General features: G+C 44.1%; 1 long non-coding RNA gene across 1 annotated transcript; it reads left to right on the top strand.

The window, feature by feature from the left end:
• Window positions 1-34414: 34414 nt before the first annotated feature.
• Window positions 34415-45729, top strand: LOC121293092. The gene is made up of 3 exons (XR_005946439.1): window positions 34415-34447; window positions 36362-36484; window positions 45703-45729. It is a non-coding gene; the product is annotated as an uncharacterized LOC121293092 (long non-coding RNA).
• Window positions 45730-72089: the final 26360 nt, after the last annotated feature.

The following is a 72089-nucleotide window of genomic DNA, read 5'->3' as shown; positions in this document are numbered from 1 at the left end:
TTGTCAACCTTATTTTTGTTCATTTGTTCTCTGGATGTGGGCTAAGCTGCCAAAGGCACATTTTTATTGCCCATCCCTAGTTGCCCCAACAGGCAGTGGCTATTTGCTGTGAGCTGCTACAGTCACTGCTGTGATTGTTCTTTCATTAGCGTGTTAGGTAGGCAATTCTGGGCAATGATACTTTACCAGTGAAGGCATGATGATATATGTCCAAGTCAGGATTACATGTGACTTGAATATCATGATGTTCCTATGATCTTGCTGCTCTTGCCACAGGGCTGGAAGGTGCTGTCAAAGCCACCTCAAAGAATTGCTGAAGTGAATCCTGTATATGATATATACTGCAGCCAGAGGGCACCAGTGATGGAGGGATTGAATATTGAGTCTTGTGGCAGGAACGCCAATCAAGTGAACTGCCCTGTGCTGAGTGGGGTTGAGTTTTTTGAGTACTATTGCAACTCTATCCATCTCGCCATCAAGTAGCGATTATTCCATTAGTTTCCTGACTGAAACTTTGTAGATGATGACAAGACTTTGCAAGGTCAGGAAGTGAGCCATTTGACATAGAGTTCCTTGTTCTGCCCCACCTCTATACTCACAATGACGATATAACTGATTTGCGTCAGTGCTGGTCAATGGTGATCCCCAGAATATTGATGATTTGGGCATCAATGGTTGTTGTGTCATTGAAAGTCACTGGGAGGGTGGTCAGGCTTTTCCTTGCTGAAGATGGCATTGACTGTCACCTATGCTGTACAAATGTTGCTTGTTGCTGTTGGGCCAAGCCTGGATGTTATCTAGACCCTGTTATAGGTAGCCAAGGAATTCTTCACTACTGGAGGAGCTGTGAAGATAGCTAAACACCATAGAATCATCAATGAAGAGTCCAACTGCTGACCATATGGTGGAGAGAAGATCAATGATGAATCAGCAGAAGATGACTGGGCATAGGACATTTCCCTGAGAGAATCCTCCAGTGAAATCTTAGGACTTCAACGATTTGCCACAATCATCGAACATACGAGCAAGGAGCAGGAGTAGTCCATTCAGCCTCTCGAGCCTGCTCTGCCATTTAATAAGATCATGGCTGATCTGATAGTAACCTCAAATCTGCATCCCACCTACTGCCAATAATCAATCACTCCTTTGCTTACCAAGAATCTATCCACCTCTGCCTTAAAAATATTCAAAAACTCTGCTTTCACAATCTTTTCAGGAAGAGAGACCCAAGACTCACAGTCCCCTTGAGTGAAAAAATTTCACCTCATCTCTGTTTTAAATAGGCGACCCCTTATTTTTAAACAGTGACCCTTAGTTCTAGATTCTTCTACAAGAGGAAACATCCTCTCCCCATCCACACTGTCAAGACCCCTCAGGATCTTATATGCTTCAATCAAGTCATCTCTTACTCTTCTAAACTCCAGCAGATATAAATCTAGCCTGTCCAACCTTTCCTCATAAGACAGCCCACCTATTCCAGGTATTAGTCAGGTAAACCTTCTCTGAACTGCTTCCAACGCATTTACATCCTTCCTTAAATAAAGTGACCAATACTGTACACAGTACTCCAAATGTTGCCTCATTAGAGACTAGTACAACTGAAGCATAATCTCCCTACTTTTGTATTCAATTTCCCACGTAATAAATGATAACATTCTATTCAATTTCACCCCATGTGTTATCTATGATTCCAGCCTTTGGAGGGTTTTCCTCTTGATTCCCATTGATTTTTTTTTAGTGTTCCTTAGTGCTACATTTGGACAAAAGTTGCTTTGATGCTAAGAGCAACCACTCTCACTTCAGCTCTTACTCTTAAAAATTAACATACTTCTATGGTGGTGTTAGTTGGGGAAGGAATGTTGCCTAGAACATCCTCAAAACTGCCTGCCCTTTTTTGCAGATGTCATGGGATCTTTAGCATCCACCCAAGCCAGTAGGAAATGAAAAACATCTCCCTACATATGGTAATAGGACAGTCAAAAACTTAGGCACAGGTTTACAGGCTGTCTTTTGTTGAGGACATGTGAAAATGCTTCAGAGAATGAAGAAAGGCAGGAACTTATAGAAAAAATTATTCTTTCTTTTCCAGATATCAATGAGTGCTTAGCCAGTCCTTGTGATGTGCACAGTTTATGCAGGAACTTCCCTGGAGGTTATGGATGTGACTGTAAAGCTGGCTTTGAGCTCAGCGGTGGCATGTGTGTTGGTAAGTCTGTCACACATCTAGAGATAAATACTCAACACGGGCATGTCAGAAACTGCGGCAGCCAAGCAAATTATATTTTTCACCTCAGTATCAGGGAGAGAGGGGCTGAAAAAACATAATTTTTCCTACATCTGCCTTTCAATTTTGCAACTTCACCTAAAACACTGAAGCTTGATTGTCCATTATGGGTACAGCATGGGTAATGGAAATTGGTCATGAATTGAGTTACTGTTCAATGCCAATAAACGTCCCAAGTGGAATCCTTGACAGAATGTGAGGCGGCAGCACATCAATCGATGGAAGTTCAAAAGTAGGAGTCAGCGATATTAAGTTCCTAGCCTTAAATGAAAAAAAAATCAAGATGGCGGATCAGTCAAGAGATAAGGCATGTTGATGTTTTGTGTATATCATGACCATAAAAAGTGAAGAAAATCGCCCCTTTGTGGAGTTGGAAAGAAAACTGTGGGAAGGATTCTGTCATGCTTTCTTCAGAGTAGATTTCATACTTCCCATCAGAAATTTTGCTGAAATGTGTGTCTGATTAGGAAAAAACTGAATCAAAATGCTCCAACTCCCAGCACCTAGTTCAAAGGTAATCGTTAAGGCAATATCTATAGGGTTAATAATTGGGACACAATTATGCAATCAATATAAGTTCACTGTTAAAGTTTACTTCACTGTTCGGCAAAATAGACTGAATATTTATTTTGAAAAGTGTAATTTTCTTCTTTTGCAGATACGGATGAATGTAGAGACAATCCGTGTGACCCCACTGAATATTGTCTGAACTCTTTGGGAAGCTATCTGTGTGTGTGCCCCTCCGGTAACTGCTCAGGTAAGTCACAGGTTCACTCGAGACAGATTAGAGGTTGAATTTGGAGCATGTAATAGTGTTTTGAGGGATTGGGTGGCACGGTTCACCTTCAGTGCCCAAATTGGAAAACTATCTCTCTGCTGGCTACACCGGGGCTTAGAGGAATGTTTCGGGGAGCCTTAATGTTGACTCAGATTTGGAATAAAATTAAAAAGAAATGGTTCACTTGGAGAGGAATTTGAGCAGACAAGTTCCAAACTATGTCACTCCTCCTTCCTCGCTGCCCTTGCTGATTTTAATTCCAGGGCATCATCTGTATGTTGCCTGCAATGGGCAGGAAGTGGCTGCTCCCTGGCAGGCAAGAGTGGAAGTTTGGGCAGTGGGAGCCTGCCAACTGGCACCAATACAAGGCTCGCTGGCAAGAAGTTGCATCATGAGGAGATGGTTTTTTGAGGGCCACGCAGGAGGAAAGGAGAGTTAACCCAAGGCAAGGAAGGCCTGAATTTCCTTGAGACATAAAGGAAACATCTTGCTCCATTTGGGCCCACATGAATAAAAATATCTGTTTGGGCCTCTTCTGCTTGTGGATGATCTTCTCGCTGTTGTTACCTGGTGGGAAGCCACAACTGTTCCCTGTCCAGACCGGAGATAAAATTGCAGTCAGAGCCTAAAGATGTCGTTGGAACCTTATTTACATATTGAAGGCAGGATCCCACTGGCGCTGTTTGTCTATTTGGAAAGCAGGTCATAATTGAAGATGGCAGAATTCAAGGGGGCGTTGTCAGATAAACCACCTGGCCAATTTTAACTGTCCAGCTGTCTGGTTTCTGTCGAACAGGAAGGGTTAAAGTAACTCACTGTGTCAGCTTTATTCTTATTTATCTTTTCATGGGACGTGGACGTTGCTGGCTGGGCCAGCATTTATTGCCCATCCCTATTGCCCTTGAAAAGGTAATGGTGAGCTGCCTTCTTGAACCACTGCAGTCCCTGTGGTGTAGATACACTCACAGTGCTGTTAGGGAGCGTGTTGCAAGATTTTGATCCCGTGACAGTGAAGGAACAACAATATAGTTCCAAGTTAGGATGGCGAGTAGCTTGGAGGGGAAATTGGAGGTGGTGGTGTTCCCATGCATCTGCTGCCCTTGTCCTTCTAGGTGGTAGAGGTTGTGGGTTTGAAAGTTGATATTGAAGGAGGCTTGATGAGTTACTGCAGTGCTTCTTGTAGATGGTACACACTGCTTCCACTGTGCGTCGGTGGTGGATGGAGTGAATGTAGAAGGTGATCTGTGGGGTGCCAATCAAGCGGGCTGCTTTGTCCTGGGGTAGAGCTTCTTGAGAACGTTGGAACTGCATCATCCAGGCAAGTGAAGGATATTTGATCGCATTCCTGACTTGTGCCTTGTAGCTGGTGGACAGGCTTTGAGAGTCAGGAGGTAAGTTATTTGCCATGGAATTCCCAGCCTCTGACCTGCTGTTGTAGCCACAACATTTATATGTCTGATCAAGTTCAATTTCTGGTTAATAGTAACCCCCAGGATGTTGATAGTGAGAGATTCAGTGATGATAATGCCTTTGAATGTCAAGGAAAAATGGTTAGATAATCTTCTATTGGAGATGGTCATTGCCTGGAATTTGTGTGGCATGAATGTTACTTGCCTCTTTCAGCCCAAGCCTGAATGTTGTCCAGGTCTTGCTGCATGTGAACACAGACTGCTTCATTGTCTGCGGAATTGCAAATATCTCCATTCGTGACCTTATGATGGATGGTAGTGCATTGATGAAGCAGTTGAAGAAGTTTGGTTCTTGGACACAATTCTGCAATGACGTCCTTGGACTGAGACAATTGACCTCCAAAAAGCATAAGGCTTTGAGGTATATGACTCCAAGCAATAGAGCATTTTTCCCGTGATTTCCATTGACTCCAGTTTTGCTAGAGCTCCTTGATGCCACACTTGGTTGAATGCTACCTGGATGTCAAGAGGCAGCCACTTTCGCCTCACCTCTCGAGTTCAGCTCTTTTGTCTTTGTTTGGTCCAAGGCTGTAATGAGGTCAGGAAGCAAGTGACCCTGACAGAAACCTGAGTGTCAGTAAGCAGGTTATCGCTGTGTAAGTGCTGGTTGAAAGCACTGTCAATGGCACCTTCCATTATGCTGCTGATGATCTAGTATAGACTGATGGGGCGGTAATTGGCTGGGCTGGATTTCTCCTGGTTTTTGTGGACAGGACGTACATGGGCAATTTTCCACGTTGCCGGATAGATGCAAGTGCTGTAGTTGCACTGGTGCAACTAGTTCTGGAGCACGAGTCTTCACTACGACTGACGTAATGTTGTCAGGTCCCATAGTCCTTCCTAAATGCAGTGCCTTCAGCCATTTTGTGATATCACGTGAAGTGAATCAAATTGTTTGAAGACAGGCATCTGTGATGCTGCAGACATGAGAAGCAGGCCACTTGACACTTCTGGCTGCAAACAGTTGCAAATGCTTCAGCCTTGTCTTTTGCACTTATGTGCTGGGCTCCCCTGTCATTGAGGATGGGGATATTTGTGGAGCTTCCTCCTCCAGTTAATTATTTTATTGTCCACCACCATTCATGACTGGGTGTGACAGGACCGCAGAGCTTAGATCACAATGGTTGTGAAATCGCTTTGCTCTATCATATGCCGTTTCTGCTGTTTGACATGCAGGTAGCCCTGTGTTATAACTTCACCAGGTTGACACCTCATTTTCAGCGATGCGCGGTACTGTTCCTGACATGCCCTCCCGCACTCTTCATTGAGTTTGCCTCAGTTTGCAGCACCCGTACTTCTGAGTCAAAAGGTTATGGTTTCAAATCCAACTCCAGTGACTTGAGCATCAAACCTAAGCTGAGACTTCAGTGCAATACCAAGAGAGCCTGCACTCTCTCAGGTGGACATTAAGAATCTCTGGGCATTGTTCAAAGAGGAGAAAGGAATTTAGCTTTGAGATGTCCTGAGCGTGTGGAGAATGCAATACAAATGCAAGTTCTTTCTTTATTTTTCACCTTTTCTTCCACACACCTAGTCAATTTTCATTCCTTGACCAGCAACACACTGACAGGCCATTCATTATTATAGCATCTTTTAGTGCAAATATTCACAGTGCCTTTCAAAGTAATCCTTTGATTATGAAGAGCTTTGTGATATCCTGATACCTTCATGAGTTAAATTTCTTTCTTTCCATTTACTTAGATGCCAAGTCTTTGCTGCTGGTTTTGTGTTTCATGATTTAGTTCCCACTGTATATTTTTCCAATTGTTTCCCATTCATCACTAAATGAGCAAAGTAGGTGTTTGTATCTGGATTGACAATTGTTGAATTCTCACAGGAAAGGAAGTATGAATCTTACTAAAACCCATTGAATTATATTGCATACAGGAAGGAATCACTGTCCAGAGTCCTGCTTGTAAATGGCCATGTGAGGCCATTAGGTGAGAATTGAATCTGGCTCAGAAGAGACACCCGTATGCATGCACACACAGTATTGAGACACGTGTAAATAATAGCTCTGTGGGTAAAGTTATTAAGGGTGACTTCCCCTCTCACAGTATAATTACATTCCAAGTGCCTTCGGCAGACCAGGCTAGAGGTTTATAAAGAAATATTATTGGTAAAAAGGAATAGCCTTTAGACAGTTGGACTTGGGAAATAAAATTGTGTGTGAATTAATCAGATAATGTAGAAGCTGGCTGTTCAGTCCATCACATCTGTGCTGATGTTAACTCTTCCATTAGTTTACCTAATCCCAATTATCTGTTCTTTCTTTTTATATTGTTCATTTTGAAGTACTTATTCAATTCCATTCTATTAATTTCCTGCCCCTCAATCCACCATCATATAATCATAGAATGATTATGGAAAGAGGCCAGTCAGCTCATTTTGCCTGTGCCATCTGGCCTTGGTAATCTTCTTGAAGTGTGTTAACCAGAATAGGACACAATACTCCAGGTGGAGCCTAACAAGTGTTTTTAAAAAGTTTAGAGTAACCTCCTTGATATTATACATTATCCCTCTATTAGTGGTAGAGCTTCCATCTCACTCTCTCAAATTCCCTCCCTAAACCCCTCTGCCTCCCCACATCTCTCTCCATCCAGATGGAGAGGTTGTTCCCATAACTAAAACCTTATATTTCTGGCATCGTTATGCTGAATCTAAACTATACAATTTATAAAACTCAAATAACCTTTCTATTGTGCAATCAGAAATAATATAGGTGACTGAATCTCATGCTCTTTGTGAGTCTCAGTGCCAGTAACACATTTGTAAAATATTCTCCTTATGAAAACCATCTCAAAGATCATCCATTTTAATAAACTCTCAGCTACCCCTCTTCACTCACCCAGAAAGGCACTGCAACCATTCTTGTCATAATTATGAGCCTATTTCACAAAGAACACTCTTGACGCACCATATTCTCCACTGGCAGTTCATACCCAAAAGCTCAGGAGAGCACTTCTCAATATTTCCATTCACTTCTAGTATGCAATCCCATGGACGATAATCCTAATTCAGGAAATTATCTTTATATTCTTAAAACATCAATTGTGGTAAAACATCCCATGCCAGAGAAATATTTGGAAAGAAAGTAAGGGCTTGTACTTATATAGCACTTTTCATGATCACCGGATGTCTCTAAAGCACTCTACAACCAATGACATACAGTGAAGTGTTATCATTGTTGTAATGTAGAATAGACAGCAGCCAGTATGTGCACAGCAAGCTCACACCAGCAGCAACATGTAATGATCAAAAAACCTGTTTTTCTGATATTGATTGACAGATAAATATTGGCCAGAACATTGGGATAACTCCTCTTCTTCGAAATAGTGCCACTGGGATCTTTGATGTTCATCTAAGATGACAGATGTGGCTTCAGTTTAACATCTCATTCAAATGACAGCACCTCTCACTGTCCAGCACCCCCTCAGTTCTGTAGTGGAATATCTGCCTTAATCTTTATGTTTGAGTGCTATAATGGGATTTGATCTCACAACCTACTGCCTGAGCGGTGAGAATATCACCCACTGCACCACACTGTTTAGGCTGGGGATGTTCAGGATACTATTTCCTCATGTTACTGATTGACCAGTCAATGGAAACAATTGTTCATTGCTCACACTCAGCCAGTCGTAAGCTTCTTTGTTTCGGTGATAAAAGAAATACAGATTGAAAGGTCAGTTGAGGTCATAACATGGCTCATTTACACTTGCTAGAAGCAACATACATTCATACATTGGGACCCATTCTCTGCAAACAAAAGGAATATGTTCAAGCCTTGTGCCTTTTTTGAATTACCCAGAAACATGGAGAGTCGAGTTCACCAATGCTTTCTCCGAGTTGACTTGTTTGAGTAGAAATTGTTGTGATTGTTTGAAGTTTAGAATTCTTGATGGGCTCAGGACAAAAAGCTTCAGCAACATGACTCTCTTTACAGCAATATACAGATTGAGAGGTTGTCTCCATAACCAAAACCTTATATTTCTGGCATCATTATGCTGAACCTAAACTATACAATTTCTAAAATTCAAATAACCATTCTATTATGCAATCAGTAATAGTATAGGTGACTCAATCCCATGCTGTTCATGGGTCTCATGGTCTGCTATGCCAGTAACACATTTATGAAATATTATCCACCTGCACTGTGATTACTTCTAAACTACCCTCATTCGTTTTATATCTGCAGTTATTGACGTGTGTCTCACCAATCCGTGTGGACCCAATGCCTCCTGTACCCATCAGGATGGAAGCTTCAGATGCTCCTGTGCGACTGGCTACACCTGGAATGGATCTGTCTGTACAGGTGTGTGATGGGAATCATTGAACCCATTGGGGAATGAACTGAAGTTACTGCTTCTATATGGGACTGGAGGTTTTGTCAAGTTCCAAACCAGACTGGGACAGTGGTGGGATCCACTTTTTTTTTGCTGGTGGAAAAATTTGGAACACCTTAAAATAAATTTTAGATCCCTTCACAACTGAAGTTCTGTGAAACAGTTACGATCAAGGTTCACACACAAACTATAGTCATTTGTGAGGGGCGTGGGGGTTATTTTGTATTCTTCATACTCAATTTAATTATGCAGAAGTGGAAAAAGGAAAAAATGGGTTAGAGTTTGAAAAGGAGTGAAATGGGATTGAGCAAAATTTGAAAAAAACTAGTAAATTCATTGAAACATTTAAGATTCTAAGAGGGTTTGATGGAGTTAATGCTGAGATTCACTAAAATTAGAAGGTATAGACTCAGGACAAGGGAACAGTCGTTTAGTGCTGAGATGAGGAGAAATTTCTTCACTCAGAGGGTTGTGACTCTTTGTAACTCTCTATCCAAGACAGCTGTAGATGCTTCATCGTGGAGTATACTCAAAGCTGGGATCAATGGCAAGATCAGCCATGATCGTATTGAATGGCAGAGCAGGTCCGATGGGTCATGTGGTCTACTCCTGCTCCTATTTCTTCTGTTATTCTTGTGTTTATTTGGAAGCATTAGCCATACTTATTTCATTATTAGTGCACTTGCTTTGAGTTAGATAAGTTGAATCTCTTACCTATCCAGGTTCCTACTGAGATTTAAATTGCTTTATGTAATATGTTTAAATTTGCTTAAGGGATATGAGTGTCGCTGGCAATGCCAACATTTATTGCCCATCCCTTATTATTTATGAGAAGGTGGTCGTGAGTCACTTTCTTGAACTACTGAGGCTGTGTGGTTTAGGTGCACCCACACTGCTTTTAGGGAGGGAGTTCAGAGACAATGAAGGAATGGTGATATAGTTCCAAGTGTGATTTACAGGGGAACTTCCAGGTTCTGGTGTCTCCAAGCACCTCCTTTCCTTGTTCTTCTAGGTGGCAGAGGTTGTAGGCTTGCGAGGTGTTGTTGAAGAAGCCTTGGTGAGTTGCTCCAAATGGTACACACTGCAGCAATTGTGCACCAGTGGTGGAGGGAGTGAATATTTAAGGTAATGAATGGGGTACCGATCCAGCGAGCTGCCATGTCCTGGATGGTATCAAGCTGTTTGAGTATTGTTGGAGTAGTACTCATGTAGGCAAGTGGAGAATTTCCTGACTTGTGCCTTGTAGGTGGTTGAAAGGCTTTGCAGAGTCAGGAGCTGAAATACTCACCACAGAATTCCCAGCCCCTGACCTACTATTGTAGGTGGTCCAGTTAATGCTCTGGCCAATGGTGACCCCCAAGATGTTGATCTTTGTGACTATTTAGTATTGTAATGGTGTTAAAAAGTAATAGGAGGTGGTTAGATTCTCACTTGTTGGAGATGGTCATTGCCTGGTAACTGGGTGGCAAGAGATTTACTTGCCATTTATCACACAAGCCCGAATGTTGTCTGGTTCTTGCTGAATGCGAGCATAGAATGCTTTATTAACTGAGAAACTGTGAATTGAATTTAACACAGTGCAATCATCAGCGAACATTGCTGCTCATGACTTTCTGATAAAGGAAAGGTCATTGATGAAGCAGCTAAGAAGCTGGGACCTAGAGCACACTTTGAGGAACTCCTGCAGTGACTGAGGTTATTGGTCCTCTAACAATCGTAACCATCTTCTTTTGTGCTAGATATTACTTCAGGCAGTGGGGAATTTCCCCAGATCCCCATTAATTTTGATTTTAGCCAAGCTCCCATTGTGTCACCCTTAGCCAAATGTTACCTTTGTTTCAAGGGCAGTCATTCTCACCTCGCCTTTGGAATATGGCTCTTTGGTCCACATTTGGACCAAGGCTGCAGTGGGATCTGGAGCCAAGTGGTCCTGACAGAACACAAACTGAACATGGTCAGAGAACGGAAAGAAAAGCAATTGGGACTGAGTGAGGTAGCTATTGGTGTACAGTCCTGAAACGCAAACTCCTCAGTTACGGACTCACTTATATTGTGTTTCCAGCATTTCCTGTTGTTTCAGATTTCCACTATCTGCTGTATTTTGTATTTTTCATTAGCCTGTAGGTTTCATTCAGCACCCTCCGTTGCTTTTACCAAATGTCTCGGCATCACTCCAAGAATTGTAAACCCATCTCTGATATATTATGGGATGTTTAAGATCTCACAATTGGTCATCTCAAAAATTCATCATTGAAGCTCACTGTGTTCCCATGCCATTTGAGAGCAGGAACAGTCATAGTTACTAAATTGGATGGTTAACTTTGGATAAACAGTCATTTTTCATGTTCTTTTTTGTTTCTCTCCCTATGATTTTCACCTGGGTTGCTCACTGCATTATTCTGGAGATTAATCTTTAATTTCTGGAACATCCAGGAAAATCTGGTTGTGTTGTCTCCCACTCCTGAATAAATTGACTCATTGCTGATGTTGCAGGTGTGGCATCCACCACACAAAGGCCTATCCTTCATGTCACAGACTGGACTATTCATCATTTATATGAGATGTGGCTCAAGCCTAAATCTGGGTGTACGTAGAAAGTTTAAGATTCACAAAGCTGGGGAGCCTCCAATGAACTCTTCCTTTATTCTAAACTTGAGATGTGAATGAATGTCAAAGTGGAAGCCACGACTGTCACAGCTCAGCCTCCTGTTTCAACAGCCCCGGCTCTTTCCAATGTGTGTGTAAGGCTGGATATACTGGAGATGGAAGGAATTGTACAGGTAACCGACACCGAATCTTCCCAAGGAAAAGTGTTCCCAATTCCAAATGTTGCATTAATTGTGAGGAAATTGCAATCTCGGAGAGTATGTTTCAGCCAAATCCTGTCACATTTCTGGTCTGGATGACTCAGATACTCATGAGTTAGCTGGGCCTTTGGAAGGGGAAAATGATAACATTCTGCATTATAACATGCTGGGAGGTGTGTAGACATTGACGAGGTGTTACTACCTTAAAATATGTTGCTGACATAAAAACTGGAATCTTTACTGAAGCAATGAATCTGAGGAGTGAACTACCACAGACAGAACTGGGAGTGTTCCACAAATCTCATTCTGAAGGGGTGAGAAGTGCCCAATAAAAGGCACGAGTGAGTTTTCTTCCTGTAATCACCTGCATCTCCTCATCGAAGCTGTTCAATGTTTATGGGATATAATTTTTACACGCACTACAACTTCAATGGGATTATATTGAACAGCAAGGCACTTTCAGCAGCAGCTTCCAAAGCCGTAAGGATGAAAGGAAGAGTTCATTGGAGGCTCCCCAGCTTTGTGAATCTTAAACTTTCTACATACACCCTGATTTAGGCTTGAGCCTAATGTCTCTTATAAACGATGAATTGTCCAGTCTGTGACATGAAGAATAGACCTTTGTGTGGTGGATGGCTGTATAACTGCAACATCAGCGGTGAGTAACTTTTTTCAGCAATAGGAGACAACACAACCATATTTTCCTGGATGTTCCAGCAATTAAAGATTAATCCCCAGAATAATGCAGTGAGCAGCCAGGGTGAAAATCATAGAGAGAGAAACCTAAGGACATCAGACACTTGGGAGCAGAACCACATGCAACTTACCCTCTAAGTAATTCTGAATTTGAAGCATATTGTTATTCCTTCACTGCAACTGACTCAAAGTACTGGAAATCCCTCACCAACTGCTGCCTGGATGTAACAATCCCATTGGGACAGCTACCGTCAAGAAAAAGGTTTGCCATCACCTTCTCAGTGCTCATTAGGGATGGGCATTAATGCTGGCCTTGCCAGGAAGCCATATCACAAGAAGGAAGAGAAAAAAATGGCAGCATGTTTTCTGTTAAACCATCTCATTTGTTTTATTTCTGCAGTTATGGACATGTGTCTCAACAATCCATGTGGATCCAATGCCTCCTGTACCCAGCAGGACGGAAGCTTCAGATGCTCCTGTGTAACTGGCTACACCTGGAATGGATCTGTCTGTACAGGTGTGTGATGGGAATCATTGAACCCATTGGGAATGAACTGAAGTTAGTGCTTTCAGATAGGACTAGAGATTTTGTCAAGTTCCAAACCAGACCGGGACTGGGGTGAGATCAGGGTGTGTGTTTTGATGTTATGTTTTCCCTGTGATGAAAACCAATGAAACCCACAACAACCAACTGTGACTCTCCTCACAATCCATCTGACTATACTTACCATCAAGATTAACGCACTAACAGTGTTAACATGGGTCAGGTATTGGAGGATGTTTAGCAAATATAAACCTGTATTCCAATGCAGGTAGGGGAGGAAAAGCAAGAAACTTGGGGCTGGGGACAGATTACAAAGTGACAAAATTGGAAGTCAATAAAAATATAAAAGAGTTTTGGTGAATGATGGTGTTGGTCACATTTTATCCATGATCACTAAAGCTTCACTGAGCATTGTCATGGGTAATTTTTATTCGACTCAGTTTTCAATTCTTCCTTATATCTTTACTTGGTCAATGAAATGGAAATGAAACAATCGGGACTGAGTGAGCAGATAATTGGTGTCAGGTCCTGACCAGAAACAGAAACTCCTCAGTTATTGACTCACCTGTTCTGTGTTTCCAACATTCCTCTTGTTTTAGACTTCCAGCATCTGATATATTTTTTGTTTTCCCTTAGATTGTAGGTTCTACTCAATTCCTTCCTTTGTTCGGTTAATTGTCTCTGCGCCACTCTAAAGATTGTCAAACTCTGCTTGGAAATATTATGGGATATTTCATTACATGACTTCCATCATCCAATGACCCAGATTTGCACTCCCACTATTGGACATACAATCTGTCCATCATTGTTGTTCACTACTTTTCCACCCCTTTCAAAATTAAACAAGGTGCTAGTTACCTGCTTGGATGGCTATTGGTCTAGGGTCAAGCAGCCTTTGATATCACATTTGTTTCTCTCCCTATGATTTTCATCTAGTTTGCTCACTGCAGTGTTTTGGAGATTAGTCTTTAATTCCTTGGACATCCAGGAAAATTTGTTCATGTTGTCTCCCTATTCACTCTTGAATAAATTGACTCCTTGCTGATGTTGCTGTTGTACTGTAACCCACCACACAAAGGTCTATTCTTCATATCACAGCCAGGACAATTCATCTTTTGTGAAAGTCATGTAGTTCTAGCCTGAATCTGGTTTTATGTAGAAAGTTTAAGATTCACAAAGCTGGGGATCCTCTAATGAACTCTTCCTTTCTTCTAAACTTCAGATGTGAATGAATGTCAGAGTGGAAGCCACGACTGTCACAGCTCAGCCTCCTGTTTCAACAGCCCCGGCTCTTTCCAATGTGTGTGTAAGGCTGGACATACTGGAGATGGAAGGTATTGTACAGGTAATGGACACTACATCATCCCAGGGCCCCAGTTCCAATTTTTGCATTCATTGTGAGGAAATTGCAATCTCTGAGAGTACGTTTCAGCCAAATCCTGTCACCTTCCTGGTCTGGATGATTCAACTACTCATGAGTCAGCTGGGCCTTTGGAAGGGGAAAATGATAACATTCTGCATTATAACATGCTGGGAGGTGTGTAGACATTGACAAGGTGTCATTGCCTCAAAATATGTTGCTGAGATAAAAACTGGAATCTTTACTGAAGCAATGAACCTGAGGAACAAATTACCAAAGAGAGAACTGTGAGCGTTCCACAAATCTCACCCAGAAGGGGTGAGCAGTGCCCAATAAAAGGCACATTTGAAATTTCTTCTTGTAATCGCCTGCATCTCCTCATCGAAGCTGTTCAATGTTTTTGGGATAGATGGGAACACCACCACCTAGCAGTTCCTCTCCAAGCCACTCACCATCCTGACTTGGAAATATATCGCTGTTCCTTCGCCGTCGCTGGGTCAAAATCCTGAAAGTCCCTCCCTAACAGCACTGTGGGTGTACCTACACACATGAACTGCAGCTGTTCAAGAAGGCAGTTCACCACCACCTTCTCAAGGGCAATAGGGATGGGCAATAAATGCTGGCCTAGCCAGCGATGCCCACACCTCGTGAATGAGTTTAAAAAATAACAATTTTTGCATCCACTACAACTCCGATGGGATTCTATTGAACAAGAAGGCACAGTTGACAGCAGCTTCCAAAGCCAGAAGCTGTACAACTTAGGACAAGGGCAGCAGGCACTTGGGAGCAGAATGAAGTGCAACTTTCCCTCTAAGTTATTCTGGGTGAAATTTTACGGTAGTGGGATTTTACATTCCCGCCAAAGCCAATGAAGTTTAGAATGGCTCGCTGCATTTTACAGCCCCGTGCCTGTTGAAATGGGGCTGTAAAATTCTGCCCTCTGACTTTGAAGTATATTATTATTCCTTCACTGCAACTGATTCACATTACTGGAATTCCCTCAACAGCTCTCTAGATGTACCAACCCCACAGGGACAGCTACAGTCAAGAAAAAGGTTTTCCATCACCTTCTCAATGCTCATTAGGGATGGGCATTAATGCTGGCCTTGCCAGGAAGCCCATATCACAAGAATGAAAAGAAATAATGGTGGCATGTTTTCTGTTAAACCACCTCATTTGTTTTATTTCTGCAGTTATTGATGTGTGTTTCAACAATCCGTGTGGATCCAATGCCTCCTGTACCCAGCAAGACGGAAGCTTCAGATGCTCCTGTGTGACTGGCTACACCTGGAATGGATCTGTCTGTACAGGTGTGTGACAGGAGTCATTGACCCCATTGGGGAATGAACTGAAGTTACTGCTTCCAGGTGGGACTGGAGATTTTGTCAAGTTCCAAACCAGACTGGGACTGGGGTGAGATCAGGGTGTGTGTTCTGGCGATTGTTTTGCAGGTGATGAAACACCAATGTCAACTTCAACTATGCACCTCCTCATGACCCATCTGACTATAATTACCAAGAATTCTCACACATCAACAATCTTATTTTGGGCTAAGTGTTAGACAATGTTTTCCAATGACTAAAGTTGGCATCAGTGAGAATAGGGGAGGAATTGCAAGAAGCTCTGGGTGAGCATTGGGGCTCAAAACAAAGTGAAGTGGTATTCATTAAATATCCAGTGTTTCAGTGAGTGATAGTGTTGGTTACATTTATTTCATTACCTCTACAGCTTCACTAAGAATTTTCATTGGTAATTTTTAACAATCTATTTTTGCACTGAGTTTTGAATTGTTCCATGTATTTGGTACTTGGCCGGTGAACTGTAGAAAAACCAACGGAGCTGAGTGAGCAGACAGTTGGGCCAGGATTTTTCAGTCGTCGGGCAGGCTTAGCAGGTGGGCCCGGGAGCGATTGGCAAGCCCACCACCACCCGCGATCAGGCCCTGACCGCGATTTCATGCTGGCTGACCAATTAACGGCTGGTGATTCACGCGCTGTAGGGCTGCTGGGGTGGCCTTTGCTATATTTTGTGTTTTTCTCAAGAATGTGGATTCCAGTCAGTTCCCTTCTTTAGTTTTACCAATTGTCACCATTGCACTGCAAGAGTTGCTGACTCTGCCTTGACATTTTTTTTATTCGTTCATGGGATGTGGGCTTGGCTGGCTGGGCAGTCATCAAAAGATAAGCACATTAATTCCTGGGAATATCCAGGAACATCCACTCCTGAATAAATTGACTCATTGCTGATGTTGCAGGTTGTACAGGTATCCACAGGTCTATTCTCCATATCACAGCCCGGAGTATTCATCTTTTGTAAGAGATCTGTGATGAAAACCAATGAAGCTATCAACAACCAACTGTGACTCTCCTCATGGTCCATCTGACTATATTTACCATCAAGACTCACACATTAACAATGTTAACGTTGTTATGACACAGCAGTTGGTAATGGCTGAGTTGTTTAAATCCCAGGGGGAAACTTGAACAATTGTCATAACCTATATCTTCAATTAGGATAAAAACAAAAAAACTGCGGATGCTGGAAATCCAAAACAAAAACAGAATTACCTGGAAAAACTCAGCAGGTCTGGCAGCATCGGCAGAAACGTCAACTCTTTTCTTCTCCGCCGATGCTGCCAGACCTGCTGAGTTTTTCCAGGTAATTCTGTTTTTGTCTTCAATTAGGATGTTTGAGATGCAGCTCTGAATTCAGGAATAAGACCACCGAGCCTCGAAAGGTGTTTTATATAAATCTAAATTAAACATTTATTATTTTAACAACAAATTAAACACATGCACATGTCTACAAACTACTACCATAATAACTTTTAAATAAACCCCCAAATTAATCACACCCAAGTAAATTTTCACCAAGACAACAGTAACCCATAGGGCAGAATTTCACCTTTGGTGTGTGGGCGCCTGCCCGACACACCCGAGCATGATGTAAAGTGCATTGACCTCGGCCGAGCCTGCTGACGTCAATGCGCACTCGCGCAATATTTCACTAGGCAGGCGCGCAATGAGGACAGAGGCGTGCCCACCATTAATTAAGTGGCCCTTGAGAGATCAATTGTCTCTGATTTTACATAGCCCGTGCAATTTTCAGGCCAACGCACAGGCAAAACGGGCAGGCAGGTTGGCCACAATTTGCAAAACCTCACCAAAGCCGAGATAAGAGGGGTCAGTGGGCTTGACAAAGCGATTGGTGAGTAGTTTTGGATATCACTTGCTGCTGCTTGCTTCTGTGAACAGGACAGTTTCATTTCACTTCAGAGCTACATTCAGAGCATTTAGAGGCCTCAGTTCAGAACTAAGTGTTGTTTTCCAGGCCCTCAAAGGATTCACACTGCTTAGGGCCTTCCAGGTATCAGACAGCTTTCCCTTACCCTGGTAATGGGAACTGTGGTCTCCATTGGAGGCACCTCCTCTGAGGAGAGCCAGAAGGGCGAGGAGGCCAGGTGTCCCTATTCAGCTTCCAGGGGAGGGACCTGTGGGAGGAGAGGCCCAGGCACAAGGGTCGTTGGGCTGACAGGAAGGCCAAGGTGGAAGGGGCCACAGAAGATGCTGCTGCCAGGATTTACAAGCGGTGATTCAGCTGCCTTAATATGTCTGAGGTGCAATGCCAAAGGATGTTCCATCTCTCAAGGGAGACAGTGACCTCCATTTGTCAGAGGATCGGCCCTGAGATCAGCTCCGACTGTGTAGGTGGAAACCCAATTCCAGTGGCACTGAAAATCATGGTGGCCCTAAATTTCTATGCCTCCAGCTCTTTCCAGGGGCCGGTGTGGAGTCTCCCAATCAGCTGTTCACAGTTGCGTCAGACTGGTGACAGACGCTCTGTTCAGGCATGCATTGACTTTCATTCATTACCGTACAGATGAGGCCAGCCAGGCAGAGCGAGCCAGAGACTTCGCAGTGATTGCTGCGTTCCCCTGCGTCCAGGGTGCAATCGACTGCACACATGTGGCCATCAAAGTGTCAGTGGGTGAGCCAGGAGTCTTTGTCAACAGGAAGGGCTTCCACTCCTTGAACGTGCAGATAGTGTGTGATCACAGGATGCTGATTCTGCAAATTTGTGCAAGGTTGCCTGGCAGCTCCCATGATGCTTACATCCTCAGACACTCCCAGGTCCCGAGGCTCTTCAGTGCTCCAGCCCAGCTGGATGGATGGCTGCTGGGTGACAAGGGCAATCTGCTCAAAAGGTGGCTCATGACACTTCACCACCACCCAAGAACTGAGGCCGAGCAGCGGTAAAACAGGAGCCACGCCTCCACAAGAGCGGTGGTAGAGAGAACTATCGGCCTTCTCAAGATGCGCTTCCAATGCCTGGACCATTCGGGGGCGCACTGCAACTACCCCCTAGATCACTGATAGTGGTTCTATGCTGCACTCTACACAATCTGGCGCTGGAAAGGGGTAACGCATTGGAGGAAGAAGATCTTGACACAGCTGCACAGGCAACAGATGATGAGTCCAGGAGTGAGTCCGAGGACGAGCACGCTCAGGAGAACGCTGATGGCATAGAGTCACAGAATTCACAAGTGTAAACTTTCAAGAGCGCGGTCACTGTTCGAAGAGGACATTCTGTAATTTTACTGATCACTAGCCCAGTACCTCTATGGAAAACTCTAATCTTTCCAGTGATAAGCAAATTCCAAGGAGATCGGAAGAAAATTGGTAAATGGTAAAATTTGGTTGTAAGAATAGAAAAGCAGAATATTTTTTAAAATGTGTGAAACTTGTAAATGTTGATGTTCAAAGTGAGTTGGGTGTGCTTGTACAAGGAATGCAGAAAGTCAGCGTGCAGGTGCAGCAAGCAATTAGGAAGGCAAATGCCATGTTCATTTAAGGAAAGATATTGGAGGTGGTACAGCGAAGGATTACTAAATTGGTCTGTGGGATGAGTGGGTATGTCCAATGTTGAGAGACTGAGTGAACTGGGCTTATATTCTCTGGAGTTTAGAAGAATGAGAGACAATCTCATTTAAAGCTACAAAATTCTGAGGGGGTTTGATATGATGGTTGTTTAGAGATTTATCTGCTAGTTGGGAAATGTAAAACACAGGGGCACAGTTTCAGGATAACGGTCCGATCATTTAGGGCTGAGCTGAGGAGTAATTACTTCACTCAAAGGGTTGTGACTGTTTGGAATTCTCTACCACAGAGGGTTATGAATGCTCGATCCTGTTAACTACATTTAAGTCAGGGACAGACAAATTTTGGTCTCTCAGGGAATTAAGGGATAGGGGGAGAGGCTGGGAAAATTAAATTGAAGTCCAAGATCAGCCATGATTGTGTTGAATAGCAGGACAGGTTCGATGGGTGTATGGTCTACTCCTGCTTCTATTTCTTGTGTATTTGTGTTCAGACTGAGCAGAGGTGGAATCATGTTTTGTATTGTGGAGTATGATTTTCTGTTAAAAAATGAATAAGTTCAGACTCTGATTCCTTCACAATGAGACATCCCACAGACACTTGCTGTAGAGTCTAAGACATGGACAGTGAGTCTCTGGGTGTGAGGGGTTGGAGGGTGTCTACAAATTGTTGAACTGTATCCAGCATGGTCTGGGGAGGGAGAATTTCCTTACCTCGGAATCCTGGATTCCCGTACATGGACGTGATCAACACTGAGTACAAATGAGCTGGAAACTGGGATGGATGTCATGACTGCAGCAGCACCTGCTGATTCAAACAGTTAAGGCCTTGGAGGGAGCATTCGCTTCACGACCTGTCAGGGTGATAATCAGCCTGCAAATCATTCCACTACCACACACAATTCTCTCCAAGGTAAGAGTGAAGGTACGAAAATAATAACCTACTGATTTGACTGTGTCAAGCCAGAAATTGGCAGGGCCTGTGGATGTCAGAAGAGGGCACTATGTAATGTTACCCCTCCCTAATTCAGGATCTCTGTAGAAGATTGTTCTCTAAGAGACATGTGGCTCAAACCTAAATTTGGGTGTATGTAGAAAGTTTAAGATTCACAAATCTGGGGAAACTCTAATGAACTCTTCCTTTCTTCTAAACTTCAGATGTCAATGAATGTCAAAGTGGAGACCATGACTGTCACAGCTCAGCCTCCTGTTTCAACAGCCCCGGCTCTTTCCAATGTGTGTGTAAGGCTGGACATACTGGAGATGGAAGGAATTGTACAGGTAACTGACTCTGGATTCCTTCATGGCAAAAAACTCCCCATCAAAATCACCTTAATTCCTTTGATATTCTTTTTAATTTTGTTCCCACAATTTTAGAGTTTCTTTCAGCCTGGAATAGGAATCATGTCCATATATGCCTTGGTCTACATGACAGAGCTGCTCAGTCCCTGGTCCAACTGAGTCACTGACAGGATCCTTTCAGTGATAATTATAAAATGTTGGGCAGTGAGGAGGTTTTCAAATTCCTGAAATGTGTGCAACTGCCTCAAAATTGATTCCCAATACAAGATAGAATCTTTTGCTGAATCAGGAAGTGAGGAAACTGAGCAATGAATTTATACACAACTGAAACTTTTATACAAGGTCAAAATTGGACAATACATTTTCCAACATTCCTGAATCACTGTAAAAAATACCGATGGTTACAATTCCTTCCTATAACCTATCTTTGTCTATTTGCTTCACACTGTCGTCACCTTCACTCAGTTACATCTTCCACCCCAGCACCTCATCGAATTATCCATCCTTCATGGGACAGCATCAACAGCAGAGAGAGAGAGCAGGCTGGGGTTTTGGGCGGCCATTACGACAGAGTCTAATTCTGCTTTCTCAGAATTTACAAGTGTAAACCTTCAAGTGCGCAGTCACTGTTAGAAGAGGACATTCTGTGATTTTAATGCTTCCTAGTCCAGGGTCTCTGTAGTGAATTCTAGGCAAATTTCAAGGAGGAGGGAAGAAAATTGTTAAAATATCCAGGGGAAGGAAAACACATAAGTTACATAATTGTTACAATATTATTCACCTGCACTGTGAATTTGTCAAAAATACCCATACTCATTTTATACCTGCAGTTATTGACGTGTGTCTCAACAATCCGTGTGGACCCAATGCCTCCTGTACCCAGCAGGATGGAAGCTTCAGATGCTCCTGTGTGACTGGCTACACCTGGAATGGATCTGTCTGTACAGGTGTGTGATGGGAATCATTGAACCTGTTGGGGAATGAATTGAAGTTATTGCTTCCAAATAGGACAAGAGATTTTGTAAGGTCAAATGACTTAGAAAAGGATAGTATAATTAGGACAAGTTAAAATGGTTTTGCCAAGGGGAAATCCTGTTTGACAACTTTTATAGAGTTTTTTAGAGATGTAATTAGTAGAGGAGATAAGAGGGAACAGTCTATGTAGTAAACCTGAATTTTGAAAAGGCATTCAATAAGGTGTCACATAAGATTATTGGCAAGATGAAGGCTCATGCCATTTTCATGATTAGAGTATTGTTTAGCGGACAGAAAGCAGCGAATGGGCAAAAATGAGGCTTTTACAAGTTGGCAGGTAGTAAATAGTGGAGTGCTGAAATGATCAGTGTTGGGGTCTCACCTATTTACAATCTGTATTAGTGACTTAGACAAAGAGACAAAGCGTTAATGGCCAGAATTATCCTGTTGGCATGCGGAGCTGGCGTGTAAAGTGACACGTGGTGACACCGGGCGAGCATCCTGACATCACTCCGCGCCATCGCGATATTTGGGAAAGCAGGTGCTATAAGTTCATTTGCGCGCCTGCCGTCAATTAACAGGCGAGTTAAGGCCCTTGAGGCATCAATTGACCTCGATTTTTCGCAGCCTGTGCGATCTTCAGGACATCGCAAAGGTGCTACAGGCAGGCGGGTCAGAGACATTTGTAGAAACCTCATCCACGGGCGGGATAAGAGGGGTGAGTGCGGTCGTGAATGTGAGGTTTGAGGGATTTAAGTGTAAAAGTAGCTTTTACTTGCCCGAGTGAGCAGGAAGACTTCAAAATTTATACCAGCTTCTAGGACAGGAGTAAAAGCCTTAGTCAGGCCTCTACAGTAGAGATCATTTCTGGGGTCTGCAGCTTTCAGGAAGCCATCCCTTAGCCTGGGAATTGAAATGCTCTCCACTGGAGTCACCTCTTCTGAGGAGGAAGGGAGGGCCAAAAGGGGGAGGAGGCCATTCCGCCTCTAGGGGAACCACCTTTGGGAGGAGAGGCGCAGGCACAAGGGGCGCAGGGCCAACAGGAATGCAAGGTGGAAGGGGCTGCAGAAGACGCCAGTATCCTGCTGCCAGGGTTTACAGGCGGTGAAGCAGCTACCTCAATATGACTGAGGTGCTGTGCTGAAGGAGGCTCTGTCTTTCAAGGGAGATAGTTTCCTCCGTTTGTCGGATGATAGGCTCTAAGATCTCTGGAAACTGTGTGAGCGGGCACCCCATGCCAGTGGCTCTGAAGCTCACAGCTGCCCTCAACTTCTATGCCTCTGGCTCCTTCCAGGGGTGGTTGGGTAATCTCTGCAGAGTCTCCCAATCAGCTGTCCACACTTGTGTCAAGCAGGTTACCGACGCTCTGTTCAGGCGTGCATTGACTTTCATCCACTACCACTGGGACGAGGCCAGCCAGCCAGAGCAAGTCAGAGGCTTTGCGGCCATTGCTGGCTTCCCCTGCATCCAGGTCTTTTTACCAGCCTCCTAACTCCTGCAGGTCTGGCAGCATCTGTAACTCTTTCGAGTACAAACACGTTTCCATCTGTTTCAGATGAAGTTACATTGTTTCATAGTTTGTCATTGTGAGATTTGAACTCTCGATCTCAGGGTTACAAACCCAGTACCATAACCACTTGGCTATTTCGGCCAAGCCTCCCCTGCATCCAGGGTGCAATAGACTGTACACATGAGGCCATCAAGGCGCCAGCAGGTGAGCCCGGTGCCTTCGGCAACAGGAATGGTTTCCACTCCATGAATGTGCAGGATGCTGATTCTACAAGTCTGTACAAGATACCAAGGCAGCTCTCACGAAGCTTACATACTCAAACTCCTGGGTGCTGAGGCTCTTCAGCCCGGCTGGATGGATGGCTGCTGGGTGACAAGGGCCACCCCCTCAGAAGGTGGCTCATGACACCTCTCTGCCATCCAAGAATAGAGGCTGAGCAGCGGTACAATAGGATCCACGCCTCCACAAGGGCTGTGGCGGAGAGAACCATCGGTCTTCTCAAGATGCGCTTCCAATGCCTGGACCGCTCAGGAGGCGCACTCCAATACCCCCCAGATCATGTGCTACTGAGAATGGTTGCATGCTGCACTCACCACAATCTGGCACTGGAAAGGGATGACGCTGTGGATGAGGAAGATGTGGACGCAGTTGCTTGGGCTGTACACGATGAGGCTAGCAGTAAGTCCGAGGATGAGCACAGGACAATGCTGAGGGGGTAGACGCTGACCCGGGCATACTCCAGGGAGGCAGGGACACCCGAGAGGCTTTAATCCAAAGAACCTTCAGCTAGCCCACCACAGATGGACGTTCAACACACACCCGGGCTGCAGGCTGCACCTTCGATTCCCGAGTGCTAAATCTGCCTCAATACTAGCATTAACTAAGGCCCTTGTCAATAAAGCTCAAAGTCAAACAACTCACAAAACATCATGGCTTCCCATACACATGCAGAAGTAAAGAATCATCCTGAAGCATGGCAACATATCAAAATTTATTGAGCAAACAAAAGTAAATTCATGAAGCAAAACAAAAATGGTGTTGGACATCACACCAAGTCTTCGACTAAGTACTATGGGCCAACATAAAAGCACCAGTGAGAAACCTGTGGTGTACCTAAGGTGCCTTAAATTTACGTTTACAGGTGCTACGTCTAGGTGCTGTCCCCTCACTGGCACTAGCACCAGAGACAGCTTGCTCACTGTGCTGTCCTCTTGGCCTTGATGACCTTGGTGGACATCCTCAGGCCCGTGGGGCATTTGATGGCCCTGCCTGGGAGTGAGTGGCCCACTCCACAACTGGCTTCTCTCCAATTGCCGCAGCCTCATCGGATGCCATAGTCACTGGCAGAGGGGTGGAGGAGCTGCTGCCCTCATCCGGAAGGCCCTGAGGGGAGCCCACAGAGATGATGGGCAGCTGCTGCATCAATGTGAGGTCGCTTCAGACCTCCCTGCTCACCGTAGCTGGATGGGCACTGAGCTGGGATACTTCATGCCCAGACCACCTCTAACACTGGCATTGACCAGCTATGGCTAGTGCCACTGTGAGGGCTTGCTGATCTGAACGCAACACCAGGAGGACCTGATTGTTCTCCTGGAGGTGCCTCTCCATGAGAGTCGCCACTGTCTCCATGGAGGAAGCATGCCTCTCAGCCATGAGGCTCATTGCATCGGTGACTCCTCTAGCACGGGCACCATGCCACACACAGCCTCATGTATCTCCACCAGATCCTCCCGCACACCCTGCTGCACTTCCAGTGTCCGCTGCCTCACGGACAACTCCAGAGGCACATCATCGGCCACCGACCAAGCAAGTACCTGGTCCCCAGCAGTCCTCCGACTGCCGGCGCCCTGGGCATTCTCTGTTTCTGCCCGCACCTCAAGCGAGTGTGAAGTGCTCTCATCGCCATGCCCTGGGACACTAGCTGAAGATCTAATTCCCACCGAGGTGCTAGTACCTGTGCTGGTACCTGCCTGGCTGAGATGGTGTGATGCTGGGGAGTGCATTTGCTCGGGGATTCAGGGGTGAGAGGTGACCCTTCTGTCTCCTCCTCCTGACCCTGCTCTGGTGATGCTGAAAGGAAGGAAAAGGACATTTGATTAGTTACAGTGCAGACAATGTCAACTTGCATGCTGCTCCCCCAGATCATTATGTGCTTATCCTTCAATAACCAAGGGTAAACTGTGTTGCTAAATTCAATCATGGAGCATTCAGCAGGGCCATGGCATCTGGGACACACATGGTGACCTGAGTTCTTGCCAAACGTACCTCCCCACGGCACCCCTGCATCACCACCACCGGTGGACCTGGGGCAAGGCACCTCTCCAGATCCATGGCCTGCTGCTCAAAAGGCGTAAGAATGGCCAACTGGACCTGCCCTCCGCCAGTCTGCATTCATTCTGACGCATTGTGTGTAGTCTTTTCCTGAGAAGGAGAGAGGAGCATTGATTAGTCCAGCCTGCACATGAATTCCCATCGTATCTCTGCCAACCCAGCCAGACTTGGAAGTTGTAGGACTCCAGTTCTTTGTCACCCCGCAGCTGCTGCACACTCACCCAAACAAGCCAGGGCTGACCCCCACCACATTGGCCAAATGCTGCCTGCTTCACATGTGGCACCACAAGGTGCCTCTTTGCTAAGCAAGGAGGCACAAGCACATGGAGTACAAACACCAGAAGATGGATTGATGCCCTGCCAACTGGAAGCTCCTCTCCCAGCATTTTAGCACCTTGACTCTGACATGCTTTGCAGTTCCAGCACTCTGCCTAGGTGCAGATCCTTGACTTTCAGCCCCATTCTATACTCTGGGCGTCAGTGTCACACATGCTGCGGATGCAGACTAGCTCAACCCTCTCAGGGTGAACTGGGCATGGGCAATCTCTGCTGTCACACCCAGCGAGGTATCCACGCCATGAGGGATTCAATGATGTTACTGCACTCAGAGTTGGTGGGGGTGTTCGGGGGGGATGCGGTTGGTGGGAAAGGCTGACGGCTGCATTAGGTGACTTGAGGCAACATGGTACTCATCCTTGCCGAGCGCAGGAGATCATTGAACCTTTGGCGGCACTGGACCCATGTGCGCTGCACAACATCATGGGTGCTGACACTCTCAGCCACCTCCTCCCACACACGTTTGATCAGGTGGGGGGCACTCTGCCTCCCGCCCCTCGGGAGGAGGACCTCCCGCCGCGCTGCCGCCTCCTCCAGGAGAGCAGCTAGGCACTCATCTGAAAAACGAGGGGCACACTGTCCCGCTGCCCTACCCTCCAGCCTGGCCTGCACCGCTGGCCTACCCTTCATTGCCCCTCTGCAGAGCCCTTCGCCCAGCCATTGGGAGCAGCCATGTAAAATGGCAGTGCGGACCCGATTGCGGGCAGCGATCAGGTCCGTGCCCGTCCACGCCTGCTCCTGTTCGGCCCGCCCGACATGGGGAAATTTCTCCCCAATGCATCTAAGTTTGGTGATGATACCAAGCTAGGTGGAAAGCTAAGTTGCAGGGAGGACACAGAGAGGCTGCAAAGAGATATAGATAGGTTAGGTGAGTGGGCAACAAGATGGCAGATGGAATATGACGTAGGGAATTGTGAAGCTTTTCATTTTGATCATAAGAATAGAAAAGCAGAATATTTTTTCAAAATGTGTTAAACTTGTAAATGTTGATGTTCAAAGTGAGTTGGGTGTGCTTGTACAAGGAACGCAGTAAGTTAGCGTGCAGCTGCAGCAAGCAATTAGGAAGGCAAATGGCATGTTGGCCTTTATTGCAAGGGGATTGGAGTAGAAGAATAAAGATGAGTTGCTATAGTTGTACAAGGTTTTAGTGAGACCACATCTGGTGTATTGTGTACAGTGTTTGTCTCCACATTTAAGGAAGGATAGTGGTACGGTGAAGCATTATTAAATTGGTCCCTGGGATGAGTGGATGTGTCCAGTGTTGAGAAACTGAGTAAACTGGGCTTATATTCTCTGGATGTTAGGAGAATGAGAGACAATCTCATTGAAAGCTACAAAATTCTGAGGAGGTTTGTTATGATAGTTGTTTAGAGATTTATCTGCTAGTTGGGAAATGTAGAAACAGTGACACAGTCTCAGGATAAGGGTTGATCATTTAGGGCTGAGTTGAGGAGAAATTACTTCACTCAATGGATTGTGATTCTTTGGAATTCTCTACCACAGAGTGTTGGTAATGCTCCATCCTGTTAACTACATTTCAAGCAGGGACAGACAGATTTTGATGTCTCAGGCGATTAAGGGATATGGGGAGTGGGTGGGAAAATTAAGTTCAAGTCCAAGGTCAGCCATGATTGGGTTGAATAGTGGAATAGGTTTGATGGGCGCATGGTCTACTTCTGCTCCTATTCACTGTGTTGTTGTGTTCAGACTGGGTTGGGAAGGAATCATGTTTTATATTGCGGAGTTTGCTTTTTCTGTTAAAAAATGAATGATAAGTTCAGACTCTAATTTCTTCACAATGACACATCTCACAGACACTTGCTTTCGGGCCTAAGACATGGACAGTGAGTCACAGGGTGAGGGCTTGGAGGGTGTCTACAAATTGTTGAACTCTATCCAGCATTGCCTGGGGAGGGAGAATTTCCTTACCTCCTTTTCCCAGTGCCGAGGAATCCTGGATTCCCATACATGGGCGTGATCGACACTGAGCACAAATGAGGTGGAAACCGGGATGGATGTCATGACTGCAGCAGTAGCTGCTGATTTAAATGCTTAAGTTCTTGGAGGGAGCATTAGATCATGACCTTTTAGACTGTTAATCAGCCTGGAAATCATTCCACATCCATATACAATTCTCTCCAAGGGAAGAGTGAAGATACAACAACAATAATCTACTGATTTGGCTGTGCCAGCCCAGGAAAGGGCAGGTCCTGTGGATGTCAGAAATAGGCGCTCTGTGATTTTACTCCTCCCTAATTCAGGATCTCTGTAGAAGATTGTTCTCCAAGAGTCATGTGGCTCAAACCTAAATCTGGGTGTATGTAGAAAGTTTAAGATTCACAAAGCTGGGGAGCCTCCAATGAATTCTTCCTTTCTTCTAAATTTCAGATGTGAATGAATGTCGAAGTGGAGGCCATGACTGTCACAGCTCAGCCTCCTGTTTCAACAGCCCTGGCTCTTTCCAATGTGTGTGTAAGGCTGGACATACTGGAGATGGAAGGAATTGTACAGGTAACTGGATCTAGATTCCCTCGTGGCAAAATCACACAGTTTCCACCTCAATTCCTTTGATATTCTGTTTAATTTTGTTCCCACTATCTCAGAGTTTTTTTCAGTCTGGAATAGGAATCATGTCCATATATGTCTTGGTGTACATGACATAGCTGCTCACTCTCTGAACCAACTGAGTCACTGACAGGATCCTTTCAGTGATGATTATAAAATGTTGGGCAGTGAGGTGGCTTTGGAATTCCTGAAATGTGTGTAACCGCCTCAAAAGTGATTCCTGGTACAAAATAGAACCTTTTTCTGAATCAGGAAGTGAGAAAATTGAGCAATAAATTCATGCACAACTGAAACTCTTGTACAGGTTCAAAGTTGGATAATACATTTTCCAACATTCCTGAATCATTGTTTAAAAAAAAAATACCCATGGTAACAATTCCAATCTGTGACCTATCTTTGTCCAGCTGCTTCACACTGTCATCTCCTGCAGCTGCTCACCTTCACTCAATTACAACTCCCACCCCAGTACCTCATCGAATTATCCATTCTTCATGGGACAGTATCAGCAGTGAGAGACAGCAGGCTGGTGTTTTAGGTGGCCATTACGCCAGAGTCTAATTCTGCTCTCATAGAATTGACGAGTGTAAACGTTCACATGCGCGGTCACTGTTAGAATAGGACATTCTGTGATTTTACCGCTCCCCAGCCCAGGGTCTCTATAGAAAATTCTGATGTTTCCAGCGATCAGCAAGTTCCAAGGAAGGGGGCCAAAAATTGGTCCAATATCCAGGGGAAGGAAAGCACACAAGTTGCATAATTGTGGGATATTATTCGCCTACAGTGTGAATTTGTCTAAAACATCCATATACACTATATATCTGCAGTTATTGACGTGTGTCTCAACAATCCGTGTGGACCCAATGCCTCCTGTACCCAGCAGGATGGAAGCTTCAGATGCTCCTGTGTGACTGGCTACACCTGGAATGGATCTGTCTGTACAGGTGTGTGATGGGAATCATTGAATACATTGGGGAATGAACTGAAGTTACTGCTCACGGATCGGACTGGAGATTTTGTCAAGTTTCTACCAGACTGTGACAGGGGGGAGATTAAGGTGTGAATTCAGCAGTTTGCTTTGCTGGTGCAGAAATTAATTGATAAGTTTAGCAACAAAGCATGATTTCCCTCACAATGAGTCATCCCAGTGACACTTGCTGTCGAGTCTAAGACATGGACAGTGACTCACTGGATGAGGGGTTGGAGGGTTTCTACAAATTTTTGAACTGTACCCAGCATCGTCTGGGGAGGGAGAATTCCCTTACCTCCATTTCCCATTGCTTAGGAAGTTCCTGGATTCCCCAAAAATGGGCGTGATCGACACTGCGCACAAATGAGGTGGAAACTGGGATGGATGTTATCACTGAAGCAGGAGCTGCTGATTTAAATGGTTAAGTTAATTGGAGGGAGCATTCACATCACAACCTCTCAGGCTGTAAATCAGGCTGGAAATCATTCCACATCCACACACAATTCTCTCCAAGGGAAGGAAGGCAAGTGGCATGTTGGCCTTTACTGCAAGGGGATTGAAGCACGAGAATACAGAAGAGTTGCTACAGTTGTACAGAGTTTCAGTGAGACTGCATCTGGTGCACTGTGTACAGTTTTTGTCTTCACATTTAAGGAAGGATATTGGAGGTGTTTATATTCTCTGGATTTTAGGAGAATGAGAGACAATCTCTTTGAAAGCTACAAAATTCTGAGTGGGTTTGATATGATAGCTGTTTAGAGATTTATCTGCAATTTGGGAAATGTAAAACACAGTGACAGTGTCAGGATAAGGGGTTGATCATTTAGGGCTGAGTTGAGGAGTAATTACTTCACTCAAAGAGTTGTGATTCTTGTAATTCTCTACCACAGAGTGTTATGAATGCTCCATCCTGTTAACTATATTTAAGGCAGCGACAGACAGATTTTGGTCTCTCAGGGGATTAAGGGATATGGGGAGAGGCTGGGAAAATTAAGTTGAAGTCCAAGATCAGCCATGATTGTGTTGAGTAGTGGAGCAGGCTCGATGGGCCTGTGGTCTACTCCTGCTCCAATTCTTGTGTTCAGACTGGGGCAGGGATGGAATCATGTTTTGTGTTGGAGAGTTTTGTTCTCTGCTAAAAGTGAAGGATAAGTTCACTAAGAGACTCTGATTGCCTCACAATGAGACATCCCATGGACACTTGCAGTTGAGTCTAAGACATGGACTGTGAATCACTGGGTGAGGGGTTGGAGGGTGTCTACAAATTGTTGAACTGTATCCAGCATGGCCTGGGGAGGGGGTAGTTTCTTTACCTTCTTTTCCCGGTGCCTAGGAATCCTGGATTCCCAGACATGGGCCTGATCGACACTGAACACAAATGAGGTGCAAACTGGGATGGATGTCATGACTGCAGCAGTAGTTGCTGATTCAAATGGTTGGAGGTAGCATTCACACCACGATCTGTCACATTGTTAATCAGCCTGGAAATCATTCCACTACCACACACGATTCTCTCCAAGGAAAGAGTGAAGATATGACAATAATATCCTACTGATTTGAGTGTGTCATCTCACATAATGGCAGGGCCTGTGGATGTCAGAAGAGGGCACTCTGTGATTTTACTCCTTCCTAGTCTAAAATCTTTGTAGACGAATATTCTCCTCTTCAACACTAAACCTTGGTTTATGTAGACAGTTTAGGATTCACAAAGCTGAGGAATATCTAATGAACTCTTCCTTTCTTCTAAACTTCAGATATGAATGAATGTCAAAGTGGAAGCCACGACTGTCACAGCTCAGCCTCCTGTTTCAACAGCCCCGGCTCTTTCCAATGTGTGTGTAAGTCTGGACATACTGGAGATGGAAGGAATTGTACAGGTAACTGGCTCTGAATTCTCTCTTTGCAAAATCTCGCAGTTTCCATCTTAATTCCTTTGAAATTCTTCTTAATTTTGGATCCCCAGTAATAGAGTTTCTTCCAGTCTGGAACAGGAATCATGTTATAGAAACATAGACATAGAAAATAGGATCAGGAGTAGGCCATTCAGTCCTTCGAGCCTGCTCCGCCATTCATCGTGATCATGGCTGATAATCCAACTCCCGCTTCCCCAAGAACTACATCTAGCCCCTTCTTGAAAACATATAATGTTTTGGCCTCAGCTACTTTCTGTGGTCGCAAATTCCACAGGCTCACCTCTCCCTGGGTGAAGAAATTTCTCCTCTTCTCAGTCCTAAATCGTCTATTCCGTATCCTCAGACTGCGAGCCCTGGTTCTGGACTCCCCCACCATCGGGAACATCCTTCCTGCATCCACGCTGTATAGTCCTGTTAGAATTTTATGGGAAGAATTTTCCCTCCGTGATGGAGGAAGTGCATGAGCAGATGCGTGCAGGCGTGCCGCCATTTTACACGGACGGGCCAATTAAGGACGTTTGCAAGGAAGCGCTATGTGCTCCCTGTGCGAGCCCGAGGAGATTCCCTCAGCCGAGAGTGCACTTTCCCATGAGCGTGAAAGAGCATACTCATCTCCCTGTGGCTAAGTGCTGCTTAGGGAGATCTGTACAAATTTTAAAATGGTTAATGTACAAAAATAAAATTTTCCTGACATGTCTCCTCATGTGACACTGTCACATGAGTTGGGACATGTCCATCATTTTTAATCAAACTTTTATTAAATTTTTAAAAACCCTCATGAAACCTCATCCTGCCCATGGATGAGGTTTCATGCTTTTTCTGAAGCCCACCAGGGCTCCTGGCCTGCCCGCCAACCTTAAGGTTGGACGATCAGGTCCATTAACTACATGAATTAGTTTCTAAATGGCCTCAGCAGGCCATTGACAAGTCGATGGGTGCACAGCTGATTCAACTGCGCCCCCGCTGATCTGAAAATTGAAATGACATGGGGTGACGTCGGGAGTTCGGTCCGACATCATCCCCCATCATTTTAAGTGTCAGGGAGTGTGCCCCACCCCCCCGCCCACCGACCTCAATATCCTGGCCTATAGGATTCTATGAGGACCCCCTCATTCTTCTGAACTCCAGTGAATATAATCCTAACCGACTCAATCTCTCCTCATGTGTCAGTCCTGCCATCCCAGGAATCAGTCTGGTAAACCTTCGCTGCACTCCCTCTATAGCAAGAACATCCTTCCTCAGATAAGGAGACCAAAACTGCACACAATATTCCAGGTGTGGTCTCACCAAGGCCCTTATAATTGCAGCAAGACATCCCTGCTCCTGTACTCGAATCCTCTGGCTATGAAGGCCAACACACCGTTTGCCATCTTTACCACCTGCTGCATCTGCATGCTTACTTTCAGCGATCGGTGTACGAAGACACTCAGGTCTCGTTGCACATTCCCCTCACTCAATTTATAGCCATTCAGATAATAATTTGCCTTCCTGTTTTTGCTACCAAAGTGGATAACCTCACATTTATCCACATTATACTGCATCTGCCATGCATTTGCCCACTCACTCAGCTTGTCCAAATCGCACTGAAGCATCTCTGCATCCTCTTCATAGCTCACCCTCCTACCCAGCTTTGTGTCATCTGCAAATTTGGAGATATTACATTTAATTCCCTCATCTAAAACATTAATTAATGCAATATATTGTGAATAGCTGAGGTCCCAGCACCGATCCCAGCAGTACCCACTAGCCTGCCATTCAGAAATAGACCCGTTTATTCCTCCTCTTTGTTTCCTGTCTGCCAACCAGTTTTCTATCCATCTTAATACACTACCTCCAATCCCACATGCTTTAATTTTACACGCTAATCTCTTATGTGGGACTTTGTCGAAAGCCATCTGAAAGTCCAGGTAAACCACATCCACTGGCTCCCCCTCATCAACTGTACTAGTTACATCCTCGAAAAATTCCAGTAGATTTGTCAAGCATAATTTCCCTTTTGTAAATCCATGCTGACTCTGTCCGATTCTGTCACTGTTTTCCAAGTGCTCAGCTATTAAATCTTTTATAATGGACTCTAGAATTTTCCCCACTACCAATGTCAGGTTGACTGGTCTATAATATTCTGTTTTCTCTCTATCTCCCTTCTTAAATAGTGGGGTTACATTAGCTACCCTCCAATCTGTAGGAACTGTTCCAGAGTCTATGGAATCTCGGAAGATGACCACCAATGCATCCACTATTTCTAGGGCCACTTCCTTAAATACTGTGAGATGTAGATTATCAGGCCCTGGGGATTTATCAACCTTTAATCCCATCAATTTGCCCAACACCATTTCTCTACTAATACTGATTTCTTTCAGTTCCTCCCTCTCACTAAACCCTGTGAGAACCAAAGTATGTATTCAGTTGGTCAGCCATTTCTTTGTTCCCCATCATAAATTCCCCTGTTTCTGACTGTAAGGGACCTGCATTTGTCTTCACCAATCTTTTTCTCTTCACAAACCTATAGAAATTTTTACCCCTTATCCATATACCCCTTGGTCTATGTGACATAGCCACTCACTTCCTGAACAACTGAGTGACTAACAGGATCCTTTCAGTGATAATTATAAAAAGTTGGGCAATGAGGAAGTTTTGGAATGCCTGAAATGAGGGTAGTTGCCTCAAACGTGATTCTCGATACAAAATAGAATCCTTTACTGAATCAGAAAGTGGGGAAGCTGAACAATGAATTAATCCCCAACTGAAAATATTATACAAGTTGAAACTTGGATAATGCATTTTTCAACATTCCTGTATCCTCTGTAAAAATAAATACCCATGGTTACAATTCCGCCCTGTGACCTATCTTTGTCCAGTTGCTTCACACTGTCATCTCCTGAAGCTGCTCATCTTCACTCAGTTACACTCCCACCCCAGAACCTCATCGAATTATCCATTCTTCATGGGACAGCATCAATGATGAGAGACAACAGGCTGGTGTTTTAGGCGGCCATTACACCAGAGTCTAATTCTGTTCTCACAGATTTCACAAGAGGATACTTTCGAGTGCGCGGTCACTGTGAGGAGAGGACCTTCTGTGATTTTACTGCTCCCCAGCCCAGGGTCTCTATAGAAAATTCTAGGCTTTCCAGTGATCAGCAGATTCCAAGGAGGAGGGAAGAAAATTAGTAAATTATCCAGGAGAAGGAAAGCACACATGTTACATAATTATGGGATATTATTCACCTGCGCTGTTTTGAGTAAAACGCCCATATTCACTTTATACCTACAGTTACTGACGTGTGTCTCAACAATCCGTGCGGACCCAATGCCTCCTGTACCCAGCAGGACGGAAGCTTCAGATGCTTCTGTGTGACTGGCTACACCTGGAATGGATCTGTCTGTACAGGTGTGTGATGGGAATCATTGAACCCACTGGGGAATGAACTGAATTTACAGCTTCCATATAGGACTGGAGATTTTGTCAAGTTTCATACCAGACCGGGACAGGGCTGGGATCAGGGTGTGAGTTCAGGAGGTTGCTTTGCTGGTGCAGAAATGAATTGATAAGTTTAGCCACAAAACATGATTCCCCTCACAGTAGTCATCGCACTGACACTTGCTGTTGAGTCTAAGACATGGACAGTGACTCACTGGGTGAGGGGTTGAAGGTTGACTACAAATTTTTGAACAGTACCCAGCATGGCCCGGGGAGGGAGAAGGTCCTTACCTTCTTTTCCCAGTGCCTAGGAATCGGATTCCCATACATGGGCGTGATCGACACTGAGCACAAATGAGGTGGAAACTGGGAGGGATGATACCAGTGCAGCAGTAGCTGCTGATTTAAATGGTTAAGTTCTTGGAGGGAGCATTCACTTCATGACCTATCAGACTGTTAATCAGTCTGGAAATCTATCCACTACCACACACAATTCTCTCCAAAGGAAGAGTGAAGATATGACAATAATAACCTACTGATTTGAATGTGTGAACCCACAAAATGGCAGGGTCTGTGTATGTCAGAAGAGGGCACTCTGTGATTTCACTCCTCCCTAATTCAGGATCTCTGTAGAAGATTGCTCTCTAGGAGTCATTTGGCTTAAACCTAAATTTGGGTGTACGTAGAAAGTTTAAGATTCACAAAGCTGGGGATCCTCCAATGAACTCTTCCTTTCTTCCAAACTTCAGATGTGAATGAATGTCAAAGTGGAAGCCACAACTGTCACAGCTCAGCCTCCTGTTTCAACAGCCCTGGCTCTTTCCAATGTGTGTGTAAGGCTGGACATACTGGAGATGGGAGGAATTGTACAGGTAACTGACACTGAATGTTCCCGGAGAAAAGTATCCCTTTTTCCATTTCTTGCATTCATTATGATGAAACTGCACTTTGGGCCTTTGGAAGTGGACAATTATAACATCCTGAATCATGACGTGTTAGGATACGTACGGATCTTGAAAGGTGTCACTACCTCAAAATGTGTTGCTGGATCGTAAATGGAACCTTGACTGGAACAATGACCAAGAGCCACAAATTCGCACTGAGATAACTATGAGTGTTCCACAGATGTCATTCTGAAGGGATGAGAACTGCCCAATATATCTGAAAGGCACGGGTTGAGTTGTTTAGCAATAATGATATACATCTACCATGATAAGAGGTCAATCATTTAGGGCTGAGTTGAGGAGAAATTACTTCACTGAAAGGGTTGTGATTCTTTGGAATTCTCTAGCGTTATGAATGCCCCATCTTGTTAGGATATGGGGAGTGGTTGGGAAAATGGAGTTGAAGTCCAAGGTCAACCATGATTTTCTTGAATAGCGGAGCAGGCTTGATTGGCCTTTTGGTGTATTGCTGCTTTTAGTTCTTGTGTTCTTGTGTTCAGACTGGGCAGGGGTGGAATCATGCTGTGTATTGTGGAGTTTGTTTTTTCTGTGAAAAACGAATGATAAGTTCAGTAACAGACTCTGATTCCTTCACAATGAGACATCTCATGGACACTTACTGTTCAGTTGAAGACATGGACAGTGACTTAATGGGTGAGGGGTTGCAGGATGTCTACAAATTGATGAACTGTGCCCAGTATGGTCTGGGGGTGGGGGGTTCCCAGTGCTTCAAAATCCTGGATTCCCATAAATGTGTGATCGATCAGAAGTGGATGTCAGAAGAGGGCACTCTGTGATTTTACTCCTCCTGAATTCAGGATCACTGTAGAAGTTGGTTCTACAAGAGACATGTGTCTCAAACCCAAATCTGAGTTTATGTAGACAGTTTAAGATTCACAAAGGTGGGAACATCCAATGAACTCTTTCTTCCAAACTTCAGATGTGAATGAATGTCAAAGTGGAAGCCATGACTGTCACAGCTCAGCCTCCTGTTTCAACAGCCCCGGCTCTTTCCAATGTGTGTGTAAGTCTGGACATACTGGAGATGGAAGGAATTGTACAGGTAACTGATACTGAACCTTCCCAGGGAAAATATTCCCATTTCCATTTCTTGCATTACTTGTGAAGAAATTATAACTTGGGCCTTTGAAAGGGGAAATGAAAACATTCTGAATTATAACGTTTTTGGAGATGTACAGACATTGAAAGGTGTCACTGCTTTGAAATGTGTTGCTGGATCATAAATGGAACCTTGACTGGAACAATGACTAAGGGCATCATATTAGCACTGAGATAACTGTGAGTGTTCCACAAATCTCACTCGTAGAAACGTAGAAAATAGGAGCAGGAGTAGGCCATTCGGCCCTTCGAGCCTGCTCTGCCATTCATCATGATCATGGCTGATCATCCAACTCAATAACCTGCTCCCGCTTTCTCCCCATATCCTTTGATCCCTTTCGCCCCAAGAGCTACATCTAACTCCTTCTTGAAAACATACAATGTTTTGGGCTCAACTACTTTCTGTGGTTGCGAATTCCACAGGCACCACTCTCTGGGTGAAGAAATTTCTCCTCATCCCAGTCCTAAAGGTCTACCCTGTATCCTCAGACTTTGACCCCTAGTTCTGGACTCCCCCACCATCAGGGACATCCTTCCTGTCTAGTCCTGTTAGAATTTTATAGGTTTCAATGAAATCCTCCCACATTCTTCTAAATTCCAGTGGATATAATCCTAACCAACTCAATGTCTCCTCATATGTCAGTCCCGCCATCCCAGGAATCAGTCTGATAAACCTTCACTGCACTCTCTCTATAGCAAGATTCCTTGATATTCCTCAGATAAGGAGACCAAAACTGCACTCTGAAGGGGTGAGTACTGCCTGATGAACCTAAAGGGCACCAGGGTTGAGTTTTTTAGCAATAATTACATACGTCTACCCTTGAAGCTACTTGATGTTTATGGGATATCATTTTGCCACCTGGCTGTTACATCGATGGGGCCTTATTGAGCTGTGTTTGTAATTTCTTCTAAACAGACCATTTATTTTATATTTCCACTTATTGACATGTGTGTCAGCAATCTGTGTGGACCCAATGCCTCCTGTACCCAGCAGGACGGAAGCTTCAGATGCTCCTGTGTTACTGGCTACACCTGGAATGGATCTGCCTGTACAGCTGGGAATCATTGAAGCCATAGGGGAATGAACTGAAGTTATTGCTTCCATATGGGACTGGAGATTTTGTCAAATCAAATGACTTAGAAAAGGAATGTATAATTAGAACAAGTCATCATGGTTTTACCAAGGGGAAATCCTGTTTGACAACTTTAAAAAGAGTTTTTTGTGGATTTACCTAGTAGAGGAGATCAGAGGGAACCAGTCGATGTAGTAAATCTGAATTTCAAAAAGGCATTCAAATAAGGTGCCACATAAGATTATTGGCAAGATGAAGGCTCATGGCATTTTCGTGGCTAGAGTATTGTTTTGATGACAGAAAGCAGAGAGTGGGCAAATTGTCAGGTCATTAATTGTGGAGTGCTGAAATGATCAGTGCTGGGGCCTCATCTATTTGCAATATATATGAGTGAGTTAGATGAAGAGACAATGTTAATGCATCTAGGTTTGGTGATGATACCAAGCTAGGTGGAAGGTAAGCTGCAGGGAGGACACACAGAGGTTATAAACAGATATAGACAGGTTAGGTGAGTGAGCAACAAGATGGCAGATGGAGTATTGTCGGAGATTAATCACACCAAGGCATCATTTAGTACTTAGAAACCCCATTTATTACTTGTGCACAAGGGAGACAACACAACGAGAGCTATTGTACCGTCTCGTAGTAGAATACATGCAGACCTGTTAAAAGCATTTTTACAGCCAATCAGTAAATTTTGCACAAACTTATCTGCATATTTGCATAAGTTAACTGACCAATTCATATAGTAGTAAATTTTTGTTCCCAGCACTACTGATGTTGCGCTTACGCAAATGCTTATCACGATCCTGATTACATTCGGCCTGAGAAAGAACAAAATGGAATGTCTCAGGGCTCATCCTACAACTGTGGTCAAACAAGATGGTATTGTTCTCAAGGTTGCAGTATTTTTCCCTCAGGCCGAGGCATATAATTCAATTTCCCCATTAACCCTTTTAGCACTAAATGGGTTCCCTATTCTTGCCTAGGCCACCACACTTCCCCCCTTTTGTCCTACAAGGACAACCCACCACCCTTAGCCAAATTCTATGTGTCCTAGCCATCGGGCTTCATCCACAGTGGAATCCTGACTCCTGAGGGGAGGGAGGGAATAGATAGCTGGCTTGCCACCAGATCTCTGGAGGTTCTGTAGTCGGCAGACAGAGTGGATGCAACAGAGGACAAGCTGGATAACAACATACAGAACAATGAGTAGGGCAAGGCCAATGACAAGGTATTTGAGCAGGGTTTTGAAAAGGCCCCCAAACCACCCGCCGATGTTAGGGATCCACCCCCATCAGTCAAAGGATTTTTCCTGGGCAACTGCATGGAGGAGGCGCACTTGGTCCTGAATGAAATGTACATCAGTCTCAATGCTCTGGTCCTTTTTAATATAGAAACAACATGTTTTGTTAATAGCTGCACAGACTCCTCCCTGCGCTGCTAGCAGGAAATCCAGGGCCATATGGTTCTGGAGGACAACTTGGAAAGGGACTTAGTTTCCAACTGCAGACTCTGAATGGCGTCAACAGTCTTATTCTCAATAAGTTCCATTGTCGTGGAAATATTAATAATGGCCTTTTCCAGCTCTGAGACCCTTAGACCAGGGATGAGGGCCCGTACAAATTGGTGGAATCTGGCGTTGCGGGTGACAAGTGGGTTCCAGGTTGATCGTTTATGACGCTTCACAGGCCCGGGATGGTTGTGGAGAGAGTGAATAATAAGGCTCTTGACCCCGAAGGCCTCAGGGACAATATAGCCAATGGTACAGGTGCCCGCCCATTTGACAGGGAGGGTTTTGTATGCCCTGTTTCCACTAAACCAGAATGAGCCATTGCGAACAAGGGTAGGGTACCAATAAGTGGAATTTTGGCAAAAGCTAAGCCGCTCCCAGACAAAAGAGGAATTCGTCTGGTCATACCAGCGGACGCGGCAGGTCTGACTGAGCTGCAATGCCCGCAAGGCCAGAAAGTCGGGGCAACCAGACAGATTTTTGTAGTTGCAAGGCCCAAATTCTTCAGTGTAGGAGCCAGTAGAAGTCCAGGTGGAGGTGGAATTAGTTGAGGTGAGAAAGTATGATTGTTGGCAATCCACCCCCACCCCCATTAAAGTATATGAGTTTATCCTCAGATCTCGGGGCCTGCGAAAGACACGTCACCTCATTGGCCTTGCACTCCCAAAAGGTAGTCATAGGGCCTGATTGGTTGTGGAACCGGAATCGGCCCTCCCGGTAATTATAATCAGCAAGGTAGGCACAGGAACCCAATGGCAGCATGCCCACCTGAGTACTACCCTTGGTATAATTTCTCCTGACGCATAGCCAGACCAGCCCCTTACCAACCACAAAGCTGGGCTCCCGTCTCCAAATGGGCGCTTGATGGATGAGGGCCCATGTATTACCTAAGGAACATGCAGAATCTGAGGGGAAAGCCAGAAAATGCATCTCGGAGGAGGAGGGGTTAACAGGAAAATGAGTACAAATCCAACATTTAGTCCGATTAACTTGCGAGGCTACGGCCTGCATTCGTTGAACCGCAGAATTGGTAGTCCATGACCCCGCAAGGACCACGCAGGACAGGATCGAAATCAGAGTCAGCAATCTGACGGCTCAGTTAAAGTTCCTGCACAGGCACTTCCGTCTGAGGTCAGCATCCGCTTGATGTGCAAGGCGTGGATCAACAAGGGTCGTCCTTCAACCTTCACAGCCGCATGGGTGGTGAGCAGGACTTGGAAAGGCCCCTCCCATCGAGGTTCCAAACAGTACTTTCTCCTGAAGGTCTTTACCAGGACCAGATCCTGATGACAGTCTTCAATGGTGGGCTTTTTCTGAGCTTCTACTACCTGCGTATGCAAGATTTTGAGAGAATTACTGCGTGCTATACAGTAGGTAATCATTTCTTCATCCATAGCATGGATGTACATTTTCCTAGCAGACAAAGGTGGTGCCACTAGGAGGCACATAGGACGTCCCATTACAATTTCATAAGGGGAAAGGGAGGTGGTACGGTTAGGGTGAGAGTGCATAGCCATGAGCGCCAGGGGTAGAGCTTCAGGTCATTTCAAACCAGTTTCCTCACATAATTTAGCTAATTTATTTCTCAGAACACCGTTTTGTCTTTCCACCGCCCCAGTGGACTGGGGGTGGTATGGGCAGGAAAGGTGATGGTTGCATTGTAAGGCCTTCAATAGTTCCTTTATAAAATGAGGCCCATTATCACTTGATAAAATATCTGGTATCCCAAACCTAGGTATATATTCACACAACAATAATTTTGCAACCATAATAGCATCATTCCGTCGGGTGGGATATGCCTCCACCCATCACGAGAACAAACAAACTATAACTAAAACATAATTATATACCATACATTTTGGCATTTGTATAAAGTCCATTTGTGGATGTACAAATGGGCCCCATGGCTGGGGTCCCGTACCAGCAGTCACTGTGGGCATCTTGCCTGGGTTATGTCGTTGACAAAGCAGACATTGTGAAGCTATTTTAGCTGCCATAGCGAAAAACCCAGGCGCAAACCACATTTGTTGTGCCATCTTGTTCATCCTCCCCTTGTCCGCAAGGGTAAATGAATGTAACATACGGGCAATCCAGGATAGGAATGAAGCAGGGGCAACTGCACAGCCATCAGAAGAAATCCAAAGGCTGTCAGAGCGTTGTGCGCATGATGCTTGAATCCAACTGTAGCGTTCACGGGTAGATGCATGTGACTGCAAGTGAACAAGATCAGTTAGACTAGCTACAGGAGAAGGGTTTGCAGCCTCACAACAAAGGGGAACCACAGACCCAGTGAGACTGGCCGCGGCCCCACTGTCAGCCCTATCATTACTGTGAGAAACAAAATCATTGCCCTGTGTATGGGCAGAGCATTTAATTACAGCAAGGGAGGAGGGCAGCTGGATAGCTGTTAAAAGAGTAGCGATGAGTTGCCCATGGCAGATGGGAGTTCCTGCTGACGTGAGGAATCCTCGCAGTTTCCAAAGCTGTCCAAAATCATGTGTCGGAATGATGCTATTATTGTTGCAAAATTATTGTTTTGTGAATATATACCCAGGTTTGGGATACCAGAGATTTTATCAAGTGATAATGGGCCTCATTTTATCACTAAAGTGATAAACTGTTGAAGGCCTTACAATGCAACCATCACATGAAAGCATATCGAGAGTCAGTATAGATATTAGCCGATTGTTTGGCAGCAAATATGCAGGCTCGTATAAGGGCAAATAGTTCAGTGGTCTGGGCAGAGCAGGACAGCCGGAGACACGCTGCTTCAGTAATAGAGTAAGAGTCACAAGTAGGGAAGCCGGTAAGTAAATCGCCACTTGGTGAATGAGTCGAGGAGCCATCGACAAAAAGAATGAGGTTGGGATTTAACTGAGGATAATCCTGTCGATCTGGGCGAGGTAGAGTGGAGTGCTGGACAATAGTGGAACAATCATGAGACTCGCCATCTTCCTCCGTGGGTAAAAGGCTAGCGGGGTTGAGAGTGGCGCATCGTACAACAGTCAAAGAGGGATCCCCTAAAAGGGCTGTTTCATAGCGGGTGACACGAAGAGCGGTAAGGTGTTGGGCAGCCAAACGGTTAAGGAGAGCCGTGACTGCGTGGGGAACATGTAGAACAACAGGGTACCCAAGGGTAAGGGACTGGGCGGTGATTACAGCAATGTAGGTTGCCGCCATGGATCGAATACAGGAGGAATAACCGCGCTCAACAGGATCTAAGTGAGTACTGTAATAAGCAACTGGTCACTGGGCATCCCCATGGGACTAGGTAAGTACCCCCTGTGAAAAGCTGCAATGCTCGTGAACATAAAGACGGAAAGGTTTAGTATAATCTGGAGGCCCAGGGCGGGGGCAGAAATAAAAGCTGTCTTGGGGGCCGCAAAAGCAGCTTGGGAGTCCAATTCCCAAGCGAGGTTTTTAGGAGCTGAAGGGAGGGCGGGATCCTGCAGGGGCCTAGTGAGTTCTGTATAATTAGGGATCCACTGCCTACAATACCCTGTCATGCCGAGAAACTAAGTCAGATCCTTTTTAGCAAAGGGGAAGGGAAGGGAGATTATGCTGTCGAAATGGAGTTTGGATAGGAGTCGAGTGGGGCCGTCAAGAACATGGTCCAAATACCCAACATGGGAATGGCAAAACTGTAACTTTTCATGAGAGGCCTTATGGCCCTTATGGGCTAAGGCTTTCAAAAGAGTGAGGGAGTTGTCGAGACAAATTTGCTCAGACAGAGAGCAGAGAAGCAAGTCATCGACGTATTGGAGGAGAGTAGAGCCCCCCGGGGAAGGAGACATTGGTGAGATCAGCCTGCAGGGCACGGGAGAAAATGGTCGGGCTTTCCGTATACTACTGGGGCAACTGAGTCCATGTATACTGAGTACCTTAAAGGTGAAGGCGAAGAGAAACTGAGATTCAGGTTGTATGGATATGGAGAAAAAGGCTCTACAGAGGTCAACAACAGTATAACAATTGGAGTTAGGGGGGAACACAGGTAAGAATAGTAGCCGGGTTGGCCACTACTGGATAGACTGGGATCACAGAAGCGTTTACCGCCCGCAAGTCCTGGACAAACCGCCAGGTATTCTTACCTGGCTTCCATACAGGGAGTATAGGAGTGTTGCAGGGGCTAACAGTGGGAATAATAACACCGGAGTTTAAAAGTTCCTGAAAGACAGGCTTTATGCCTTCCGTCGCTTCGGGATTGAGAGGGTATTGAGCTTTCCGAGGAAGGGGTTTAGAGGGATCCAAATGCACCCGAACAGGTTCTGCTGATAATACCCGACCAACATCATTAGGACCCTTTGCCCACAAGGTATCAGGGATAGTTGTCAAGGCATTGAGGGAATCAGTGATTACACTACCTAGAGCACACACTAAAACTAAACTCCAGGGCTCCAACCCTGAGTATATTCTGGCCAAAGCAGTCGTGGACCGCAACAACTAATCTCCTAAACACTTAAATAGATGACTTACCCTAAGAGTCAGCCACAGGCAGGCGGGTCAGCGAACCCCAGAAGCCTAAACTGGGCTGCCGTGGACTGAGGAGTCCTTGAACTGCGAGGTCCTAACACTGCCGCTCCATGACCCAACCCTAGGGGTTAGTCATCTCGGTGGGACCTCCAAGAAACTGTCGGAGATTAATCACACCAAGGCATAATTTAGTACTTAGAAACCCCATTTATTACTTGTGCACAAAGGCGACAACACAACGAGAGCTATTGTACCATCTTGTAGTAGAATACAAGCAGATCTGTTAAAAGCATTTTTACAGCCGATCAGTAAATTTTGCACAAACCTATCCACTTATTTGCATAAGTTAACTGACCAATCCATACAGTAGTAAATTTTTGTTCCCAGCACAATAGATGTTGCGCTTACGCAAATGCTTATCACAATCCCGATTACATTTGGCCTGAGAAAGAACAAAATGGAATGTCTCAGGGCTCATCCTACAACTGTGGTCAGACAAGGTGGTATTGTTCTCAAGGTTGCAGTATTTTTCTCTCAGGCCGAGGCATATAATTCGATTTCCCCATTAACTCTTTTAGCACTAAATGGGTTCCCTACAGTTGCCTAGGCCACAACGGTATCATGTCGGGAATTGTGAAGTTATTCATATTGGTTGTAAGAATAGATGAGCAGAATATTTTTTAAAATGTGTGAAACTTGTAAATGTTGATGTTCAAAGTTACTTAGGTGTGCTTGTACGAGGAATGCAGAAAGTTAGCATGCAGGTGCAGGCAAATGGCATGTTGGCCATTATTGTGAGGGGATTGGAGCACAAGAATAAAGATGAGTTGCTACAGTTGTACAGGGTTTTAGTGAGACCGCATCTGGTGCACTGTGTACAGTTTTTGTCGTCTCATTTAAGGAAGTATATTGGAGGTGGTCCAGTGAAGGATTACTAAATTGGTCCTTGGAATGAGTGGGTGTCCCCAGTGTTGAGAGATTGAGTGAATTGGGCTTATATTCTCTGGAGTTTAGGAGAATGAGAGACAATATCACTGAACGCTACAAAATTCTGAGGGGGTTTGATATGATAGCTGTTTAGAGATTTATCAGCTAGTTGGGAAATGTAAAACACAGGGGCACAGTTTCAGGATAAGGGTCCCATCATTTAGGGCTGAGTTGAGGAGAAATTACTTCACTCAAAGGGTTGTGATTCTTTGGAATTCTCTACCACAGAGTGTTATGAATGCTCGACCCTGTTAACTACATTTAAGGTAGGGACAGACAAATTTTGGTCTCTCAGGGGATTAAGGGATATGGGGAGTGGGTGGGACAATTAAGTTGAAGTTCAAGACCAGCAATGATTGTGTTGAATAGTGGAGCAGGCTGAATGGGTGTAGGGTCTACTCCTGCTCCTATTTCTTGTGTTCTTGAGTTCAGACCGGGCAGGGGTAAACTCATGCTTTGTATTGCGGAGTTTGCTTTTTCTTTGAAAAAAATGAATGATGAGTTCAGTAACACACTCTGATTCCCACACAATGAGACATGGCATGGAAACCTGCTGATGAGTCTCAGACATAGACAGTGGCTTACTGGGTGTGGGGGGTTTGGAGGGTGTCTACAAATTGTTGAACTCTATCCAGCATGGATTGGGGAGGGGAAATTTCCTTCCCTCCTTTTCCCAGTGCCTCGGAATCCTGGATTCCCAGACATGGGCGAGATCAACACTGAGCACAAATGAGGTGGAAGCCTGGATGGATGTCAGCATTGCAACTAAGGATTTAAATGGTTCAGGCCTTGGAGGGAGCATTCACACCACGACCTCTCACACTGTTAGTCAGCGAGCAAATCATTCCATGACCACGCACAATTTTCTCCAAGGGCAGAGTGAAGATATGACAGTAGTAACCTCCTGAAGTGAATGTGTCAACCCAGAAAAGGGCAGGGCCTGTAGATATCAGAAGAGGGCATTCTGTGATTTAGCTCCTCCCTCATTCAGGATCTCTGTAGAAGATTGTTCTCCAAGAGTCATGTGGCTCAACCCGTAATCTGCGTAATCTGTAGAAAGTTTAAGACACACAAAACTGGGGATCCTCTAATGAACTCTTCCTTTCTTCTAAATTTCAGATGTGAATGAATGCCAAAGTGGAAGCCACAACTGTCACAGCTCAGCCTCCTGTTTCAACAGCCCTGGCTCTTTCCAATGTGTGTGTAAGGTTGGACACACTGGAGATGGAAGGAATTGTGCAGGTGGTTGGCTCTGGATTCTTTCTTGGCAAAATCACCCAGTTTCCTTCATAATTCCTTTGATATTGTTTCTAATTTTGTACCCACAATATTAGAGTTTCTTCAAGTCTGAAACAGGAATCATGTCCATATACCTCTGGTCTACATGACATAGCTGCCTCAGTCCCTGAACCAACTGAGTCACTGACAGGATTCTTTCAGTGACGGTTATAAAATGATGCGCAGTGAGGAGTTTTTGGAATCCCTGAAATATGTGTAACTGCCACAAAAGTGATTCCAGACACAAAATAGAATATTTTTCTGAATCAGGAAGTGAGGAAACGGAGCAATAAATTTATACGCAACTCGAAGATTTATACAAGTTCAAAGTGGGATAATACATTTTCCAGCATGCCTGAATCCATTATTAATAAAAAAATACACGATGGTAACAATTCCCTCCTGTGACCTATCTTCATCCAGTTGCTTCACACTGTCGCGTTGTGAAGCTGCTCACCCTCACTCAGATACAACTCCCACACCAGTTCCTCATTGAATTATCCATCCTTCATGGGACAGCATCAGCAATGAGAGGTGGTGTTTTAGGCAGCCATTATGCCAGAGTCTAATTCTGCTCTCACAGAACTGATGAGTGTAAACTTTCACATGCGTGGTCACTGTTAGAATAGGACATTCTGTGATTTTACCGCTCCCCAGCCCAGAGTCTCTATAGAAAATTCTGAGGTTTCCCGTGATTAGCAAATTCCAAGGAAGGGGGACGGGAATTGGTCCAATATCCAGGGGAAGGAAAGCACACAAGTTACATAATTGTGGGATATTATTCGCCTACAGTGTGAATTTGTTCTAAATACCCATATTCATTATTTATGTGCAGTTATTGACGTGTGTCTCAACAATCTGTGTGGACCCAATGCCACCTGTACCCAGCAGGATGGAAGCTTCAGATGCTCCTGTGTGATTGGCTACACCTGGAATGGATCTGTCTGTACAGGTGTGTGACGGGAATCATTGAATCCATTGAGGAATGAACTGAAGTTACTGCTTCCAAATAGGACTGGAGATTTTGTCAAGTTCCAGATCAGAGCAGTGCATGGGTGGGATTAGGGTGTCAACCCTTAGACACTGTTGAGTTTAAGACAGGGTAAGTGCCTTGCTGTGTGCAGGACTGGAGGATGTATACAAAATATTGACTGTATCCAGTGTAATCTGGGGAGAGAGAATTTCCTTACCTCCTTTTCCCAGTGCCTAGGAATCCTGGATTCCCATACGTAGCGTGATCGACACTGAACACAAATGAGGTGGAAACAGGGATAGAAGTCATCACTGCAGCAGTAGCTGCTGATTTTAATGGTGAAGGTGTTGGAGGGAGCATTCACATCACAACCTGTCAGGCTCTTAATCAGCCTGCAAATCATTCCACTACCACACACAATTCTCTCCAAGGGCAGAGTGAAGATACGACATTAATAACCTCCTGATCTGAATGTGTCAACTCACGACATGGGCAGGTCCTGTGGATGTCTGAAGAGGGTACATTGTGATTTTACTCCTCCCGAATTTGGGATCTCTGTAGAAGGTGGTTCTACAAGAGACGTGTGTCTCAAACCTAAGTCTGGGTTTATGTAGACAGTTTAAGATCCACAAAGCTGGGGAGCCTCTAATGAACTCTTCCTTTCTTCTAAACTTCAGATGTGAATGAATGTCAAAGTGGAAGCCACGACTGTCACAGCTCAGCCTCCTGTTTCAACAGCCCTGGCTCTTTCCAATGTGTGTGTAAGGCTGGACATACTGGAGATGGAAGGAATTGTACAGGTAACTGATACTGAACCTTCCTAGGGAAAATATTCCCATTTCCTTTTCCTGCATTAATTGTGAGGAAATTGCAACTTGGGCCTTTGGAAGGGGAAATGAAAACATTCTGAAATATAATGTTTTTGGAGATGTAAAGACATTGAAAGGTGTCATTGCTTTGAAATGCGTTGCTGGATCATAAATGGAACCTTGACTGGAACAATGATTAAGGCATCAAATTAGCACTGAGATAACTGTGAGTGTTCCACAGATCTCACCCATAGAAACATAAAAAATAGGAGCAGGAGTGGGCCATTTGGCCCTTCGAGCCTGCTCCGCCATTCATCATGATTATGGCTGATCATCCAACTCAATAGCCTGCTCCCGCCTTCTCCCTATATCCTTTGATCCCTTTCACTCCAAGAGCTACATCTAACGTCTTGAAAACATACAATGTTTTGGCCTCGACCACTTTCTGTGGTAGTGAATTCCACAGGCTCACCACTCTCTGGGTGAAGAAATTTCTCCTCATCGTAGCCCTAAATAATCTACCCCATATCCTCAGAGTGTGACCTCTGGTTCTGGACTCCCCCACCATCAGGAACATCCTTCTTCCATCTACCCAATCTAGTCCTGATAGAATTTTATAGGTTTCGATGAAATTGTCCCTCATTCTTCTGAACTCAAGTGGATATAATCCTAACCGACTCAATCTCTCCTCATATATCAGTCCTGCCATCCCAGGAAGCAGTGTGATAAACCTTCGCTGCATCCCTCTATAGCAAGAACTCCTTCCTCAGATAAGGAGACCAAAGCTGCACTCTGAAGGGGTGAGAACTGCCTGATAAAACTAAAAGGTGCCAGGATTGAGTTGTTTAGCAATAATTACATACATCTACCCTTGAAGCTACTTGATGGGATTTCATTTTGCCATCTGGCTGTTACATCAATGGGGCCCTATTGAGCTGTGTTTGTAATTTCTTCTAAACAGACCATTTGTTTTATATCTCCAGTTATTGACATGTGTGTCAGCAATCTGTGTGGACCCAATGCCTCCTGTACCCAGCAGGACGGAAGCTTCAGATGTTCCTGTTTGACTGGCTACACCTGGAATGGATCGGCCTGTACAGGTGTGTGCTGGGAATCATTGAATACATTGGGGAATGAACTGAAGTTGTTGCTTCCATATGGGACTGGAGATTTTGTCAAATCAAGTGACTTAGAAAAGGAATGTATAATTAGAATAAGTCATCATGGTTTTACCAAGGGGAAATGCTGTTTGACAACTTTTATAGAGCATTTGTGGATTTAACTAGTAGAGGAGACCAGAGGGAACCAGTCGATGTAGTAAACCTGAATTTTGAAAAGGCATTCAATAAGGTGCCACATAAGATTATTGGCAAGATGAGGGCTCATGGCATTTTCGTGGCTAGAGTATTGTTTTGATGACAGAAAGCAGACAGTGGGCAAAAATGATGCTTTTTCAAATTGTCAGGCCGTGAATAGTGGAGTGCTGAAATGATCAGTGCTGGGGCCTCAGCTAGTTACAACCTACATTAGTGACTTAGATGAAGAGACAGCGTTAATGCATCTAGATTTGGTGATACCAAGCTAGGTGGAAAGCTAAGCTGCAGGGAGGACACACAGAGGTTACAAAGAGATACAGACAGGATAGGTGAGTGGGCAACAAGATGGCAGATGGAGTATGATGTAGGGAATTGTGAAGTTATTCATTTTGATCGTAAGAATAGAAAAACAGAATATTTTTCAAAATGTGTGAAACTTGGAAATGTTGATGATCAAAGTGACTTGGGTGTGCTTGTACAAGTAACGCAGAAAGTTAGCGTGCAGGTGCAGCAAGCAATTAGGAAGGCAAATGGCATGTTGGCCTTTATTGCAAGGGGATTGGAGTAGAAGAATAAAGAAGAGTTGCTACAGTTGTACAGGTTTTTAGTGAGACCGCATCTGGTGCACTATGTACAGTTTTTGTCTCCTCATTTAAGGAAGGACATTGGAGGTGGTCCAGTGAAGGATTACTAAATCAGACTGTGGGATGAGTGGATGTGTCCAATGTTGAGAGACTGAGTGAACTGGACATAGAATAATGAGAGACAATCTCATTGAAAGCCACAAAATTCTGAGGGGGTTTGATATGATAGTTGCTTAGAGATTTAGCTGCTAGTTGGGAAATGTAAAACACAGGGGCACAGCCTCAGGATAAGGGGTTGATCATTTAGGGCTGAGCTGAGGAGAAATTACTTCACTCAAAGGGTTGTGATTCTTTGGAATTCTCTACCACAGAGTGTTAAGAATGCTCGACCCTGTTAACTACATTTAAGGCAGGGACAGACAAATTTTGGTCTCTCAGGGGATTAAGGGATACGGGGAGTGAATGGGACAATGAAGCTGAAGTCCAAGATCAGCAATGAGTGTGTTGAATAGTGGAGCAGGCTCAATTGACGTATGGTCTACTCTTGCTCCTATTTCTTGTGTTCTTGTGTTCAGACTGGGCAGGGTTGGAATCATATTTTGTATTGTGGAGATTGTTTTTTCTGTGAAAAAAAATGAATGATAAGTTCAGTAACAGACTCTGATTCCTTCACAATGAGACATCCCACGGACACTTGCTGTCAAGTCTAAGACATGGACAGTGGCTCACTGTGTGTGAGGCGTTGGAGGGTGCCTTCAAGTTGTTGAACTCTATCCAGCATGGTCTGGAGAGGGGAAACTTCCCTCCTTTTCCCAGTGCCTCGGAATCCTGGATTCCCATACATGGGCGAGATCGACACTGAGTGCTAATGAAGTGGAAACTGGGAAGGATGTCATCATTGCAGCAATAGCTGCTGATTTAAATGGTTCAGGTCTTGGAGGGAGCATTCACACCACGACCTGTCACATTGTCAAATCTATCCATTACCCCACACAATTCTCTCGAAGGGAAGAGTGAAGATATGACAGTAATAACCTACTGATTTGAACATGTCAACGTTGAAAAGGGCAGGGCCTGTGGATGTCAGAAATGGGCACTTTGTAATCTTACTCCTCCCTCATTCAGGATCTCTGTAGAAGATTGTTCTCCAAGAGTCATGTGGCTCAAATCTATATCTGGGTGTTTATAGAAAGGTTAAGATTCACAAAGCTGGGGAGTCTCTAATGAACTCTTCCTTTCTTCTAAACTTCAGATGTGAATGAATGTCAAAGTGGAAGCCACAACTGTCACAGCTCAGCCTCCTGTTTCAACAGCCCTGGCTCTTTCCAATGTGTGTGTAAGGCTGGACATACTGGAGATGGAAGGAATTGTACAGGTAACTGTCACCTAATCTTCTCGAGGTTAAAAATTCCCAATCACAATTTCTTCACATCCTTTGTGAGGAAGTGACCAATATTGAGCATTTACAAATCCTGTCACCTTCCTGGTCTGGATGGTTTGTCTACACACTGCCGGAGCCAGCTGGGCCATTGGAAGGCAGAAGTTATAACATTCTGAATTACAACATGTTGGAAGCTGTCCAGATTCTGAAAGGTGTCACTGTCTCAAATGTGTTGCTGGATGGAAAATGCAATCTTTACTGAAGCTGAAAACCTGAGTCATAAAATAACACAGGGAGTACCAGGAGTGTTCCTGAAATCTCACTCTGAAGGGTTGAACACTGCTCAATGTATCTTAAAGGCAGCCAGATTTGAGTTTCTTTCCTGTAATTCCCTGAAGCTGCTCCCTCTTTATCCTATAACGCTACAATGTCGAGATGATCCCACTCAGCTGCATTGTATTTAAACCAAACCATTCATTTTTCAGCTCCAGTTATTGATGTGTGTCTCAACAATCCATGTAGACCCAATGCCTCCTGTACCCAGCAGGACGGAAGCTTCACATGCTCCTGTGTGACTGGCTACACCTGGAATGGATCTGTCTGTACAGGTGTGTGATGGGAATCATTGAACCCATTGAGAATGAACGGAAGTTATTGCTTCCAGATAGGACTGGAGATTTTGTCAAGTTCCAAACCAGACCAGGGCAGGGGTGGGATCAGAATGTGAGTCTTGATGTTACTTTTTGTCCATAATGAAACCCTCAACAACCAACTGTGACCCTCCTCATGATCCATCTGACTTTACTTACCATCAAGACTCATGCATTAAGGATGTTGGTGTGGTTCAGTTATTGGAGGATGTTTAGGGAATATAAGCCTGAATGTCAATATGGATAGGGGAGGCAAAGCAATAAACCTGGGATTGGGGGACAGGTTCTAAAGGTGCTAGATTGGTATTCAATAAAATTACTGAAGTGTTTTCATGAATGTTGGTGTTGTTCACATTTTCTTCATAATCACAGAAGCTTTACTGATTATTGTCATTTGTATTTTTAACTCCCTTTCAACTGAGTTTTCAATTGTTCCATATATTCTACAATTGGTCAGAGAATTGAAGATAAACAAATGAGACTGAGTGCACAGGCAACTGGTGTAGAACACTGACCGGAAACAGAAACTCCTCAGTTACTGACTCACTTGTTTTGTGTTTCCAACATTTCCTCTTGTATTAGATTTCCAGCAGCTGCCTATTTTATTTCATTTAGATTATGGGCTCACTCAATTCCTTTACTTTTGCCAGTTGTCTCCACATCACTCCAAGCATTGTCAACTCTGCTTGAACAAATTACGGGAAGTTGCATCATTTGACCTTCATCCCACAATGAACCAGATTCACACTTCCCACAATGGACACCCAACACGTCCATCATTGTGGTTTGCTACCTTCCCACACCATTCTTAAGTGAACAACAGGGTGATGATTATCTGATTGGATGCTTATTGGTCTAGGGTCAGAAAGCCTTTTATATCATTTTTGTTTCTGTCCCTATAACATTCATCTGGGTTGCTCACTGCAGTGTTCCATGAGATTTGTTTTTAATTGTTCGAAAATTTAGAAAATGTGGTTGTGTTGTCTACCAACCAAGATAACCTGATTCATTGCTGATATTGCAGTTGTACAGGTCTCCATCACAAAAAGGTCTATTCTTCATACCACAGCCTGGACTATTCATCTTTTGTAAGAAACCCGTGATTCAAGACTAAATCTGGCTGTATGTTTAAGATTCACAAACTGGGGATCCTCCAATGAACTCTTCCTTTCTTCTAAATTTCAGATGTGAATGAATGTCAAAGTGGGAGCCATGACTGTCACAGCTCGGCCTCCTGTTTCAACAGCCCTGGCTCTTTCCAATGTGTGTGTAAGGCTGGACATACTGGAGATGGAAGGAATTGCACAGGTAACTGACACTGAATCTTCCCAGGGTTAAATAATCCCATTGCTATTTCTTTTGCATTCATTGTGAAGAAATTGCAATCTTTGAGGGTATTAGCCAAATCTTGTCACTGTCCTCGTCTGGATGACTCATCTACACACTGCTTGGACCAGCTGGGTAAGTGGAAAGGTGAAATTATAACTTTCTGAACATATTGGAAGCTGTCCAAACTCTGAAAGGTGTCACTGCCGCAAAATGTGTTGTTAGACAGAAAACAGAACCTTTTTTGAAGTGGCGATCCTGAATCATAATATGGCAGAGCAAACTGTGAGTGTTCCACTAACCTCACTCTGAAGAACATAAGAACACAAGAAATAGGAGCAGGAGTACAGCATTCAGCTCTTCGAGCCTGCTTCGCCATTCAATGAGATCATTGCTGATCTTCTACTTCAACAACATTTTCCTGCACTATCCGTGTCCTACCTCCGTTTTGACATACTCAATGACTGAGCCTTCACGGCCCTTTGGGGCAGAGAATTCCAAAGATTCATCACACTCTGAGTGAAGAGATTCCTCCTCATCTCAGTCTTAATTGACCTGCCCTGTTAATATGAGACCTTGTTCTAAACACCCCTCACCAGCCAAGGGAAACATCTTTCCTGCATCTACCCTCTCGAGCTCTGTACCAATTTTGATGTTTGAATAAGGTCACCTCTCATTCTTCTAAACTCCAGAAAACTGGCCAATGTGTGTGTAGGCAAGCTGTTAGTGTACAGCGACAACACTGGCATCTACCCAGCAATGTGAAAAATTGCTTAGGTATGTTCTGTACACAAAAAGCAGGACAAATCTAACATGGCTAATTACCACCCCATCAGTCCACTTTCGATCATCAGTAAAGTGAAGGAAGGGGTCATCAACAGTTCTATCAAGCAGCACTTGCTTAGCAATAACCTGCTTGGTGACACTCAGTTTGGGTTCTGCCAGGGCCATTTAGCTCCTGACCTCATTACAGTCTTGGTTCAAACATGGGCAAAAGAGCTGAACTCCAGAAGTGAGGTAAGAGTGACTGCCTTTGACATCAAGGCAGCATTTGACTGAGTGTGGCATCAAGGAGCCCTAGCAAAATTGGAGTGAATGGGAATCGGGGGAAAACTACCCATTGGTTAGAGTCATACCTAGCACAAATGGTTGTGGTTGTTAGAGATCAATCATCTTAGTTCCAGAACATCACTGCAGGAGTTCCTCAGGATAGTGTTCTAGGCCCAACCATCTTCAGCTGCTTCATCAATGACCTTTCTTCCATCATAAGGTCAGAAGTGAGGATGTTTGTTGACGGTTGCACAATGTTCAGCACCATTCGTGACTCTTTAGATACTGAAGCAGTCCATGTCCAAATAAGACCTGGACAATATCCAGGCTTGGGCTGACAAGTGGCAAGTAACATTTAGGCAATGACCATCTCCTACAAGGGAGAATCTAACCATTGCCATTCATAAGCATTATCACTGAATCTCCCAGAGTCAACATCCTGGGAGTTACAATTGACCAGAAACTGAACTAGACTAGCTATATAAATACTGTGGCTACAAGAGCAGGTCAGAGACTAGGAATGTTGTGGCTAGTAGCTCACCTCCTGCTTCCCCAAAGTCTTTCCACCATCTACAAGGCACAAGTCAGGAGTGTGATGGAATACTCTCCATTTGCCTGGATGAGTACAGCTCCAACATCATGCAAGAAGCTTGACACCATCCAGGACAAAGCAGCCCACTTGATTGGCACTCTATCCGCAAACATTCACTTCCTCCACTACCGACGCATAGTGGCAGAAATGTGCACCTTCTACAAGATGCACTGCCAGAGCTCACCAAGCATCATTAGACAGCACATTCCAAACCCACGACCAATACCATCTAGAAGGACAAGGGCAGTAGACACATGGGAACACCACCACCTGGAAGCTCTCCATGCCACTCATCATCCTGGAAGTATATTGCTGTTCTTTCACTGTTGCTGGGTCAAAATCCTGGAACTCCCTCCCTAACAGCACAGTGGGTGTTCCTACATCACATGGACTGCAGCGGCTCAAGAAGGCATCTCACCACCACCTTCTCAAGGGCAGTTAGGGATGGGTGATAAACGCTGGCCTAGACAGTGACACCCACATCCCTTGAATGAAGAAAAGGCCCAGTCTATTTAATAGTTCCTCATAGGTCAGTCTCTCCATCTCAGGAATTAGTTTGGTGAACCTTCATTGCACTCCCTCTATGGCAAGTATATCTTAGGTAAGGAGACCAATACTGCACACAATACTCCAGGTGTGGTCTCACCATGGCTCTGTATAATTACAGTAAGACGTCTTTACTCAAATACTCCAATCCTCTTGTAATATAGGCCAACATACCATTTGCCTTCTTAATTACTTGCTATACCTGCTAGTTAGCTTTCAGTGACTGATGAACAAGAATACCCAAGTTCTTTTCAAGCTCAACATTTTCCAGCCTCTCAGCATTTAAGAAATATTCTGTGGGCAGAATTTTTAGGTTCGCGGGCACCCGACCTGATCAGACGTGAAATCGCACGAGATGACGTCAGGCGAGTGTTGCAACATCATCCCGTGCTAGCGCAATATTTCAGTCGGCGGGCACGCGCAAAAGTCGGAAACACGTCCGCCGACAAATAAGAGGCCAAATAGTGTAATTAAAGTTGCAATTGTCTCGTGGTCTGTCCAACGTTGCGGTTGGCGGACTTTGCATTTTTCGTGAAACCTCATCCAAGAGCACAATGAAGTTTCTGTTGTTAAATTTAAAAAACATCTATGCACAGCATTTTCATCATGTATGTGTTTAGGTGACTGGTTGTGATGCTTAGACATTTTTCTCCTGATTTTAAAAATTTTATTTAATTGATTTCAAGTTTTCAGCTCCCTGAGACAGCTCTCTGCCTGCAGTGAACTTTCATTCAGCGCCCGCCCGCCCCTGTGCTTGCATCAGTGCCTGCCCTCCTCCTCCTCTCCGCACCCCCCCACCCACTCCACCATGCCAGCGCACGGGCTTCACAGTGGCTGGCCGTTAATTGGCCGGCCAGCGTGAAAACACAGTTGGGGGCCGATTGCAGTTGGTGGTCCATCCCCTGATTAATCCCAGATCTGCCAACCTAAAAATTCTGCCTTGCATTTCTGTTTTTTCTACCAAAGTGGATAACCTCATATTTTTTCACAATGTATCCCATCTGCCCAATTTTTGCCCACCTACTTAGCCTCTCCAGACCCCCTTGAAGCTTCTTTGAATCCACCTCACAACTCACACTTTCACCTAGTTTTGTGTCATCTACAAGCTTGGAAATACTTTATTACACACCCACATTATTGATATAGATTATGAGTAACTGGGGCCCAAGCACTGATCCTTGTGGTATTCCCTTATCATACTCTGTCAATCTGAAAATGACCCATTTATACCTACTCTCTGTTTTCTGACCATTAATCAATTCTTAATCCATGCCAGTACATTACCCCCAATCCCATGTGCTCTAAACTTGATTGCTAACCTCTTTTGTGGGACCTCTTCAAAAGCTTTCTGAAAATCTAAATCTATGACATCCACCACTTCTCCCTCATCTATTTTGCTAGTTACATCCTCAAAAACTCGAACAGTTTTGTTAAACATGATTTCCAATTTATAAATCCATGTTGACTCTGCCCGATCCTACCATTATTTTCCAAGAGTCCTGTTATCACATCCTTTATGATAGATTCAAGCATTTTCCCCGCAACTGATGTCAGGCTAACAAGTCTGTAGTTCCCTGTTTTATCTCACCCTCCTTTCTTAAATAGTGGGGTTACATTTGCCACCTTCCAATTTGCAGGAACCATCTCAGAGTTTATAGAATTTTGAAAGATTACCACCAGTGCACCTACTATCTCTAGAGCCACCTCTTTCAACACTCTGGACGTACATCATCAGGTCCAGGAGATTTATCTACTTTAAGTCCCATTCATTTCTCTCATATTATTTTTAAAATATTAACACCTTGCAGTTCCTTGTTTAGACTAGGCCCTTGATTCCTCAACATTTTTGAGATGTTTTTAGTATTTTCCTCTGTGAAAACACAAAGTATTGTTTAGCTTCTCTGCCATTTCCCTATTCCCCATTGTAAATGCTCCTGACACCACTTGTAATGGACACACATTAGTTTGGGTAATCTGTTCCTTTTTACAAATATATAGAAGCTTTTACAGACCGTTTCTTTGTTTCTCGTTAGTATATTCTCATTTTCCATTTTTCCCTTCTTAATCCATTTCTTAATGAAGGTTGGAAAAATGCTCAATGTACCTAAAAGGCAGCCATGTTTGAGTTTCCTTCCTGTAATTGATTGCATCCCCCTCCCCCCTTGCAGCTGCCCCATTTTTCGCTGGTAACAGTACCATGTCGAAGTGATCGTGTTCCGCTACATGGTGTTTAAAACCTCCCATTCATTTTTAATCTGCAGTTATTGATGTGTGTCTCAACAATCTGTGTGGCCCCAATGCCACCTGTAGCCAGCAGGATGGAAGCTTCAGATGCTCCTGTGTGACTGGCTACACCTGGAATGGATCTGTCTGCACAGGTGTGTGATGGGAATCATTGAACCCATTGGGAATGCACTGAAGTTACTGCTTCCAAATAGGACTGGAGATTTTGTCAAATTCCAAACCAGATTAGGGCAAGGTGGGACCAGGGCGTGAGTTCAGGAGTTTGCATTGCCAGTCAAGAAATTAATTTATAAGTTTAGCAACAGACTCTGAATCCTCTCACAATGGTATGTCCGACTGACACTGTTGAGTCTAAGACATGGAAAGTGACTCACTGGGTGAGGGCTTGGAGAGTGTCCGTGATGTGTGCTGGGAGGTGTTGAACCCACTGGGGAATGAACTGAAGTCACTGCTTGCAGAAAGGACTGGAGATTTTGTCAAGTTTCAAAACAGACTGGGGCAGGAATGGGTTATGATGTGTATTGTGGAGTTTATTTCTCTATGAAAATATAACGATAAGTTTAGCAACAGACTCTGATATCCTCACAATGAGACATCGCACTGACACTTTCTGTTGAGTCTAAGACATGGACAGTAAGGTTGGAGGGTGTCTACAAATTGTTGAACTGTACCCAGCATGGCCTGGGGAGGGGGGGAATTTGCTCACCTCCTTTTCCCAGTGCCTTGGAATCCTGGATTCCCAATACATGGCCGTGATCAACATTGAGCACAAATGAGTTGGAAACTGGGCTGGATGTTATGACTGCAGCAGTAGCTGCTGATTAAATGGTTAAGGCCTTGGAGGGAGCATTCACATCATGACCTGTCAGACTGTTAATCAGTCTGGAAATCATTCCACTACCACACACAATTCTCTGCAAGGGAAGAGTAAAGATATGACAATAATAACCCACTGATATGAATGTGTCAGCCCAGAAAAGGGCAGGGCCTGTGGATGTCAGAAGAGGGCACTTTGTGATGTTACTCCTCCCTAATTCAGGATCTCTGTAGAAGATCGTTCTCCAAGAGACATGTGACTCAAACCTAAATCTGGGTCTATGTAGACAGTTTAAGATCCACAAAGCTGGGGAGCCTCTAATGAACTCTTCCTTTCTTCTAAACTTCAGATGTGAATGAATGTCAAAGTGGAAGTCACGACTGTCACAGCTCAGCCTCCTGTTTCAACAGCCCCGGCTCTTTCCAATGTGTGTGTAAGGTTGGACATACTGGAGATGGAAGGAATTGTACAGGTAACTGACTCTGAGTCTTCCTGGGGTAAACAATGCCCATTCACATTTTTTTTACATCTATTGTGAAGAAGTGACAATATCAGAAAATTTGTTTTGGACAAATCCTGTCACCTTCCTGGTCTGGATGGTTTGTCTACACACTGCCGGAGCCAGCTGGGCCATTGGAAGGCAGAAGTTATAACATTCTGAATTACAACATGTTGGAAGCTGTCCAGATTCTGAAAGGTGTCACTGTCTCAAATGTGTTGCTGGATGGAAATGCAACCTTTACTGAAGCTGAAAACCTGAGTCATAAAATAGCACAGGGAGAACCAGGAGTGTTCCAGAAATCTCACTCCTAAAGGTTGAACACTGCTCACTGTATCTAAAAGGCAGCCAGGTTTGAGATTCCTTCCCGAAATTGACTGTAACACTCCCACTTGAAGCTGCTGCCACTTTCTCTGATAATGAAACAATATTGAAATGATCTTATGCAGCTGTATTGTATTTAAACCACATCAATCATTTTATATCTGCAGTTATTGATGTGTGTCTCAACAATCCATGTGGACCCAATGGCTCCTGTACCCAGCAGGACGGAAGCTTCAGATGCTCCTGTGTGACTGGCTACACCTGGAATGGATCTGTCTGTACAGGTGTGTGATGGGAATCATTGAATCCATTGGGGAATGAACTGAAGTTACTGCTTCCATATGGGACTGGAGATTTTGTCAAGTTCCTAACCAGACTGGGGCAGGAGTGGGATCAGGGATTGAGTTTTGATGTTATGTTTTCCCTGTGATGAAAACCAATGAAACCCTCCACAGCCGACTGTGACTCTCCTCATGATCCATCTGAATATACTTACCATCAAGACTCATGCATTAACAATGTTAACGTGAGTCAGGTATTAGAGGATGTTTAGCAAATATTTATCTTAATGTCAATATGGACAGGGGAGGGAAAGCAATAAACTTGGGGTTGGGCTACAGATTCTAAAGGGACCAGATTGGGATTCAGTAAAATTACTGAAGTGTTTTCGTGAATGTTGGTGTTGTTCACATTTTCTTCATAATCACTGAAGCTTCACTGATTATTGTCATTTGTATTTTTTAACTCCCTTTCTGCTGAGTTTTCAATTGTTCCACATATTCTACAATTGGTCAGAGAATTGAAGAGAAACATTTGAGAATGTGAGTGAGCAGACAACTGGTGTAGGACCCTGACCGGAAATAGAAATTCTTCAGTTACTGACTCACCTGTTTTGCGTTTCCAGCATTCCCTCTTGTTTCAACAGAACATTTATTGAAGCAGTAATCCTGAATAATGAAAGCACCAAGAGAACAAGTGCTCCACAAAACTCACTCTGAAGGATTGAAAACTGCTCAATGGATCTAAAAGGCAGCCAGAGTTGTTTCCTTCCTGTATTTGACTGCATCCCTCCCTTGAAGCTGTTCTCTCTTTATCTGGCAATGCTATCATTTGGAGATGATCTTATTCAGCTGTGTGGTGTTTAAACGATTTAATTCATTTTATATCTGCAGTTATTGATGTATGTTTCAACAATCCGTGTGGATCCAATGCCTCCTGTACCCAGCAGGACGTAAGCTTCAGATGCTCCTGTGTGACTGGCTACACCTGGAATGGATCTGTGTGTACAGGTGTGTGATGGGAATCATTGAAGCCATTGGAGATTGAACTGAAGTTACTGCTTCCAAATAGGATTGAAGATTTTGTCAAGTTCCAAACCAGACCGGGTCAGGGGTGGGATTTGGATGTGAGTTTTGATGTTATGTTTTGCCTCTGAAGGGAACCATTAGGACCCTCAACAACCAGCTATGACTCACTTCATTATTCATTTGACTATACCGACCACTGGGACTCACACATTAACAGGTATTGGGGATAAAAGCAAAATACTGCAGGTGCTGGAAATCTGAGATTAAAAGAGAAAATGCCGAAAAAAATCAGAAGGCCCGGCAGCATTTGTGGAGAGAGAAACAGAGTTAAAGTTTTGAGTCCATATGACTTTTCTTCAGAGCTAAAGAGAAATAGAAATGTGATGGATTTTATACCGTTTAAGAGAGGGTGGAGAAGGTGGAGCAAAATAGAAGGTCAAGGATAGGTGGGAGCTAAGGAGAGATTGACAAATATGTCATTGACACAAGACAAAGGGAGTGTTAATGGTAGTGTTAAAGACTAAAGAAGATGCTGATAGTGGCATAAAGATAATATAGCAGTGTGTTAATAGCAAAACAAGGGTCAGCACTTTGTGAAAACACAAAATAGAACCAAGTGACCGATGGCCCTGGGGAAGGGGGGTGGGGTTGCTGGGGAAAAATGATAAAAAAAAAATTATTTTTAAAAAATTAATATTAAATAAATAAATAAAAATAAAATAATTGGATTAAAAAAGGAGTAAAGTTGGAGGAGAGAGTTCATGGTTTGAAGTTGTTGAATTCAATGTTAAGTCTGGAGGGCTGTAAAGTGCCTAATCAGAAGGTGAGGGGTGCTGTCCCTTCCAGTTTGCCTTGGTGTGGTAATTATGGTTTTATGTAATGTGTAATATATCTTTAAGAAGGATGTTTTAAAGGAAGATCGCATGATCTCCTGTAACCTATAGAGGAGCAGCACAGGCTACCTCCGTCAGTAGTCCGTAGTTAGATTCAGAAGTATGGAGATAGGATTTGATGTGAAAGCACGCTTGAGTAACTGCTGAGTATCTTGTAAATAATCAGAAGTGTCTGCTGATAAACTCTATCTATAATACCAACTCGGCCATCCCACAACAAGCCGTCAACTGTGATTTACAAGTCCCAACAGTTGGCCTTCACTGGAACATTGCAGCAGGCCAAGGATGGACATGTGGGCATGAGAGCAGGGTGTGTGTTGAAATGGCAAGCGACAGGAAGGTCTGGGTCATGGTTGTGGACTGGGCGAAGGTGTTCCACAAAGTGGTCACCCAGTCTGAGTGTAGTCTCCCCGATGTAGAGGAAACCGCATTGGAAGCAGTGAATACAGTAGACCAAATTGAAGGAGGTGCAAGTGAAGCACTGCTTCACCTGAAAGGAATGTTTGGGACCTTGGACGGTGAGGAGGGGGGAGGTAAAGGGGCAAGTGTTGCATCTTCTGTGATTGCATGGGAAGGTGCAGTGGGAAGGGGATGAGAAGTTGGGGGTGATGGAGGAGTAGACCAGAATGTCATGGAGGGAATGGTCACTAAGGAATGCTAACGGGGGGGGCCAGGGGAAGATTGTTTAGTGGTGGCATCATGCTGGAGTTGGCAGAGGATGACCCTTTGATTGTGGAGGATTGTAAGGTGAAAAGTGAGGACAAGGGTGACTCTATCATGGATAAAAACAAAAAAACTGCGGATGCTGGAAATCCAAAACAAAAACAAAAACAGAATTACCTGGAAAAACTCAGCAGGTCTGGCAGCATCGGCAGAGAAGAAAAGAGTTGACGTTTCGAGTCCTCATGACCCTTCGACAGAACTTGAGTTCGAGTCCAAGAAAGAGTTGAAATATAAGCTGGTTTAAGGTGTGTGTGTGGGGTGCGGAGAGAGAGAGAGAGAGAGGTGGAGTGGGGGTGTGGTTGTAGGGACAAACAAGCAGTGATAGAAGCAGATCATCAAAAGATGTCAACAACAATAATACAAAAGAACACATAGGTGTTAAAGTTGGTGATATTATCTAAACGAATGTGCTAATTAAGAATGGATGGTAGGGCACTCAAGGTATAGCTCTAGTGGGGGTGGGGAGACCATAAAAGATGTAAAAAAAATATATATAAATAAATAAATAATTTTTTTTTTTCTTTTTCTCTTTTTATAATGGAAATAGGTGGGAAAAGGAAAATCTATATAATTTATTGGAAAAAAAAGAAAAGGAAGGGGGAAACAGAAAGGGGGTGGGGAGGGGGAGGGAGCTCATGACCTAAAGCTGTTGAATTCAATATTCAGTCCGGATGGCTGTAAAGTGCCTAGTCGGACTACATTGGAGAGACCAAACGTAAACTGGGCGACCGCTTTGCAGAACACCTGCGGTCTGTCCGCAAGAATGACCCAAACCTCCCTGTCGCTTGCCATTTTAACACTCCACCCTGCTCTCTTGCCCACATGACTGTCCTTGGCTTGCTGCATTGTTCCAGTGAAGCCCAACACAAACTGGAGGAACAACACCTCATCTTCCGACTAGGCAACTTTACAGCCATCCGGACTGAATATTGAATTCAACAACTTTAGGTCGTGAACTCCCTCCCCCTCCCCACCCCCTTTCTGTTTCCCCCTTCCTTTTTTTTTTCCAATAAGTTATATAGATTTTCCTTTTCCCACCTATTTCCATTATAAAAAGAGAAAAAGAAAAAAAAAAATATTTATTTATTTTATTTTTTTTTACATCTTTTATGCTCTCCCCACCCCCACTAGAGCTATACCTTGAGTGCCCTACCATCCATTCTTAATTAGCACATTCGTTTAGATAATATCACCAACTTTAACTTTAACACCTATGTGTTCTTTTGTATTATTGTTGTTGACATCTTTTGATGATCTGCTTCTATCACTGCTTGTTTGTCCCTACAACCACATCCCCACTCCACCTCTCTCTCTCTCTCTCTCCGCCCCTCACACACACACCTTAAACCAGTTTCAACTCTTTCTTGGACTCGAACTCAAGTTCTGTCGAAAGGTCACGAGGACTCGAAACGTCAACTCTTTTCTTCTCCGCCAATGCTGCCAGACCTGCTGAGTTTTTCCAGGTAATTCTGTTTTTGTTTTTGTTTTGGATTTCCAGCATCCGCAGTTTTTTTGTTTTTATCTCTGTGTTTAATTGACTGCCACTGCTCTTCAAGAAATGCCTACCTCCTTGAAGAAGTTCTGTTCCGCTCTGCGACAAGATTTCCGTATCTCTCTTTTGCCCTGCTCACCTTCCTTGCTTTCCATTTCCCTCCTGGTGTTTGACAAGGTGTTTACTAAAACCCGCTTTCACAGCCACATCTCCTTTCTCAGTGACTGTCTCCATCTCCGACTTACCCCACGTGGATTTCAACTGAAATTCCACCCCTCATGTTTCGAACCCACCCAGGATTACAGGTATCTCCGGGACATAAGACGTTTCTCGGACTGCTGTTCCCGTCACATTCTGAAATCCACACTCAGTGCCATGCGCCGCCATATGAACACACTCGACCTCTCCCTCCAGCAGCACCGCCGTACCCTTTTTCAAAGCTGCGCGTGCCCCCAGTTTCATTTTATCCTTCGGCTCATCCGACGCCTCAACAAGAAACTTTTTCTCTTTCTCTCAAGTGCTAAGGAACGCAAGCTCCAACAACTCATCGACACCAACACCCATCTAGGACCCTCCACCCCTGCCTGTCCCTCCGTCCCCACCCTTTCTTCCAATCCCAACCCCAGCCGTGTATTCACTATACCCCCTGACCTTCCCCTCTCCGATGCTGAACGTTCAGTGCTCAGCAAAGGACTTAGTTTCATACCCTTACGCCCTCACCTCAATGAATTTCGGGCTCGGCATGATACTGAACTCTTCTTCCGCCGTCTTCGTCTCCGGGCTCACTTCTTTGGGCAGGAGTCCTCTCCCAGTTCAACGGATCCTTTTACCCATCTCCAATATTCTCCCTCCACCTGGACCCCTCCCTCTGGATTCTTACCTTCTCTCGATCTTTTCATTGAGAACTGTCGGCGCGACATTAGTCGTCTCAATTTCTCTGCTCCTCTCACCCATTCTAACCTGTCTCTCTCTGAACTTACTGCACTCCATTCTCTCAGGTCCAACCCTGACATTGTCATCAAACCCGCTGACAAGGGTGGTGCTGTTGTTGTCTGGCGCACTGACCTCTACCTCGCGGAGGCTGAGCGTCAACTCGCAGACACTTCCTCCTACCTCTCCCTGGACCATGACCCCACCACTGAAATCGAACTCAAGTTCTGTCGAAGGGTCATGAGGACTCGAAACGTCAACTCTTTTCTTCTCCGCTGATGCTGCCAGACCTGCTGAGTTTTTCCAGGTAATTCTGTTTTTGTTATAGGTTTACCTGATTCGCTTGAGGAACAAGTAGTTACTTTTCCTTTTGAGAAGAATACCCTGTAGCTTTCAGGTATCTAGTTCACCTCCCCCACACTCACAGCAGTGTTCACACTCGGACTCACTGCTACAGTTAATATTAAAACTCGATCAGTTGTATTTTCAGTTGGGGCTCTTTTTTCTGAATCACCCTGATGCACCCCAATAAGTCCCATGGATTCCCCACGCAACTTCCAGCAATTTTCCCAAATGTGTCCCACCTTGTTACAATGGAAAAACTTAGGCCTTCAGATGTCATTGCCACCCTCAGATCTTTCCTTTCTGGCCGGAGGATGAGATTTCAGCACATTTCCAGTTGTCCCTTCTCTTCCCTGGCTACTTGCCTTCCTTTCACCCTCCCACTTTCTATCTTTCTTGAGTTTGTGGGGTGATGGAAAAAGGGTTTGGATTTACAGGCAATCTCATAATCATCAGCCATCTCCGCTGTCTAGCTGTTGAAACTTTCTGGTTCTCTACATGAGTTCTTTCTAGAAGGAATGAATTTTAAAATTCCTCCAGGATAATTATTTCCCTTAGGGTCTCATACATGCCTTTAGTGTCCATATCCAATGATCAAAGTTAGTTTGCTTTACCCTTTCAAATTCAATGTAGATCTGCCCAGACTGTTTCCTTATGTTTTGAAACTTTTGCCTGTATGCCTCAGGGACCAACTTATATGCACTAAGAATAGCCTTCTTTGCTGTATTGTGACCCTTAGACACCTCTTTCCAAAAGCATAGACCTCATGAGCTCTGCCCACTAACCTACTTTTCAGGAGGAATGTCCAATTTTCTTTTGACCACTTAATTTGCTTAGCTACTTTCTTAAATAAAATGAAGAACACATCCCTTTCCTCAAACTTTGGAAACACACGTTCAAATTTAAACATTTCCCCACTGGATTCTGGGTCGGGATAAGTTCTTCTGTTTGCAAAATGTTCCCCAACATCTGGTGCCTCTGTTTTAAATTCCAGCCTTTTAATCTGGTACCCCCTTTCTCGTTCCTTCTCTCTGGCCTGAAATTCCAGTTCTAGCTGCTTAAATATTCTTTCTCTTTCTTTCTTTTTACTTTCTGCTCTTTCCTGTTCAAGTTTAAGTTTCGCCATTTCTTTTTCATGTTCAGTGTGCTCCATTTGCAACCAAATCCGAGCTAACTCACTTGACTCACCCCCTGAAGAGTGTGGTCTCTTCTGTATCCCTTCCAATTTCAAATACTGTGCCATTACCTCAACTATGTCAGCTTTCCTTACCTCTTCGGTTAATTTTAACTTCAACTTATCTGCCAATTCTCTTACCTTAGCCTTGGTTACTTACATCAGGGATGAATTTTCCATCTTTTAAAAATTCATAGCAACTTCCAAAGCCATGTTGGTTACCAGTGAATCAGAAACCTGGCACCTGTCTTTTTATCCTTGAACAATTATTATTAATCTGCACCCAATCACTTGTTGTCTGCGCTTCAAATCAAATGAGAGACCCCAATCTTATCTTATGGACCATGATGGGCGAGTGTGCAGTCAAGTCTAGCCGCACTTTTCCGCAGGCCGTAACGATATTTTAAATGTCTAACTCACCCACAAAACTGGCCAATTGTTCCCCTTTGATACTGTTATTCCCAGCATAAAAAGACTCTAACCAGATTTCTTTCAGTAAACACAAGAAACTAATTTATTTATTATAAAACAAGCTTTTTTAAAGCAAGCTATAAAACTGGCTAACATACAAGTTGTATTTTAGAAGTGTAATAATTTTCCTCTATTTTAGAAAATCAGATATTTAAACCCCCATGCGCTCATTCCCAAATGCAAAACAGGACAAAACAAACGCAGTCACTTGCAGAGGCTGGAGGATGGGAATGTTTCTTTTAAAATTTGGAAAGATCTCAACCCTGTTGACCTGACAACACTTTGGTCACAATAGATCTGGAAATTCTTTCAGACGGATTTTTGGTGAAACTGTCCTTGAAGACTCTTACTTATCACAACTTAGCGGACTTTCAAAAAACAAACAGATGAGTTATTCTGATGGAAGTTTAACTCACTCTAGATCACATTAATACAAAGGTGGGGCAGAAAGAGAGAGTCTTCTTGCAGCCTGCTTCTAAGGCATACACACGCTTTCTGACTGAGAGTTTCAAAGAATAAAATGTTCAGAGAATACTTCTCTCAGGCCAGGTGTTTTTAACCAATCAGCAAACGTCTTTAAACTGGCAACAGCAGTTCTTTGTTAACTTAGACATACAAAGCATCTTTTCCCTCTCCAGGTGTTCCCTGCAGGACACCTATTTTGACCCATGGTTTCTTGAAGAGTGACATTGTCACAGCTCTGAATTAATCTTGCAGACTTTTAAAAATAACTCAGGAGGGAGAATGTCCAAAATTCAATGTCCTTTAAATTTCCCAAAAATAGGTTCCACACAGGACAAACAGCCTTCCTTTCATCTCCATATTTTGTTTCTCTCCCTATGATTTTCACCCAGGTTGCGCACTTCAGTGTTTGAGAGATTGGTTTTTAATTCTTGCAGCATCCAGACCTGGTCGTGTTGTCTCCCCATTCACTCCTGAATAAATTGACTTATTGCTAATGTTGCTGTTGTAGAGGTATCCATCAAAGAAAGGGCTATTCTTCATATCACAGCCTGCACTATTCATCATTTATAAGAGTCATGTGGTTGAAGCCTGAATCTGGGTGTATGTAAAAAGTTTAAGATTCATAAAAGCTGGGGAGCCTCCAGTGAACTCTTCCTTTCTTCTAAATTTCAGATGTGAATGAATGTCAAAGTGGAAGCCACGACTGTCACAGCTCAGCCTCCTGTTTCAACAGCCCTGGCTCTTTCCAATGTGTGTGTAAGGCTGGACATACTGGAGATGGAAGGAATTGTACAGGTATCTGACACTGAATCTTCCCAGGGCTGAACAATTGCATTTCCACCTTCATTATTCAAATAATCTTTTTAATTTGTATCACCAATATCTGAGCGTGTGTTCCTGTCTGGAATGGGAATCATATCCAGAAGTCTCTTAATCTATTTGATATGCTCACTGTCTGACTGAGCTGATTTATTAGGAGGATCCCTGTCGTGATAATTATAAAAGCCATGGAAAGTTGGGGTGTAAGGAGGTTATAGAATCCCTCAAATGTGATTGACTGCCTCAAAACTGATCCCGAGACAAAATAGAACCTTTTGATGAATCAGGAAGTGGCGAAGCTGAGCAATAAATTTATACAAAACACAAACATTCGTACAAGTTCAAATTTGGAAAATAAATTGTCCAATGTAACTGATCCCAATGTAAAAGAAACACCGACAGTTAAAAATGTGCCCCATGTCCTATCTTTGTCCAGTTGCCACACACACTGTCCCTTGTGAAGCTGCTCACCTTTTGTCAGTTGCAATTCCACTCCCAGTAGTTCATCAAACTATCCATTCTTCATGGGGCAGCATCAAGAGTGAGAGACAGCAGGCTGGAATTTCAAGGCAGCATTACGACAGAGTCCAGTTCTGATTTTACTGAATTCATTGTGTTGTCACTATTAGATGTGGATATTTCGTGATTTTACAGCTCCCTAGCCCAGGATCCCAGTAGAGGGGGGGGAGGGGGGGGTGCGGAATATCCCAGTCAAAATGTTTTTTGGATATTAATCACCTGCACTGTGATATTGTCTAACCTGCCTATATTTACATTATACCTGCAGTTATTGACGTGTGTCTCAACAATCCGTGTGGACCCAATGCCTCCTGTATCCAGCAGGATGGAAGCTTCAGATGCTCCTGTGTAACTGGCTACACCTGGAATGCATCTGTCTGTACAGGTGTGTGACGGGAATCATTGAACTCACTGGGGAATGAACTGCTTCCACATAGGACTGGAGATTTTGTCAAGTACCAAACCAGCCCAGGGCAGGGGTGGGATCATGGCATGAATTCTGGAGTTTGCTTCGCCACTGAAGAACTGAATTGATAAGTTTAATAACAGACTATGATTCTCCTCACAATGACTTTCCACTTACTGTTGAGGGCAAGGCATGGAAATTGGGTGAGAGATTGGAGGGTGTCTACAATTTTTGAATGTATCCAGACGGATGTGGGATTGGGGGAAAGTTACTTACCTTCTTTTCCAGTGCCTAGGAAACCTAGATTCGCAGATACAGGGGCCAGAGAGAATTATCACAGAACGTTCTTGCACCTTTCTCTTTCTGCTTCTTTCACTTTCCCTCTCTCAATCTCCTCCCCATATTTATTAGTTTATTAACATTTAAAAACCGTAATAAAATGTTAAAAGTATTTAAAATTTATAACAGCTTTAAAAAGTGAGATAACTCTTTGAAAATATTTAGAATCAGACCACTGAGCTGAAAACTGACCTTAGTGAGTATTTATTCAGCTCCTGGGCCAGGATTTCCAGCTTGCATGTGGGCGCGCGCCTGACATTCATATTTTGATCGGCGGGCGCACACGTGAATGGGAAGCACACCCGCCAACAATTAAGAGGGCTGTTAAGCCCATTAACTAATTAATTAAGGTGAAATTTTCCCTGCCTATTGAACCTTATGGTTGGCGGGCAAATAGACCAAGCGGCCTTTACATTTTTTGAGAAACCTCATCCACGGGTGGGATGAAGTTTTGAACTGCGATTAAAAAAACAATAAAAATGTTTAAAACTCATTTTTAACATGTCTCTGCTCATTTGACAAGAGTCATGAGCAGACATGTTTTCCTTATTTTTGAAATCTTTATTTTTAATGTTAAAAATCTTCAGCTCCCTGAGGCAACTCTATGCCTTCAGGGAGCTTTCACTGTGCACACCCATGCGCATTCACACACTTCAGCGCTTGTATTCCTCCCGCCCCCACCCAGCCAGCGCTGAGGTTATCAGCACGCGTTTCATGCTAGCTGGCCGTTAATTAGCCAGTCAAATGAGCTGGGACATGTAAATTTCTTTTATTTAGACATTTCAGAATAATTTCAATACCCTCATGAAACCTCATCCCACCCGTGATGTTTCATGTATTTTCAGAAGCCTGCCTGGGCTCCTGGCCTGCCCGCCAACCTTAAGGCTGACTTGGCACCGCATGTGCCGACCTGAAAATGTAAATGACGCGGGGTGACGTCGGGACGCCTATCCGACATCACCCCGCATCATTTTATGTGTCGGCAAGTGGGCCCCGCCCCCGCTTGTCAACTGGAAAATGCAGCCCAGTGTGTTTCTCTCTGTGCAGTCAGCAGTGTTAAGCTCCATTGACTGTTGGCAATAAAGACTGAGACCAAGACTGACTCATTCAGATCAAGTTTTATTTCTGGTGCATAAAACTCTCTACAGAGCGAACTTGCCTCACCTATTACCCCTTTTATGCATCCAAATGGGTACATAGGTGGTTAACTGATAATTAGCGATTGAACTTTTTGTGCGTTAACTGTTTCCCATCAGCGAGATGGAGAACATCAGCGCTTCATCACTGACCACAATAATCAAGACCATAGTCACTGGTTTGGATGGTTACTGATCTATGGACAAACAGCCTTTCTTTCACATACATTTTTGGTTCTCTCCCTGTGACTTTCACGCAAGTTTCTCGTTTCAGAATTTTAGAGAGTGGACTTTAATTCCTGGAGCATCCAGGGAAATCTGGTTGTAATGTCTCCCTATCCTGTTCTGAGTAAATTGACTCATACCTGATGTTGCAGTTGTAACAGTGCCCACCATACCAAAGTCTATTCTTCATGTAACAGCCTGGACTATTCCTCTTCTAAGAACACCATGTGATTCAGGCCTAAATATGGGTGTATGTAGACAGTTTAAGATTCACAAAGCTAGGGAGCCTCCAATGAACTCTTCCTTTCTTCCAATCTTCAGACATGAATGAATGTGAAAGTGGAAGCCATGACTGTCACAGCTCAGCCTCATGTTTCAACAGCCCTGGTTCTTTCCAATGTGTGTGTAAGGCTGGACACACTGGAGATGGAAGGAATTGTACAGGTAACTAACACTGAATTGGCCTGGGGATAACCATTGTCATTTCCATCTTTATTCTTTAGATATTCTTTTTTATCTGTATCTTTTATGTCTGGAAGTCTATTCCAGTCTGGAATGGGGATCGTATCTAGAAGCCCCTTGGTATATGTGATGTCACTGATTGCTGCCTGAACCAACTGAATTACTGGGAGGATCCCTTCTGCGATAATAATAACATGCTGGGGAGACAGCAGATTTGCCTCCTTCCTGAAATATGTCTGACTGGCTCAATATTGATTCCAGATACAAAAAAAAGTTTTTTTCTTAATCAGGAAGTGGGGAAGCTCAGCAATAAATAGGTACACTACTCAAATTTTTATACAAATTCAGTTTCAACATGAATTGCTCAGTGTAGCTGAGCCCACTGTCAAAAAACACTGACTGTTAAAAATCTGCCCTGTATTCTATCCTTGTCCAGTTGCCTCTCACTGTCCTGTCCTGTTCTGCTAAAGCTGCTTACCTTTATTCAGTTATAACACCCCAGAACCTCATTGAAATATTCATTCTTCATGGGACAGCATCAACAGTGAGAGACAAATAGCTGGTTTGTTCAGCGGGCATTATCACAGAGTCCAATTCTGCTCTCACACAATACACAAAGGCAAACTTTCATCTGGCCTGTCACGGTTAGAAGTGGACATTCTGTGAATTATCACTCTGGAGCCCAGATAATAACAAAAAACTGCGGATGCTGGAAATCCAAAACAAAAACAGAATTACCTAGAAAAACTCAGCAGGTCTGGCAGCATCGGCGGAGAAGAAAAGAGTTAACGTTTCGAGTCCTCATGACCTGTTGAAGGGTCATGAGGACTCGAAACGTCAACTCTTCTTCTCTGCTGATGCTGCCAGACGTGCTGAGTTTTTGCAGGTAATTCTGTTTTCACTGTAGATAATTGTTGACTTTCCAGTGATCAGCAAATTCCACAGAGTAAGGAAGACAATTGGTAAAATAACTATGGGGAATGAAAACGTACCAATTACATAATTTTGGGATGTTATGCACCTACACTGTGATTTTGTCTAAACCACCTGCATTCATTATATACCTGCAGTTATTGACATGTGTCTCAACAATCCGTGTGGACCCAATGCCTCCTGTTCCCAGCAGGACGGAAGCTTCAGATGCTCCTGTCTGACTGGCTACACCTGGAATGGATCTGTCTGTACAGGTGTGTGATGGGAATCATTGAACCCATTGGGGAATGAACTGAAGTTACTGCTTTCAGATAGGACTGGAGATTTTGTCAATTCCAAACCAGACTGGGACAGGGGTAGGATCATGATGTGAGTTCAGGAGTTTGCTTTTCAGGTTAAGAAATGAATTGATAGATTTATCATTGACTATGATTCCCTTCTAAATGAGACACCCCAGTGAATCATCTGTTGAGTCTAAGAC

Source organism: Carcharodon carcharias, chromosome 21 (genome assembly GCF_017639515.1).
Source record: "Carcharodon carcharias isolate sCarCar2 chromosome 21, sCarCar2.pri, whole genome shotgun sequence".
In the NCBI taxonomy this organism is placed as follows: domain Eukaryota; kingdom Metazoa; phylum Chordata; class Chondrichthyes; order Lamniformes; family Lamnidae; genus Carcharodon; species Carcharodon carcharias.
The sequence above is the reverse complement of the archived record's forward strand: the minus strand, read 5'-3'. Positions and strand labels throughout refer to the sequence as shown.